Here is a 72,089-nt window from a genome sequence, read left to right on the forward strand (position 1 = left end):
ACATTCCCTGCACACTGGCGCTCCGCAGGCGTCACGCTAGACTGACGCATCCCGCATCGTCGGCGGCACATAGTTGGTTAATTACGTTGCCAAGGTTATCAATGAGGGCGGGATATATTCATAACAGCCACTCCCATCGTCTCGGGGGCGGGGACACTACGATACTCCGCCCATTTGGTGACAGCAGCGACCGTCCTGAAGATTCCGAGGATAACTCGTAGCGGCTGTGTCAAGAAGAAGTGGGCGGGGATTGTAGGATGACGCGTCATGGCTAGGCGTGGTTTTAGAGAGATGATAGAGGAATGAGTGTGGTCTTCTGGTACCGGGGTGGGGACCTGGGCGGGGTTTCCTAGGATAACGGGGAGGAGCGCTGTAGTGTGGGGAGCTCCGGCCTTGGGGTACGCAGTTTGCAGACCAGCAGAGCTTGTACCTGGAGAAGAGGGGACATGTGGCAGCCGGCGAGCGAGAGACTGCAGGTGAGATGTGGGGGCCGTGACTGGGGCGCTGTGCCTGAGGCGGTGCGGTCAGTGAGGGGCCCGGGCAGAGGGGCAGCTGGCAGTGCTGGGAGCGTGAGTGATGCGGGACTGAGAGTGCAGGAATGTGACTGCTAATGACTGCAGGGCAGAGACTGGGCATAAGAAGGGCACTAGATGTGCTGGGCACAGGGGTGCAGGAGCGGCACAATGGAGATGGGGGAAGGGTGCGATGGAAAAGGGTACTAGGACTGTTATATGGTGGAGGTGTGGATGGCAGCTGGGCATATAGATGCCAAGAAGAAGGGCACTATAAGTGCTAGGCATATACATGAGTAATAGAAGGGTGCTACAAGTGCTACACATAGTGATGGGTAGAAGAAAGGTGTTACAAGTGATGGGCATAGTGATGGGTAGAAGAAAGGTGTTACAAGTGATGGGCATAGTGATGGGTAGAAGAAGGGTGCTACAAGTGATGGGCATAGAGAAGGGTAGAAGAAGGGTGCTACAAGTGATGGGCATAGAGAAGGGTAGAAGAAGGGTGCTACAAGTGATGGGCATAGAGAAGGGTAGAAGAAGGGTGCTACAAGTGATGGGCATAGAGAAGGGTAGAAGAAGGGTGCTACAAGTGATGGGCATAGAGAAGGGTAGAAGAAGGGTGCTGTTTGGTAGAAGAAGGGTGCTACAAGTGTTGGGAATAGAGATGTGAAGAAGGGTGCTGCACATAAAGATGGGTAGAAGAAAGGCGCTGATGGGTAGAAGAAGGGTGCTACAAGTGCTGGGCATAGAGATGGGTAGAAGAAGGGCTCTACAAGTGCTGCGCTTAGAGATGGGTAGAAGAAAGGGGCTATAAGTGCTGGGCATAAAGATGGGAGAAGAAGGGCTCTATAAGTGCTGCACTTAGAGATGGGTAGAAGAAAGGGGCTACAAGTGCTGGGCATAGAGAAGGGTAGAAGAAGGGCTCTGCAAGTGCTGGGCATAGAGAAGGGTAGAAGAAGGGCTCTGCAAGTGCTGGGCATAGAGAAGGGTAGAAGAAGGGCTCTGCAAGTGCTGGGCATAGAGAAGGGTAGAAGAAGGGCTCTGCAAGTCCTGGGCATAGAGAAGGGTAGAAGAAGGGCTCTGCAAGTCCTGGGCATAGAGAAGGGTAGAAGAAGGGCTCTGCAAGTCCTGGGCATAGAGAAGGGTAGAAGAAGGGCTCTGCTAGTCCTGGGCATAGAGAAGGGTAGAAGAAGGGCTCTGCTAGTCCTGGGCATAGAGAAGGGTAGAAGAAGGGCTCTGCTAGTCCTGGGCATAGAGAAGGGTAGAAGAAGGGCTCTGCTAGTCCTGGGCATAGAGAAGGGTAGAAGAAGGGCTCTGCTAGTCCTGGGCATAGAGAAGGGTAGAAGAAGGGCTCTGCTAGTCCTGGGCATAGAGAAGGGTAGAAGAAGGGCTCTGCTAGTCCTGGGCATAGAGAAGGGTAGAAGAAGGGCTCTGCAAGTCCTGGGCATAGAGAAGGGTAGAAGAAGGGCTCTGCAAGTCCTGGGCATAGAGAAGGGTAGAAGAAGGGCTCTGCAAGTCCTGGGCATAGAGAAGGGTAGAAGAAGGGCTCTACAAGTGCTGGGCATATATAAGGGTAAAAGAAGAGCTCTACAAGTGCTGGGCATATATAAGGGTAAAAGAAGAGCTCTACAAGTGCTGGGCATAAATAAGGGTAAAAGAAGAGCTCTACAAGTGCTGGGCATATAAAAGTGTAAAAGAAGAGCTCTACAAGTGCTGGGCATAGAAAGGGGTAGAAGAAGGACGCTACAAGTGCTGGGCATAGAGTTGAGTAGAAGAAATGCTCTGCAAGTGCTTGGAATACAGATGGGTAGAAGAAGGGCGCTACAAGTGCCGGGCATAGAGTTGGGTAGAAGAAGGGCACTGGGTATGACTACAGGGGTGTGACATGTGAGTGCTTAGGTTGATATAGGTGTGTAATGCCCACTTTGTGCTGGGGGCAGTATACAGCTGCAGTGTCGTGTACGTCGTGGTATAAATCAGATGTCTGCTTGCAGTAGGGTTGGGGTTTGGTGCAGTGCATCTTACAGTAGAAGTGTTTCTCCGTGCACCGTTATCATCTCTTTGAGAGGGTCGGGTGTCTGATCTCTCATCTCCCCCTATGTATAGACCCCCAGGATTCAAGTGATTGGGGTCTCCTGCGATAACATAGAGGGGTGGGCTTCAAGCACTGAGTCACAGCAGTGAGGACTTTTGCAGTAGAATAACATTTGGATGGGTCTGTAATACGGTTGTGATTGTGCAAGAAGTTTACAGCCTGCTGTGTTATTGCCAGCACGTAACTGCTTGCTGGCTGTCTGGCAGTACTGGGCTTAACTGCTTGGTAGCTGTGATCATCTCCCTGTTGCATTAGTCTACACCCCCAATAATCAGTGTATTGGATATTGGTAATGTGCTGCAGTACACTGGAAGGTGAGACCTGATGGGGAGGCCGGGAGGGGACACACTTTGAAGAATATACTACAACTAAGAACAAGTTATCTCAATGGATCTGTAGATACATTGTGTTCAGAAGTCCTGTCTAGAGCTACAGGCTTGCCATCCTGGCAGTGCCCAGCTCCACTTCAGGGCAGCTTCATATGTATTTTTGGGTTATGCATTCACAGTGTTGTAAGTAATGTAACACTAAAATCTGGAAATGTGAACAAGTACAGAAACTGGTTACATGGTTGGTATTTCACTGCCGCCTCCACAAGATTGTGCGTACCATAACATATTTAAAGGGAATCTGTCACTGGGTGCAGGCTGCCCGAACCATGGGCAGCATGAACCCGGTACAGGTATGCCTATTTCCACCATGTATGTGTTAGTATAAAACACTGCAGCGTTTCGGAATAAAGACACTTTGAAGTTTTGCCTTGGAACAGAGCTCGGAGTCATAGAGGTGGGTCATGCCCGCTTCTCCTCGCCCGCAACATGTTGACTGACAGCTCTCTCCCTATGCACAAAAGGGAAGAAAGGTGACGGTCGACATGATGCAAGCGGGCATAGTCCAGCACGGTCTGCCTCTATGACTCTGAGCTCCTTTCCAAGACAAAACTTCAAAGTGTCTATCCAGTGGCAAACTATAGCTGTGTGTGTGAGACTATATAAACTTTCTCAGGCTGGGGAGAAGTCGTCCACCATCATGACTGTCTCATGTAACACAAATCGCGCTGCATACGAGTACTGGCGTAACTATAGGGGATGCGTTTGCACCCGGGCCCAGGAGCCTTAGGGGGCCCATAAGGCCTCTCTTCTCCATATAGGGAGCCCAGTACTATGAATAAAGTATTACAGTTGGGGGCCCTGTTACAGGTTTTGCATTGGGGCCCAGGAGCTTCAAGTTACCCCTCTGCATATGAGCGCTCGTTTACAATGTGATAGGTTCGATTTAACTGGGGACCGTACATCCTGTAGCATCATACCAGGCTGTAAAGGTTCCATTAGGTGACCACTGTTTGGCCGTAGGGGGCAGGAATAAATTCTTCAAGGGATATGCTGAGTAGGATAAAAAGTGTACTAATGGATAATGCACTCTTTGTTAAAAAAAATCCAGCCCCTAGGAGTTGTCGTTTGGCTGCAAGACTCGGCATACAGTTCCATCTCAGGTAGATATACACATGATTAGAGTTGTGGGATGATTAGATGAATGGTCTTGTCACCTGAGGCCCTAAAAGTGGTTCCACCTTTGGTCTATGAAAAGGCTCTCAGAGGCTCCTTGTGTGTAGTGACCTCTTGTTCCACTTGTGTAGAGCTTGTTGGCCACTAGACACAAATCTATGACACAACCAAAGATATTTCATTATTGGAATGCTGGAAGCTGGATGGTGATATTGATGAATTACCCCCCACCTGGGCCGTTCTGACCAGGCTGTTAGGAGGTGTTGGGACCAGTGGGTGTGTGAGGGCACACACACCTAGCAACCAGGCTCAGGACGCCCTTGACAGACCAGCAGTAGGTCTGATTATCCGACAAGCATGAACAGCTGGAACTGTTTTGTTGTCCGCCATCCAGAGACAGGTCAGGTATCGCCATTGTTAAAGGCTCTGTGTCTCTTAGAACCATTTCCGGGGACTTGGCTGAAGGGCATTTGGTCTCACGGTGCCCATTACATGTACTGCCTTTACAACCACCCACTGTAACCTCTGTTTGTAGTAGTGTGGTGAACAACTAAACTGGACTGCTACAGAGTGAAACCCGGTTGTCTTCAGCGATGAAGGTGTTATTGGCTCCTCCATTTGGTAGTCAGCTACCTGCATGGTGAGAGGAGGATGCATCTATTTGCACTCCACACCCAGTAAGTAACAGCCATTGTCTGTGATTGTTATGAATCCAGGTTTAGTTTGGGCACTGATGACGACTATGTTCGTGTCTAGAGACCTGGGGGTGAGTGCTTCAATCCTGCCTCAGGACATCCTGCAGCCACATGTGTTCCTCTCATGACGGCTTCCAAAAGGCATTTTCCAGCAGGACAATGCTCGGCCGCACACACAAGGGGGTCACAGGAATACCTCCTTAACATTGTCACACTTCCATGGCTGCCCGGTCACCAGATTTATCACCAATAGAACATGTATGGCACCATCTGGAGCCTGAAGCAATGATGAGACAGGAGGTGTGTCCTAGACCACTTCCATTTAGGGCACTGTAGCTAAACCATAGTCATCGGTCACAGCTCTGTCCTATAGTACTCAGCTAGAAAGCAGCCAAGAAAAAAGATCTGAGGAAAAATAATTAGCAGGTAATCATCCCCTGTAGGTACTGACTAACATATCAATTTTAAGCTCCTGACTGGAGGGTCACTTTAACATGAAGGATTACTTTAACATATGTAATAACCCAGTATGGCTTGTAAGGAATCAGCCTGATTCTCCAAACGATTTGTCCAGTTTGGGCAATTGCATCGAGATGTGTGGCTCCTCTTCATACCCTCTGATCACAAGGTGGTCTTGCAGTGGTGAGAGTCTCTGAGATCAGCTATTTTGTTTAAAATATTTTAGCAAAGGCCACTGCATTAAAGCAGTCTTGACTGATTGAGAATTGTTCTACTTACAGTAACTGAGAAAATTAAGGTGACCCAATTGTCACCCGTTAGGAAGGCTACAAGAATGATCGTGAGGGTCAGTCCTGTTGAGTTAAGGCAGGCTATTCTCATACCCATCTATTCGCTTAGTGTGATGTCCAAGTCTACAATGGACTAGACTCGAACAACACATAGGCCTACAATAGTCAATGAAGCTAGTCAGACATGATTTTCTTTTCACAAGGACCGCTCTATTTTGGTCCACTTTCACAGTCAAGAATTGGGCATGCAATGTTAAAGGGGTTGTCTGGTTATCGAACAGCAATCCCCCTATACCACAGACTGTGCTAAAATCACAAAATAACCAGTACCTACCCCTCAATTGCGGCCATGATCCAACACAGCCGTCCCGGCCATTTGTTATGACACATGGCATCAACGGAAGTTACCTGACCGCTGCAGCTTATCAGTGGCTGCAGCGTCACTGTTCTGAACTTATGATATCATGGCGCCCAGAATGTGAGTGCTGATGTCAGGAGAACGGGTGATGATGCTGAAGCTTTTGATTAGCTGCAGCAGTCAGGTGACTTCTGCTGATGTCATCTCCCACAATGTGTGATTGTTCTCAGTGCGAGAAACCAAGTAATGTTGTAGATATGATAGCTTTTAATGGCTAACAAAAATGCATGATGTTACAGCAAGCTTTCGGGGATATCTCGCCCCCTTCATCAGGCTAGTGAATGAAACTAGTTTGGATGGCACACAATTCTAGCATACATATGTAGAGGGGAGGAGAACACATTCCTCTTGATCTAAAAAAATGTTCACATAGAAATTTGGAACTGTTTTGCACTTAAAACAACAAACAAACAGAGCGGAGACGTACATCGTAAATCTGCCATAACCAACAGCGGAACTGCAGCGCTAGATTTCCGCAGCAGAGGTGGGGTAAGTACTAATCCTTTTGTTATTTTAGCACAGTTGGTAGTATAGGGGGATTGTTGTCCAGTAGGGCATTTGACCCTACAAAACACTTCTATTCTTTATCTTGTCCTTTTCCCAAGGAGAGCATAAATTTAAAGGGGTAGTCCAGGACTTTTCATATTGATGACGTATCCTCAGGATAGCACATCCATAGTTGATCAGCAGGGGTTTACCGCTCAGGATTGCTGCTGATCCCTGGGCCAGCTGTCAGTGTGGGCAGTGCTGGAAGCGGATAGCGCTGTCTGTATTGCAGCGACCCAGTTTGGAACTGCAGACACAGCTTTCATTGAATTCAATAGCAGCTGTGCCTGTAGTACTAAATGGATGGTTATAATGATGCCAGCGCTATCTGCTTCCAGCACTGCCCACACTGACAGCGGGCCTGAGAATCAGCTGATCAACGGGGATCTTGAGCGATATACCCCTGCTGATCAGCTCCTATCCTGTGGCTAAGTCATGGATAGGAAGAGTACCAAAAGTCCCAGGCTATCTTTGGGAAAAGGGCAAGAGAGAGAATAGAAGTTTTCATTGGAGGTACACCTTAAAAAACGTAATTGGGATGTAGAGGGCACCATACAGAAGTGCGTTGGCTGTAGCATTCTTACCCTTAGTATTAGTAGCCTCCTGTCCCGTATATGAGAGCCTTGGTGACCCTGCTTCTTCACTTTTTGAGCAGCACACAAAATATTATGTAAAGACCTCATTCGGCGAGCACTTTTATTAAAGTATTTATCTAATTGGAGGTGTACTCTGATAGAGGACATGGTCCTGTGGGCATTGGTGCCAACATGGCAGAACTCATGAAAGATCTCAGTTCTCTTCCCTGTTTCCAGTAATATGTTTTGATAAAGTGTTCATTTTCCTCCTAAATCTAGAGGTAATTCTAAACTAATTTCCCTGGGAGGCAGTGCAGTTCACAGGCTCGGTGGGGCGAGCTAACCTGTCATCCTTGTTTCTATGGAAATCCAGACATTGAACTGTTTGGTGTATTATTTTGGAACATATAAGCTTAGGAGAGATCACTCCGCATGCTAAATGTATCCACAGTGCAATATTGTACTGACATGCCGATATTTGTGGCCCAATGGCAGTTGCCTGCGTCTTCTGAGCCTTTAATAAAACTTGAAGTGATATTTTAGCGGCATAGTGGGGGTCCCGGTGGTCGGACCCACATTGTACCTGTCTGCTGACAAGTGATAAATGTTTATGGCTAGAATGCCCTTCTAATTGTTGCATTCTGAAAAGTTATGCACTTTTGTAATGTATCTTTTGTTTTAAAGGTCCCTTCCAACTCTTCCATTCTGTGACTGGTAACATTCATGTATTGGTGGAAAACTGGTTAAAATCCTAATTTTTTTCAAAACCATGAGTTTGCTACAATTGCATCCAGTCTAGACATTCCTTTCTAAGCTAAATACATCAGCAGCAGGAATTTCTCTTCTGTCATGATACGTTTGCTACAGTGTATCAGTCTGGAGGACATGCTGCTTAGCTCAAAGAGCATTGTTTACACTGGATACAGTGATATCCAACTATTCAGCTGTGAGCAGAATTAGGTCTGGATCTCTGTATGCAAGCAAGAACATTTCCCATTTCAGGGTGGCTTCACATCTGTGTTGGAACTTCTGGTCGGAGGTTCAATCTCAGATCCGGCACAAAATGCCAGAAGCAAAAACGTTGCATGCAGCTTTTTTTCTCTTAGCTAAAAGCTGAGCAGAAAGCGAATGGACCCCATTATAGTCAATGGGGTCCGATCATCGCTGTTCGGTTCTGTCCTGAGAGGGAGCCATTTGGCCGCAGGGATTCCCCTTGAAAGCTGAACCCTTGACGCACATGTGAAACCACCCTCGCTGATAGTAAGCTAATGTCTTGAATATGGTGAAGAATTAAAACATAAAGGGGGAAATTTAAATCCCCATAACCAGTTTTCTGGCGTTTAAACCACACAAAAAAAGTGTTGAACCCGAGCTGATCAGCTATTGATGACCTAGCCTGAGGATAGGCTATCAATAGTAAAGTGCCAGAAAACCCCTTTTAAAGATATTTGTCCCCTATATCCATAGGATATGGGATAAGTGTCTGATCACTGGGGATATGACTGCTGGAACCCCCAGTGATCTCGAGAGCGGTACACCTGAATGTCCCGAGTGAGTGGAGAGGTGGTGCGAACATTCAATTTACTTCTGTGGAACAGATCAGTACGCTCAGTTATCTCCCTCCATCCTAAAGGAGTGAATAGAGCTGTGGTCACACATGTACATTAGTGCTCCATTTACATGGGGAATTCGAGTGCATCGGTCTCAGCATCACTGGGAGCCCCAGCAATCAGACATTTATCTTCTATTCTGTGGGTAGGGGATACATGTCTTTAAAGGGACTGTCCTACGTTTAACTGTTTTGCTGCAGGAAGCAGACTGTGCAGTGGCCCACGTTGGTACTGCAGACCGTGTCTAATTCATTTTAATAGGAAAGCCTGTAGTACCAGCTGGGGCCACTGCACAATGTACGGAGCTGTCTGCTTCCTGCAGCAAAACAGCTAGAAGTGGAACCCCTTTAAATCTCATATAATACAACACCCTTTTAAGCGCAGACTGATTGCAGGTTGACTTCCTAGCAAACTACTTATTGCACATAACAAGCCTAGTAGAAACATGACTCTGCCTGGAACACAGTTGTGCCTCCAGATGTTCCTCTGTCTTTGGGAGAGAAGGATGACGTGACTGAGCAGTGCTGTAGTTCTGATGAGAGCTGCAGGCTCTTAGTGCCAGGATAATGGCTACTAGCAAAGAACATTCAATTATAATCCACTTATTTTGTAACTACACTTTAATTCTAAAATTGTATTTCTGCTTCAAGGGGGGTTACAATTGTAGGATCTTCGGACAAGCCAAGAGGTTACATCAAAGGGGTTCCAGAGTCTGGGCCCACCTACCAGGCCCTGTATGAAGGTTTCCCAGTACTTGGTAAACAACAAGAAACTTCCTGTTGTGATTGGCTTGGATGTGTAGATTTCTGGAATTTGGAAGCTGCATCACTACTGCATAGGAAAAACTGCAGAGTCCTGTAATAAACACATTTTGTTCTACAGTGGGTTATTTAGCATTTTTCCTTTTTTAGTGATACTCCGGCAGATATATGAAGCCAGTCGCACGACCCCCCTATCCTTACCAAAATTATAGCAATGCTTCTCTATTTTTCCCCTTGACACCCCTGTACCCTCGTTCAGCTTCAATCTGCCATCTTGATTGTATGGATAACTGCAGATAGCTCTAAAAACTAAATGTCCAAGGATTCTGTACCCAAGTGTTACATTGAAAGGTCAGATCACATCAAGAACAAAAGCTCTTCTAGATATGTAGATCATTCCAAATTGTAGGAAGCTGCTGGAGAGCCATAAATGCATTGTTAAGCACAGGAGAGGCTGCAAGCTGTGCCCTGCGCAGCAGCATGCATGTCACAGGCTTCATATAGATTGCAACCAACTGCAGGGAAGAGGAGAGAAGACTGGTTGGCAAGAAACCGGAAGGAGATTCAGTGACAAGAACAAACTATACAGGCTAAGAAGAGTTGTCATTGTTGGGCTGCCTTCACATCTGCGTTGGAACCTCTGCTCGGAGGTTGCGTCACAGTACACAATACCAGAAGAAATAGTGCTGCATGCAGTGCTTTTTCTTCTGGTAATATGCCGGCCAGCTAAGCAGAAACTGAACTGACCCCATTATAGTCAGTGGGGTCTGTTTAGTGCTGTTCAGTTGCATCATAAGACATATCTGTTTGGCCAGGGGATTCACCTTTCCTGTTTCCCGAACAGAGCAGAAAAACGGAATCCCCACAGCAGACATGAAAGCGGCCTTATGGCCCTTTTTGGACCAAACGAGACTCTCACGATTCTCGTTTGTCTGAGCGAACAAGTTGGTGGCGTCATCGCCAGATCGTTCATGCTCAGGCAACAGGTTTAGACCGCATGATTCTCCTTGAGAGTTGTTCTGTTCTCATTCCCTTATCGTTCAGTGTTTCACATTCCAACTTTAAACTGCCCGACAAGTTAACAAGCCTGCGCTGATTTTGATGCCACTGAATGACGAGTGAGAACCTCCCGATTTCCGCTTGTGGTTCAGTTGATGGTTCATGTTTAAACTTAACGATTACCATTCACTTTCATTGATTTGGACAATTTTGTGAACGAAGTGTTCCATCTAAATGCACTATTTCTCTGCATATTTCTAGATTGTTGCTATGCTGTACATATTTTGCTGACATGTTATTGTTCATTTGCTTAAAAAGTATAAAATTTAAGCCACTTTCTATATAGACTTTATTTTTTTTTAAATCCTTCCATTTTGCTGCACTGGAGACTGTGTAACTCCTTCTGAATCGGACATCAATCCAACACCCCACTGCTCCTGACTGTTGGCTCTTCCTGCTCTGCCCTTCGCATCTTTCTTTGTGAGGGCTCCTTTACATGGGCGCTGCAACTTTCAGCCACCTGCGTCGTGGCCGAAAATAGCATGAACAAGATGCAGCCTCGACCAAGTCACAGCTGCATCTCCCGTTTTAACGTATACGCTACTGGCCGGAATACCGTTGGCCAGTAAGGGGAGGGGACGGAACCGTCAGGAGCTTAGCAGAGCTAGTGTGCTAATCTCTCTTAAAGACCCCTTAGGAAGTAATAGAGAATCGCCCCAAAGATAGGACATGTAGCGATCTTTCAATCACTGCGAGAGAAAAATTGCCATTGTGAATAAACACATTGAAACTGTGAAAGGGAAAGAGGCGGTACACAGCTGATCAAAGAGTACAGGTGGAGGAAAGCAATAAGGTTTACAGGTGGGTCAATTGCACAGGCTTAGATGGGGAGAATGGGTGAAGCACATAGTCTTTATCAGTGTAGAAAGAGAAGAGAGCACCCTCTACAACTCTGCAGGCGAAGGGAGGGGTAAACGCACTCTGCAATATCATTGTCTGCCAGCATTAGGTATCGGGCTGTAGAAGAGAAAATCATTATAGCAATGAAGCTTTGCTTATTCTGTACATGAGAGCCAACATCATCCAGGACACACATTCTTCACATCCAGCATGTATTACTGGGAGGGACAAAAATGAGAAAAGAACAGGTGGCAAACCATATATCAGGGATTCTAATAATGAGGGAATGAAGAGTGTATGTTTGAAAAAAAGAAAAAGTGGAAGCTGTACGGGTGGCCATATTGGTTGTTGACCGGTTTTCCCAGCATCAGATAGAACTGGGAACATAAAAAATACATTGGAAACTTAACTGCTAATTAAAAAAAAAAAGTGGATATAGACGGTCTCTCCTGGTGCCGCTGACATGAGTTATTTTGTGGCCTGCACTCTTTGGCATGGCTGAAGGTAATCTCACCCATCAAGGGTGTCTCATTCCTGTCTCCCAGGATGAATACATTAGTTCATTGCACTCAGGTGGCTGCTTGTGCAATTTGGAAACTTGGATGGTCTGGTCGTTTTGCAGAAGGCTGTCCTGAGTGACACGTATTAGGAGGGTCCCGGGGGGACCAAGGGCTGCTTGTCCTGTTCATCTGGAGCCCCTGCTTCGTTCTCCCTCACTGGAAAATCTTCTCCAGATGGCGGGCCGAACGCGCTGCCAGATGAATTTACACAATCCCACAGACAGAATTTATTTGGCAGATCCCAGGCAGCTTTAAATCTCTTACTAAACTCCGGAGAACTGAAATAAAACATCTTACGAGGCCCAGCTCAAGTTATGGCGCTGCACGTTTTTACAGCATCACAGAGACTCGTATGCCGGACAGACGCCGCTACTGTGCTGCCGACCATTTTCTGGGCATTTCGTACAAAATCAGGGACCTGAGAGGCATATGGATTGACCCGAATGTCATGAGCGGAAGAGCTGGCGTCGCGAGGTTTCCTTTAAGGGTCTGTTTACACCAAACGGTTATGGTTTGAGTGAGCGAATGGCCGGAGTTCGCTGGTGTGGTCTGTTTATACAGGCGGATACATCAATGGCGCATTCAGTTGTTCTAATTCACTGTATGCTTCACTCGGGCATATTGTGTGCACAACATTTATGGGCGCAATGCGCAGAGAATAGAAGCCATTGATCTCAATGATTCGTTCTCATTTTTGTGTGTGTATTTCCCCAAAAAGGGACCCGCTCTCTTTTTCTCCGCACCAACAGTCCTCATAGATGTCTATGGGAGATGCACAGTTCCGTGAAAAAAAATCACATCTGGACCTCGTTAAGCTAAATGGCCCTTTAAATCTGGATGTGGGTGTGTACCGTGCGCATATGAACATGCCCTGATGCGCAAAAGCGTACAGTAAACTGCACAGATGCGCAAATCAACCTAGTTCATAGCACAAATACGTTGCGCTGAAGCGTGGACATTTGCGCATACGCCCGTCTCAAGGAGTCCTTAGTGAATTAGAACAATTGAACGAGCGCGATTTAAACTGAACGAGCCAACAATGAGTTTTAAGGTGCATTAAAGGGGTTGTCCCGCGAAACAAAGTTGGGGTATACACTTCTGTATGGCCCTATTAATGCACTTTGTAATATACATCGTGCATTAATTATGAGCCATACAGAAGTTATTCACTTACCTGTTCCGTTGCTAGCGTCCTCGTCTCCATGGTGCCGTCTAATTTCGCCGGATTAGACGCGCTTGCGCAGTCCGGTCTTCTTCCTTTCTGAATGGGGCCGCTCGTGCCGGAGAGCGGCTCCTCGTAGCTCCGCCCCGTCACGTGCCGATTCCAGCCAATCAGAAGGCTGGAATCGGCAATGGACCGCAAAGAAGACCTGCGGTCCACCGAGGGTGAAGATCCCGGCGGCCATCTTCACCAGCTAAGTAAGAAGTCACCGGAGCGCGGGGATTCAGGTAAGCACTATCCAGTTTTCTTTTTTAACCCCTGCATCGGGTTTGTCTCGCGCCGAATGGGGGGGCTATTGAAAAAAAAAACAACCCGTTTCGGCGCGGGACAACCCCTTTAAGGCGACCGTATATCGGCTGGGTTTTCACGCCCAGCCGATATACGGCGTCTCTCTCTGCAGGGGGAGGAGACTGGAAGAGTCGGGAGCAGTGCTCTGAGCTCCCGCCCCCTCTGCACTATTTGCAATGAGAGGAGGCGGAACAGGGGCGGGGCTAAGTTTTGAGAATTCGCTCCACCCCTGTCCCTCCTCTCCTCATTGAAAATAGTAGAGGGGGTGGGAGCTCAGAACACTGCTTCCAGCTCTTCCAGCCTCCTCCCCCTGCAGAGAGAGACGCCCTATATCGGCTGGGCGAGAAAACCCAGCCGATATACGGTTGTCTGAATGCACCCTTAATGCTGCATAAAATGAACAACAAACAATAAGTGAACAATTTATTGTTCGCTTGTTGGCAGCGTTTAGACCAGATGCTTCCAATAATTTGAATCACAATCGTTTTAGGCAAAAAGGCCTTAAGAAATCTGACCAGTTTGGACGCCGCGGTACATATGTGCTATCAATGGTGGCTGCTACAGATGAGCGAGTATACTCGCTAAGGTACATTACTCGATCGACTAGTGCCTTAGCCGAGTATCTCCCCGCTCGTCTCTAAAGATTCGGGGGCCGGCGGGGAGCCGGAGGGGAGAGTGGGGAGGAACGGAGGGGAGATCTCCCGCTGCTCCCCGCCGCAACTCACCTGTCACCCGCGTTGGCCCCCGAATCTTTAGACACGAGCGGGAGGATACTCGGCTAAGGCACTACTCACTAGAGCAATGTGCCTTAACGAGTATACTCACTCATCTCTAGTAGCTGCCATTCTTGGTCATGAATTGCTATTTTCTCTTATGACCTACCTTGACAGGATAGTTGACATTGAATATCGGATATAAAAGATGCAGCTCTGTCCAAATTTGGGGTCAATCCTGTGGTAAAAAAATGAAACAGAAGATTTGCGTATTCCAAATGTAATCCTACTTGGGCTCCTTTCACATCTGCATTTGGGCTCCGTTTCTCTGATCCGTGTTTTTTTTTTTTTCCTATTGAAATCGTTTATAGAAATAAAAAAAACGGAAATGTTTCCATTTGAATCGGTTCTGTTTGACTTTATTTTACTTGTTCTATTTCCCCTTCCAAAAAAAATATTGAAATCTAACAGAATGGAAGCAAAGTAAAGCCTTTGCGTTTGCTTGCTGTTTTTTTTTTTTTTTGTTTGTTTGTTTGAAACCCCATTGAAATCAGTGGGGAGATTTTTTATTTATTTTTTCCCCGTTTTTATATCCGTTTCTCTCCTCCAAAAATGGAGACGGTAACCCTGAATGGAGCCCTAAAGCGAGTGCGAAAGGGGCCTTACTCATGGCCATGACATGTATGTAGAAAAAAATTAATTCTAATTAACGTTCAATCTTTTTGTTTTTCCTATCAGAATTAGAGGCACCATAGCAGTTTGCCATGTAGACCGAAGCTGCTCATGCCAAGGTTAACGGCCCGAATTCTAGAGCTACCTTCACATGCCAACCAAGCATAGGGGGGAGCGGGGGCACAAATCTAAAAAGCCCCATAAACACTAGACAACAGTCGTCCGACCCCGACAGGACTAGATGAGCACCGCATGTGTATGGGGGGTCTCCCCACCTTCTACTGACAGATGAGGTTGAGGGAATGAAATATCGGTAGGTTGAAATGCAATGCCTTATCCTTTTGTTCCCCCTGGAGATACGCCGCCACTAAGGTAAAGCTATATCCAAACAATTATCATTTGAACGAGTTTATACAGGCAGATACATCGTTGACTCGTTCAAAGGAGAAATCGTTACATTCGCAGTGTAAGTGACCAACCGCTATTTAAGCGAACGACAAGCGAACGAGCCAACGATGGTTTTTATGCCTGCGTAAAACGAACTGCAAGCGAAATGCGAAAGAGTCTCAGTCGTTGGCTCGCGTTTAGAGCAAAACATTACCCTTCTCTTTCACTGAAATGAGTGATTACAGGCTACTGTCGGCCATATAAACATGGCAGCTGACAGAGTACTGAGTGAGAGGTCGCTAGCTAGTACTGACTCACTGAAACGGAATGACTAGAAAGCGACTTCTCGCACCGTATAAACAGTTCATCTATGAATGACTGCCTGTTTGCAGCGAATGGAGGCGGGTGAAAGGGAAAGATCTCCGCCTCTAGTCACTAAACGACTTTCGCTTCTGTGTGAAAGTGGAGGAGCGATAGTCGTAGCTTCTGAAACCACCCTTTTCTGAATGCTACTTTCTTCATTGTTCCCATGTAAAACAAATGAACAGTTGGTCAAACAGAATATTCATGTGTATGAGAGGTCGGGAGAAACGGCTATCGGCCCCACGACATTCATTCCACTGCTAGCGAGGGTGTGCGGGACCTCCAGGCCTTATACACATGGCTGTAAAAGAGCTGCTATATAAGTCTACGAGGTGATTACTGTAGCCCTATAGAGCCGGTCTTATATGCAGGCTTCTTCTGTTGAATTCTGTATCAATCTGGCCTCCACCCTATTTAAAATGTAGTACTGCCATATTGTGGTGGTGGTTTCTGTGGTGTACACACTGCAGCAAAAATGACCTGATAACTTTATTATATGTGGCGTTATGTAATGCCCCAATGTACTTACTGTACGTATAGCCCGAGGCCTAGTCCTTGTCACGTGACGCCAGCACTCTATCTGGACCCTCAGGGTGGTAAGCCGCAGAAATAACAGAGTCAAGTCCAGTAATAGTTTAGCAATCTGAGAGTGCGCAGATTTACTAACTTTGAAATTTTCAGTAACAACTTGAATACAGAGTTCTCAGTAAAAAGTGTTTGTAGTAGGTACACCAAGATGCAGCACTAAGCAGGAAATTTGAGTAACAACAAGAAGATGCAGTGGTAATGAATTGAAGATATAATCTCACTTCTATGCCCTCTCACTTCCTGTCCTGTACATTTCTTAGTAAGACAATTTCCTCACTAGTAGATTTGGATAAAAAATTGATTTGAATTTTAGTGAAGGATTATGAAGCAGAGGGACAAGTGACTGTGATGTTAATCCTGGTTTTGAGTTCACCGGGTAACTATGGCTCGCTGTTTGTAGAAGATGGACCTTAAAAAGGTTCTCCTTTTCCTCTGCTGCGGTGCCAAGGGAGTGGGTTTTCACCTCACTCAACCTTGTGTGACAAACATGCTGTAACTGACTCCTCCTCTCCGACAACTGAACTGCAACCTCTCCTCTCACACTTGGCTGAGTCTCCCTAACTGCTTACAGTCACTCCCATTTATCACCTCTCTTTCCTACCCGCACTTACTGGACTCCTCCCACTCTTGCATAGGGACTTGTATGTTTGCCTCCCGCCCTTGGGGCTATGCAGCAGTGAATTTAAACCTGAGTGTCAGCCAGTGGGAGATCAGCTGACATCAGTGTGCTGTTCGTGTTCTGTAAAACCCGCTGGGCCACTACAGTTACAATTAGTACAATGCTAAATCTCTATAGTTGGTTTGTTTGGGTTTTATTGCTGTACTTCTTTTGTTACGGTTATTGTTTTTGCAAGATGTCCTGTAGTATCTATTGGTACCATTTTGGATTACATATGAGTTTTTGATTGCTTTTTATTACATTTTTCTTGGAGACAGGGAGACCTTAAAAAATTTAGTTTTTCATGCTGTGGGTTTTTTTTCTGATAGCTTCAGTATGTCAGGTAAATAATCTGTTACTTTGATAGATCTGACTTTTACGGATGCAGCGATACCAAATTTTTTGTGGTTTTTTTTTTTTATTTTTAATGAAAAAATAGGTGGAAAAGGTTTTCTTTTTTTTTTTTTCCTTAAACTTTTTAGTTTTTTATTTTCGCAATAATTAATAAAACTTGTTTTACTTGTTTCCACATTTTTCTTTTTAATTCCCCATAGAGCACTTCAACTTGGTCTTGCTCCTGCAGTCTATTAAGCCATGCCACAGGCATGGCTTTATAGGCCCCCGGCTGCCAAAGCGCAGGGGAAGAGAACATATTGAACTCCTCACACTAATTGGCCTTTTCAATGACTGCGCGCATTGGTGTTTGCGACCAATTGCGCACGACTTGTGTGAGCAAAAAGTACATCAAAATGTACAGTTGCGCAAGCAAAAACGTAACACCCATTCCACAAAAATCCGTGCAGATACACTTGCGCTCCTGTGACTTCGACCATAAGGGGTTAAGTATTGGCAATGCCAGAAATTAATCCTTCATATCCTGCATCGTGCAATCACACATCTTTGGCCTGTGGTGTCAAAACATTTCCGGGTGTCTCCAATTTGAGAATACAGCATTTTTTCGCTACTCTTCCTTCACCAGACATATTCCGGAATGCTCTTTGACATGATTTACAAGAACCCGTTCTCCAGTATTCACGAACAATAAACACACGCTGTTCAACTGAGTACATGTTTGTGGCACAGAGAGTCAAACGCCTGTTTGGCGGTCGTGTCTTGACGTCATGGGTACATTCCACTTCACTGAGAGGTGTGATGGTTCGAAAGACATTGGGAAGATTTATGATGCTGTCTAAAACAAAAACAGTCATTGTTGCCCACAGCAACCAATCATAGTGCAGCTTTCATTCCTCATAGTGCTCTGGGAAAATAAAAGCTGCGCTGTGATTGGTTGTGGACAACAAAGACTGATTTTCTCTTACACCACTTTCACAAGAGTGTAATGCTGGGCTACTTTTCCATGGCTAACCCTGTAGATGCTCAAGCTATAGTAATAGTGCAGGTGATAGCGGTTTTAAAAACGACACACTGCGGTATATGTGGTATTTTTTGTATTCACTTTTGTGTTGCACTGCATTTTTAATGTAATTGTCTTGGCTTCTTCTATCATTATTTGGATGCCAAAATTGTTTCTTCGGTACTTACATCCCAGTATTTATAAGGACTGGGTTTTGTATTAGCAAACCGCTATCACCTGCACTATTACTATAAATTGAGTGCTATAAACCATAATGATTTCAATTTTGTGTGTTGTAGTAACTAATTAATGTGGCTCCTCCCCTTGTTCCTCATAAAATGTAGGGGACATTAGGACAGGTTTGAGATCGAGGTCGCCCTTATCAGGGCGGGCGCTCTGATTAGGCAGAAAAACGAGGGCGAATTTAAGGCCCTCACAATATTTTCCTTCTTTTTAACCCTATTCATTAAAGGTTAAGTTGTAAGATGATATGTGACATGGGTTCTTCATGCCGATTTTGGGCTCTATTTAATATGATCCTTGAGCTCATCTATGAATTGGGTATAAAATACTTCGGGATCTTATATTTCATACTTTAAAAAAAAAAAAAATTGAGTAAACTCTCTTAAAAGGTACAAAACATCTTTCTTGCTTGTTCTTACGAGAGAAGCTTTCCGTACTCGCGGTTTATGACGCGTTTTGTATATGTAACTAGATCTGATCACGAGTCTTATGAATAATTCATGGCTGCATTTTAAGCCGCCTCCATCCAGATCTCTTCCCCACTTCTGTTCTATGGAAGGAATGCAAGTCAACGTGGGAAGTCACTTTGATGTCTTCCAGCATCCCTGTGGGAGACAGGTTTCGCACAAGCCACTTGGCATTGCCACAAACGCTAGAGCCATGTGCAGCACTAATCATAGGGAGCATCCATGACCCATCTTTATTCTGGAGAATGGCTGGCGATGGTAAGGAGCTTCTGCTGCAGTTATCTGTAATTTGATCTCTAGAAGTCGTTTTTAGATCTAAAATTATGAGGATATTTAAGATTTGTTTCCCTTTCACATGCGGGTTTCTCCGATTTGTTTCCTTACCATGGCAAGGTTGTCTGTGCATTGGCAGGATTATTAAAGATAAGCACTCGCACTACGATTTTCTGCCTGCTGTTTGCTAACTTCCAACTTGCCTATATACCATTTGTATCCAGGGGGCTGCGTATGCAGCTCCACGCCAATTAAGTCTAGAACTTGATGAGATGGTTCTGGATTATTGCAGATCGCAATACGACTGTGATCATTTCTGCCCAAACTGTTCTTCTCCGGCGCTTTGGATGGATATATTTAAGCGGCTGCTAACTCTGTACTTGAATACAATTTCCTGTTTAGAATAGAGAGCTACGTAGGACAATAGAGGGGTTAAGGCTGCATTCATATGTCACTGATAGGCAACAGATTTCACACTTTTAGTTTGAATTCCATTGCAGGGGTGAGATCTGCAGCAAAGTCCCCCAAATTAAAATGGAGTGCGCACCATCACCCCGCACCTCTACTGAGCTCTCCTGCTGGTCTGGTGATGCCACTTCTGCATCACCTGACCAGCAGCGGCACTCAGTTGCGGTGTGGGGGAATGGTGTGCACTGAGTTTTTTTTGGACTGACCGCACACAGTATTCCTTGCTGAGAAGAAGCTTTAGCGTAGGCTGAAATCGACTGCATCCCCGCAGCTGATGCCGAGTCACAATCTGCACCAATAGATTTTGCTATGGTTTGTGATGCGGAAATGCTGCAGATTTTGCAGCTGAATTTTTCTGCATTTTCAGCACATGTGAACGCACCCTTAGATAGCAATGGCACTCAGACTAGTCCTCTCCTCTTCCTTAGGTAGCTAAAGGACTCAAACTAGTCATCTTGTGGCGCAGAGTGTTAAAGCAGCAGAATGCAGTCCTAAGCTCTCGTTCATGACCTGAAGGTTGCAGGTTCAGTCCCAGCATGGTTCAGGTAGCCGGCTCAAAGCTTCCATTCTTTTGAGGTCAGCAAAATGAGTACCTAGCTTGCTGTGGGGTAAAGATGACTGGGGAAGGCAATGGTAAACCACTCCGCAAAAACGGTCTGCCAAGAAAACATCACTATGTGACGTCACCCTAGGAATCGGTCACGACTCGGAGCTTGCACCATGGGACTTTACCTTTTTACCTTCCTTAGGTAGCATTGGCACTCATCTCCTCTTATAGGCCATCCGTGCTAAGGAACGATAAGTTGTGCATTCGCATACATTAGCTGGAGCACCAGATACAATCTGCTTAATTGTGCACTGTCTGTTTTATATGTGATTGGAGTATTTTTATGTAACTTGCCATGTGACTGGCACATTATTATGGAGCACAATGGTTTAGATCTTGCACTACTTTTTGGCTTACACTTCCTCGTAGGCACGGTAGTGGGGAACTGATGCAAAGTAGTTCCATTGTTTAGCTAATATATTGGCCTCAGGATGGGAACTGTATACTGTGAGCGCTACTATATGAACTATTTGCTGAAAGGTAATTAGTTGACAACTTTTCGTCTATAGAAGCCATGATAAAATCACCTTGGATGTGGAATTCACTGATACAAAAGTCTGTTTCTTCTATGTGAGCATGTCAGCGGTTTACGTATGCAGACACTTGGCTTGAGCACAGTAAGGGGAGGAATAGGCGCTGCTTTCTGGGTGTGCTTTGCGGCTGTAGAAATGGGTTTCATTCCACCATCATGATGGCTTTGGTTTGTTCCTAAACAAGATCCATCTGCTAGACATGTGCCTATGAAAGTAATAAGAAACTGTCCGTCTTGCCTTAAAATGTCCATGCTTCTGGCGACGTTTAATACCGTATTATTAGTACAGTGGTGGCATTGGTTGCCAGCTTGCTGTATTGGTACAACGTTCCACTATCATGGCACAGAGGTCACATGAGGCTCACGTGGTAATCATCCTGCCCAGGGCTTACGCATTTCGGACTTCTTTCTTTATACAGCTTGAGTAACTCCTGCGAGCTGCAGTCCTGTAAATAGTTTGGAAATGCCTTTGAACAGATATGTGACCGTGTCGTTCCTGTGTTCTCCAGATGTGACCCTTCTCCCGGCTCAATATCTTCTCCCTTCTCTCTGCAGCCAGCCAGCTTGTTCCTGTCATCCCAGCGCAGATGTTCTGCTTCAGATGCATGTTTGAAATACCTAATAGAGAAGACACTTACTTGGTGAAATATTATATGAGAAGGAGCCGGACGTACTGTCTGGAGTTGTAGTAAAAACTACAATTTATGTGGCTTGATCTCCTTTATGGAGGACCCATGTTTGGCCACCCGCTATCTACTAACGAATGATATCACATAGTTTCCCATGCAACTTGGCAATGGGAAAAAAAATTCTCATGGTTTTTTGAAGCCCAGTGCAATTTCCTATTCACAGTTGGATTTGTAAGTCAAGAGGCCCCCATAAATTGTGAACATGGGGGCAGCATTGCTTCCAGATGATAATTCCATGTTTCAGTGGTTCTCTGGTTTCAGCAAATGATCTATGATCCTTATACAAGGAAATATTATGTGGTATCCGCTCCGTTCCAGTCCTTTGGTTATACCACATGACCTGTTTGTAGTCTTCAGCCAGCACTTCCTGGTCAGGATTTTCTAAAACCCCCGCCTCCAAGAAGCACTGGCTCTGATTGGCTGAGTCGCGACGCTTAAGAAACAATCACAACCATTCAGAGCGAAGGCTATGATTGGTTGATTGAGCTCTGAAGTGATTGGCTGATTCTCAAGCACCGCAGCTCAATCAGAGCCAGCGCTTTCTGGAGGCAGGGTTTTTGAAAACACGGACCAGGAAGCGCTGGCTGAAAACTACAAACAAGTGCCAGATCTGTGGAGGACAAGTGTGGCAGAGCGCACAGCGCCTGTTAGGTAATGTATTGGTGTTTTTTGTTTCTTTAATGCACATAGGGCTTATGTTCGGGGTACGGCTTAGATTTCAAGGCCCTCCCAAATCCCGGTAAAAGAGCTGCATTGATAGTCATGCGACTTTGTAGCGCCATGCGCAACTCTGTAGCACCGCATAGTAGCGATATCAACACGAGAAAACACAGCAGTATTGCACAGAAGACAGCTGGGATATGGCTGTGATTTTCTCGTGGCTATATCGCTGTCGCCCATGTGAAAGAGGACTAAAACTCAGGACCAAAGTGTATATATACAGCGCTTGGTCTTTAATGGGTTAAAGGGAACCTGCCACATTGTACATACATCTGATCTGCAGGCTTCATGTTATAGAGCCAGAAAAGGTAAGCAGATTGATATATCTCCTGTTTTCCCCCAAAAAAGACCCTGTCTTATATTAATTTTTGCACCAAAAGAGGCACTAGGTCTTGTTTTCGTGATGTCTTGTTACACTTGCTTAGCAGGCTTGGTCCTGGACCTCCCGCTGCTCCCCAGAGCTCTGGCCGCGGTTTCTGCAGTCCTCGGCTGCCCACGGGCAATCACTTCCTGGTTACAGGATTCCTAAATCCTGCCCCAACAAAGCGATGGCTCTGATTGGTTCTTAGAGCGCTGCCCAGCCTAGCAATGCTGCGCTCGATAAACCAATGCGATAGCTGTGATTGGTTCATCAAGCGCTGCATTGATTGGTTTTTCAAGCGCTGTTCAGCCAATCACAGCCATCGCTACCTCCAGGCTGGATTTCTGAATCTTGTAACTAGAAAGTGACTTTGTACGAGCGGCTGAGGACTGTGGGAACCGCACTAGAGCTTTAGAGAGCAGTGGGGGGGACCTGAACAGTGCTTGCTGGGTAATGTATTCCTTTTTTTATCTTATTTTTCTTCAGTGTAATCAAGCTGGGGGTTATATTTCAAGCCTCCCTGAAAATCCTAAAAAATATGGGTAGATCTTATTTTCAGAGGAAACGCTAGTTTTATGGGGGAAAATTCAATATAACTTGTATTTTATTCCCTTACATCTCTGCTCATTCTGAGTTTAGAGGTCCAGTGGGCGGAGCTATTAGTGATTTACAGCTATCAGTGAATGACTAGGCAGACAAAATTAGCTGTCAATCACTGATATGACCGCCCATTGGACCTCTAAACTAAGAAAGAGCGGAGTTGTAAATTAATAAAATGCAAGTTCTACTGAATTTTCCCCCATACAACTATATAGCAATTTTGATCAGCTCCTCCTGCTCTATTACCTGCTGCCTGCAGATCAGACTGCACTTTCATGGTGACAGGTTCCCTTTAACCCCTTAAGGACATGGCCTATTTTGACCGCAAGGACACAGCAATTTTTTTAAAATTTTTTTTTTTCCATTCAGATTCCTATAACTTTTTTTCTCTCCACGGACGGAGCTCTGTGGGGGCTTGTTTTTTGCGTGACGACCTGTAGTTTTTATTGGTACCATTTTGGGTTACATACAGCTTTTTTGATCACTTTTATTGCGTTTTTTTGGGGAGCGCAGTGGTTTTTATGTCTGCATAAAATGAACGAAAAGGGAACGATTCTTGTTCCTCGTTCAGTTGATTAGACCAAACGATTATTGTTCATTTTCGCTTGTTTTGAACGATTTGATTTCTTTTTTTTTTCTTGTAGGATAATCGTTCCGTCTAAAAGCGCCATAAGTTCTGCGTAATAATAGTATTTCACTTTTGTTTTCCGTATCAGTGATATTGAACCCCTGCGTTGATTTAATCAGCTTTTTCTTTCTGCACGGTCACTGCTCATAGCCAGGTTAAACTTAAAGGGGCCAGTATCTACCGGGGAGCGTGCACTGGACCTAAAGTGGAAACTGTACACCCTTTAATAACTGGGTAGTCGTTCTGTCTCTGGGAAAAGATCAGGTTTAAAAGCATATTGTATAACATGAGATTTCTAGCTGGAACATCACACCCTAATAAAGAGTAGATATATTGTTCTTCCAAGCACTATATGTGTGGGCTTTTGTTCCCAGTTTTCCCTATGGGTGCAGACTCTCCATATGCTCAGCATACTTTGCCATAGCTAGATTTTGCGTTCTTGATGCTCTTTGAAGGTCTTTTTTTTTCTCTCAAAGTAACACATGTAGAGTGGAATATGCTGCAGGAGGATCTGATCTGTAGAGCTTTGAAGTGCCGGATTTTCGCATATCTTTATGCTGATGAGATGGAAGATTTAGATATGACCTCATCTCAGCGCCCTATCACTATAAAGTATATTCGCTAAACATTGGGGCTACTTTGCATGGATTCCCCATGTAGGCCAAATAATAGTACAACCATTGTGTTTCATGATAATGGACCGGTCAGTGCGCATAAAATAGTTGCAATCACCTATACAGTGAATGGCCACTTTATTAAGGCCCATTTAGAGACAACGATTATCGCTCAAAATTCGCTTAAAAGCCGTCTTTTGAGCGATAATCGTTGTATTTGTAACTACACTGACATCGTGCAGTTTTCATTATCCCATCGCTCATCATTATCTTTCAGCATGCTAAAGGACGATGATGAGCCTTATCAGGGATTCACAGCGGGATACAGCTGATACCATTGTTTCAGCTGTATCCCCCTCCCTGATAACAGGCTGGGTATAAAGAACAGAGCGGTCCAGCTCTGTTCTCCATACCTGGCACAGAGCGCTCGGCTGTATAACAGCCAAGCGCTCCGTGCAGAAAACATCTGGATGTAGAAGACAAGCGGGGAACAGCTGGATGCAGAAGACAAGCGGGGACACCCCGTTTGTCTTCTGCATCCTCCACTTTAAGCGCTCGGCTGTATAACAGCCGGGTGCTCGGAGCAGGGAACAGCTGGATGCAGAAGACAAGGGGGGACACCCTGTAAATGATACAACAATGATCGCTCAAAATTCGCATGAGCAACAGCTTTTGAGTGATTATCGTTGTGTCTAAATGGGCCTTTAGAGACCACTGCCCTTTCACAACTGGAGCTTCGCCCTATGGAAATCAGACAAGAGGCCCTGTGTGCAGGATGGAATCAAGTAGATCACTTTCAGTGTTAATTCACATTAGAATGGTAAAATCGAGCGATCTGAGCGACTTTGAATGAAGCTGGGTCATTGGTAATAACTAGCCGGGGCAAGTATTTCCTATACTGCCAACTTTGTACAATGTTATGGAAAGTATACAGAGAATGATGTGATCAAGAAAAAACATTCAGCGAAAGAGCATCTTGTGGACGTGCACAACTGATTAACGAAAAGGATCACAAATTCTTGACAAATCTACACAGAAGTGTGTCAAAATTAGTTTTTTTTATTTGCATAAAGCTTTAAATAAATCTCTCCTCTTCTTCAGTGCATCTAATATGCTGTACTGGTATGGCTGCAGAGCCTCCCCCTCCCAACTGTACCGTCCCCCACCTTCGAGACAGATTTCGGAGCCAAACCTCAGTGTTTCTTTAGCTGCAAGAAAACAAAATAAAAAAAAACAATCCCATTCATGGTTAAGAAGCCCGCTTCTGGAGCTTTGGCTAAAAATGTGTTGAAGACCCTCTTTTACCGAAATCTAGGCTGTAAAGCATTTTCATAAGAGCTTATACAAGCTGCCTGCATTAATGCTGGCCGTCGCTGGCTGCATTCCCATGATGAACAGGGAGATTTCTTGTCTACCGAATGTGTTATAAGGACGCTCCGATTTTCACGCCTCTCTTCTTGCGTAAGAGCAGTTTTCAATGTAAACTGGTGGTTTGGACGCAACTGATCGTACGATACAAGCGAGGGGGTGCAGAAATAGAGTTGACACTGAATACAGTAGTTGTGCATGTATTATGGGCAGGATCCATACAGCTGGGGTACTATTACATTTCATATCCTGGAAGGAGCAACCAAATAGACATGAGATTTTGCCAATTTCAACAGGATCCATCACCCGTCTGAGGAGTGTGGGCACAGCCGGCGTGTTGTCCTGGTGGCGGAAATGGGGATCAGAAGTGTTTGACGTTCCCTCCATGGAGATAATATGCCAACACTGGAGAATGAACATTTGGAAGATGTTTAAATGCTGTTTCTAAAAAATGGCACTTTGCCTCGGCCACATAGTAGTCACGCTATAGAGCAGATACAGGATATATGGAGCTGTCCCCGTTCTCTAATTATCTCTATCCTGCTATGATTTCCTGTGTGTGCAGTTGCAAAGCAATGTAATTTATGCCCTAGAGAACTCCGCAGGAATGCACATGGAGGAGAATTGAAGCCAGATATTCATAACTAGAGAACGGGGACATTTTGGTGCCACCTGGGCTTGTGTGTAAAGAGCAGTATAGTTGTGTACGGGGAACACCGTCTTGTTGCGGTGGACCTTGCCATAAGTGCTCTGTTCTCTTCTATTACCTGGTTGACTGGGAATTATAGAAAAAAACCTTCCCCCCCCACTTTCCATTGCAGGCTTCTCCCTCTGAGGCCAGCTTCACATGGGTGTATTTGCGTTCGCAAACTTTGCTTTAAATGGGTTTGTTCACATGCACGTATTTTTTGTGCATTGCGGTCATGTAAAAGAATCTGCAGCATGCTCTATTTTTCTGCACCAAAAGTCCCCCAAAATGTCAATGGGGATGCACTGCGAATTGCGCTGCAAAAGAACTCCTCTTGAATTCGTCAGACTAATTAGCCATTTTAATGGCTGGAAGCATCGGTGCATATTTTTTTGCACACAAAGGCGCATGCCTTGCACGTACAATAGCCAGCAAAATATATGCCAATGCATGCAAAAATGCAACGTTCGTTCCGCAAATACATGGCACTTGCAAATACGCTTGTGTGAAGCTGGCCTTACCTACACATTTTTCAGCCAGTATACATTGGTTTACCAAAATAATGGAAACCCCTAAAATTGATAATGTTCTTGGTAATGCATACAGTAATAATACGCATGTGGACCCATTTGTTAATGTGTAGTGTTTATGCAAATTAACAGTAAAACTGCAGTAGTTCATCTGCATACGGTGTTGTGAGTTGTGTGAGGTGTCCGACCTTACAGACTTTCAGAGAGGGCACATTGTTAATGCCAGTCTAGTTGGAGTATCTATCAGCCAAACCATCAGTTTACTCAGTGCATCCAGAGGTGCGCTGTCCAACGTCATGACGGCATACACCATTGAAGGCAAAACATCACTTACTAAAGCCAATAGTGACAGAAAGAGTAAACTCAGTGACAGAAGCAGAAGGGTGTTGAAGCGGATTGGGACCTCTAATAGGAAGACCACTGCAGCCAGAGTGACCGCCGAGATTAATCATCGTTTCCATCATCCTGTCTTGACCATTACAGTAACACGAGAACTCTATAAATGAAAGCAATTTTGTAAACTACTGGGTACACAGACTAATGCACGTGAAGACGACTACAATGGTGCCATGAGCACAAGTCCTCGTCTGCTGATGACTGCAAAAATTTGGTTTGGTTTGCCAAACCCTCCTTTATGCTATTTCCCATCACAGAACTGAGTCTGTGCTGGTGAATGCCAAAAGAAGCTATATCCATTCTTTACACAAGAATAGACTAAAAGCAATGGGATGAAACTGAAAGGGAGGAGACACAAATTAGATATTAGAAAACACTTTCTGACAGTGAGGGTGACCAATGAGTGGAACAGGTTGTCACGGAAGGTGGTGAGTTCTCCTTCAATGGAAGTGTTTAAACAACGGCTGCACAGATATCTGTCTGGGATGATTTAGTGGTTTTAGGAACATGAAGATGCTGTCCGGCATCTTTCTTGGCCAGCACAGTCATCAGAACATGAACAGCACAGAAAATCATTGAGAAACGAGTGAGAAGACCCTAACCCCACCAACATCTTTTCTGCAGCTTGAACAGTTATAGCATGACAATTGATCTAATATTCCACCACTCAGTGCTTGCATGAGTCCATTCCAAACCAAATTCAGGCTGTATTAACTGTCAAAGGCTGTCCTACGTGTTATTAATACAAAATCTTCTGAAGTATCTAGAATAAACCCCTATATTTCCTTCTAAAAAGTGCATTTTATAATGTGGAGACTACACTAGGTAAAGTCCCATAGTACGAGCACCGAGTAGTGACCGACTCCTAGGGTGACGCCACATTGTGATGTTTTCTTGGCAGACTGGTTTGCCATTGCCTTCCCCAGTCATCTTTACCCCCCACAAAGCTGGGTACTCATTTTACACCCTCGGAAGGATGGAAGGCTGAGTCAACCTTGAGCCAGCTACCTGAACCACACAGGGATTGAACCCACAACCTTCAGGTTGTGAGCGAGAGCTTAGGACTGCCTTTTGCTGCCTTAACACTCTGTGTCATTCAAGGCTGTAAAAGAGATGTGTCAGAAGTGGGAGACTACACTATATAGATACAAAATAGACATTTTCCATAATGGAACCTGACAACCCCTCTAGGCATTACAGCATTGTCTCCTGTGTGGTTGTCACTATAGTTAACCCCCATCTCTCTGGGTGGCTACATTGTGCTACTTTGCACCTACCTGTAGTACATGTTCTGTTAATTTCCATCACTTGTTTGCAGTGGAGCTCGCACGCTCCTATGTCTTCATTATAGCCTAGTATGTGTTATATTGCGCAGAGAGCCTGTTAACGGTTAGAAAGTAAGTGCTAATCTGTCTGGATTTCCCCTTGATTCTTCTTTTTTCCTTTTTTCTTTTATCTTGGTGGTGCAGAAGTCATACACATAATAGCAATGCAGCCTTATGGTTTTTCTTTTTCCCCTTTTTTTGCACTGGCCGGTGATCATTGTGGAATCTTGTCCAGATTCCAGGGAACTCCTGACATTTTACTTTCAGGCGCCTGTAATTCTTTTTACTGTCCAGACGTAAAAATACCCATAATGAGGTTTCCATACATGCTAAACCCTGAGTCACCTTTGTTGAGGCACAGCTCTAATGTGATAATAACAGTCGTCTGCAATCAGATGTCACATATGAGGCCGGCAATAAATGTACATATTACAGTCATCTTCTTAACGATGGTATAAAATTGTCTGTAGTTTTGCTGTTTTTCTCTTCTTTCTTCTTCTCTGTCGCTGAAAACAATCTTGTGGGCCGGAGTTCAATCTGGAGAGGGTTTAGTAATAAAACTTGATTTTGGATCTCCGTTAGCAGATAGCTGGAAATGGACTAGAAGAGCTGTTTCCGGTTGGTAAGAGCGTTCGTATAAAGGCCACGGATAACTGCGCATAAAAGTTTCTTTTGTTACTTTGCTTCCTAAACGCACAATTAGGCAAATATTTCTAAATAGTCTTCATTAAAGATTTTGCTTTTAGGCCCAATGCACACGGGCGGATTTTTGCTGCGGAATCCGTGGCAGAATGTCCGTCCATAGCATGCAATGTAAAATGATTCTTCCATGCGAATGAGTGGAAATCGCTTGCGATTTCCGGGCACAGAGGCAGAATCGCAGCATGCTCTGTTTTTGTGCGGGGCTCACACGGACGTCTTCCATTGCAGTCAATGGAAGCTGTCCGACCTGCATCAATTCCAAAATGTCAATTTTGAAATTGCTGCGCATGTGCATCGGCTGGCACGTCTGCAGCACAAAGGAGAAAATATCTGGAGAGGTATGCAGGGGTCACTGGCTGGCACCAGGTTGGATTCCGCTACAGGATCTAACCTTTCCATGTCCGTTCGGCCGTACCCTCCATTCAATGTTTGCCTTTTACACGGGGCTATTTTCACCCACATAATCGCTGGAAACACCAAATTTGGGCAATAGTCATCCAGTGTACACGCGGCTGACAATAAGGCACTGAGCTGGGCTAAAAACCAACTGACAGTCTGCCCATGTAAACAGGCAGTCCTCTGCGAACGACTGACTATTTGCAGTGAATGGAGTTGGGTGGTCAGAAGAGATCTCCAGCTGTTCCGCCTCCAAACGACTATTGCTTCTATGTGAAAGCACAAGAACGCTAGTCTTTGGGTTGGCTGTTGGGTGCCTATGCGCCCAACAGTCATCTCGTGTAAAGGGACTTTTTGTGATAGCGGTAGGAAGAGGAAGGAAGTTATACATGGCAGAGTGTGGAGAGAGAGGAAAGCATCCACAGCAGAGTCTTTATAGATGAGGAGGAAAGCTTGCACTGCAGAAGGAGGGGTAAATCATATAAACTGTGCATCAGTGTAGAGGAGAGCATCCATAGCAGACTCTGCAGGGAGAGGGAGGGGAAATTCACACACTGCTCAACTACAGTGAGAAGAAAGGAGAAAAGAGCCACCATGGGCTATGGAAGGAGAAATGACTACAAGAATGTAGCTCTGCTGATACATGAGAGCTAGTAAAGACCGCAACATCCTGGACACACAGACCTCATATCCAGCATGCATTACTGGGAGGGGCACATCCACATAATAAAAGTAAACTAAAGCTAGGAGTAGGTTGCAAACTAAAACTCAGGGGGTTTAAAGTAAATTTCTAGTTTAGCTGATCGTTGGGGTTTCAAACATGCTGGGCCCCTGCAAATCAGCTATTGATAACTTCTCTTCGGATATAGGCCATCCTCCTTTTTTTTTTTTTTTAACTGGAAAACCTTTTTAACATGGTTCCAAAGGGAAGAATAACTTTAAATGGCCTGTCTACTTGTACAATCCCCTTTTTGTTTGTTCTGCTGCTGGAACGCCAAAAATCTTCTGTAATTTATGAGGGAATCCTGCAGCAAGTGTTCACTTCTTTAACAGCACCTCCACAGGAGAAATAGAGTATTGCGCTGTTGAAATGTAAATTATAAAGAGGTTGTCCCTCATTCTCGAAATCATTGAGGGTCTCGGTGGTGAAACCTTCACCGATCAGCAAGTTATTCCCTATCCTGTTGATGGGGGATAACTTGTGATCCTATTACAACCTCTATAATGGACAGTCCATGTAATGCAGAGATTTGCGGGGGATTCCTGAAAAAGTGACACTTGTAATTTTTCGGCTCTTGCTACTTGATGCAGGTGCTCAATAATAGACTCCCATCTGTTAACTCATAGTAGGGTATTTGAAAATTGGTTCTCCAAAGCGGACCACCTCTTTTAAGCTTAATGTAATGCCTCCTTTAAAGCACTGCTTAATATTTCATCATTTTGTCTTCAAACCAGAAGCTTCTCGTAGATGATGGCAAACAGAAAGGCATTGTAACAGTAATGAGTTGCACCTTGGATATACAATTGCACGCTGCTTTCTTTATTGGGAACAGATGATGAGTCTGCTATACCGTGCTTACATTAACGGGGTATGGTACATGCTGTTCTAGGCCATTAGTATGGAATTACTCATCTGTTGTGCAAAGCACTAGGAACCAGAGCTTAGAAAATTGGGGTCTCAGGAATTTCGGATGTGGATTGCTTAATCCCAAAGTTGAGTCACGTTCGTAAATGATTATTGTAAAGCCTAGAGTTTTTTTCAGCACTGTTTGCTCAGAAGCAAATAGTTAAATCTAACCGTTACTGGTAAATCTGTACTTTGGGGAAAAGGGTCATTGAGCTCTTTTTGTATTACCGGAAATGTTTTTGAGCTGCATACCTAATGTTATTCCTACATGGCCCCCTATGAATAGATCCCTTTGCTTGTATAAGAAAAGCCACATGTTGCTGTTTTTCTGTGCATTGATTATCACATCGTGGTAAGTATGTAATAAAACCGTTTGAAGGGGGCCATTGTTTCCTTAAGAAGCTTTTTCAGGACTTCCTTTTCTCAGTTGTTTGCCCCTAATCCAAGCCTTGTGTTAAATACTTCTTGTTCTCTTCATAGCACTTCCAGACCATGATAAAGTCAAAGCTGAACGTGTTAACCCTTCGTAAAGAGCCTCTCCCAGCGGTAATCTTCCACGAGCCAGAAGCTATTGAACTCTGTACCACGACTCCACTCATGAAGCCCCGGCCGCAAGCGGGATGCAAGGTATTGTGCTATAAACGCCCAATAGTTTTTGACCTCTATTGACAGGTTGCAGGTATATGTCTATTTAGGTCCTGACTGGTTTCTCCATCTGCAAGAATGGAAACCAGGCTCATCTGATTTAGTTTCTTTTCTACATACCTTTTTATAGAAGAAACTGCTCAATGTCAAGTAGGTGATATAAAGCAAGTTCACATGCAGATCAAGGAAACTAAGTGCAGTTTATCTAAATTTGGTATAGAAAATTTTAATTAGCCGATACCCAATGGTTTACAACTGCTACTGGTCTAGGTTATGGCTGACACTGGACCTACTGTACAGTACTATCCTCAGTATATAGAGAACAATAACGTAGTACATGCATTGTTAACACACAGGGCATAGTATTACTAGGAAATAATCCTTTAAAGGGGTTTAAGTGATTAGAAAGACAGGGCTCCTTTCATCTAGAAACCGCTTCACACCTACACTTCGGTTGTGTCTGGTATTGCATCTCGGCCCCATTGAAAAGCATGGGTTTTGAGCTACAATTCACCATACAGCCTACATACAGATATAGCACTATTCTTGGAGGAGAGTTGCCACATACAACTCATTTAACTACTGATCTGCTCCAAAATTGGCTTCTCATTTAGTTGTCCCCTTATAAACTACATGGGCTTTGCTTTATTGCTTCAGTGCCTGTGAGCTAATGTATATGGGGCAGCCTAAATGCTCTAAAAGTCTGCCACTTTGAGAAATATAGATCGTATATACTGCTCTCCTTATAGCTAATACAAACATTAGTTTATTATATGATGCTAGTAATTATTAGGAAATTATAGTACCAGTGTTACTGGTAGCACAATGTGTCACACACACAGCACTGCTACATGAACGTCACACACACACAGCACTGCTACATAGATTATTCATCCCATACCACAGGAAGCAGAAGCAGCTCAGAACTGGAGATGAAGGACCTGCGATGACGTCACCATCATGCTCAGCCCCTGATCACATGACAGTGACGCTCATCCCAAGTGAATGACTTGCATACTCCGCCGCTGATCACATGACAGTGACATCACAGGTCCTGCATCCTTATGCAGATTACAAACCCCCTGTGGCCTCAGTTGCTATGGAATACTAACAAACGCCTAGCCGGACAGCAGCCGTGTGCGTACAGGACCTGTGATGACGTCACCATCATGTGATCAGGGGCGGAGCATGTAAGTCACTCACAAACCCACTCACGGACTGACAGGTCGTCGTTAGTAGTTTGATTATCACTGAATGTGTGCCTTTTAACTTACTCGTGACATTTTCATAACTTTATTTTGATTTGTATGGTGTAGTAAGTAGCATGTGATACTTTGCAGTGAAAATAAAGTGACCATATGGAGATTTTAAAGAGGTCGTGGCAAGTTCTAAAGTTATTTCCTATTCCCAACTGCTAGGACCCCCACCGATCCCAAGAACAGTTGTCTGGTTGGTTCCAGAGTAAATGGAGTGGAGGACACACAGCCGCATCACTGTTCCACTCACCTGAATGATAGCGGCGGAGATGGCTAAATTCTAGCGCTTTGGCATTCTCTGGTGCTGTCATTGAAGTTACTGTTGCGGCTGTGCGACTTCCACTCTATTCACTTGTGGACCAACTGGACCACCATTTTTGGGATGAGTAGGAGTTTAAGACTAGTTGTTGGCGATCTTACCTTTTTAACTTATGGCACTGTTCTCCAGAACGACAAGCTTCACAGATTAACCATGAATAACAAGTCTTTCAGAAAGTGGTTGTCTGAAATCTCTAGTGTAGGGCTGCTTCTCTGCTAGAATTAGGAACTGGGCATCTAATCTTCAGCCACAGCTTTGGTTTGTCTGCTTTGGGTATAATCTATGGTCTACTTAGTTTCTAACCTCTTTTCTGTGTAAAGCCGATTAGTAAACTCCTTCCTTCAATGTGGACGGCATATTTACCATGCTTGAGAGGGTGTATTTCAGGGTTACAGTCATCAATGACCTAATTGACTCCACCACCACCTCTGGATACATCTAGAAGACTTTGGACGTATGGGTCTAATCCAGTCTAGTCCTGCATATTTTAGCCACGAGGGAATGTCTCAGAGAGGCACATAATGACTAAGCCTAGGTCAGGAGCAGATTTTCTTCTTCAAATAACAGTTTCTTTTGTGATACTGCTAGGAAGTTACACTGAGGGACTTGGAGGCGTGCACCTGAACAGACAAACTCAGGCCATGGTGGATCTTTCACTAGTATCACTGTCCTCCATAACCACTCTCTCCTACATTGTGTTATTTAGCAGAACATCCAGCAACAAAATATTCATTTCTTTTTTCCTAACATGAGAACACTGAAGATGAATTTTATGCTCTAATTAGTCATCCGTTTTGGAAAATTTTGTAACACGGTGATAATATTGTGATTCTGTATCTTTGATGTGGAACATAAAGGAACAAATTAGTGAATTCAGCCTAAGCAGAAGAATGAGAATACAGAGCGATTCAAATAGAATGGTGCAAAAGTAAAGCTGTTTTATTAAAGGGGTTTTCCACTGAAATACTATTGATGACCTATTATCAGGATGGGTCATCAATAGTTGATCGCCGGGGTCCGTTGCTCGGGACCCTGACCGATCAGCTGAGCGGGCGCATGTTGTCAGTGCCGCAATAACACAGAGGTCGGAGCAGAAGCCTCCATGTAGTGGCTGGTGCTTGTAACTGCAGGCACGGCTCCCATTGATTTCAGGGCAAGTCCTTCAGAGCTGGAGCCATTATCTGCTCTGGCTAATGGAGTTGTGTTTTCAAGTGGGGGTATTTATTGCCTATAAAGGCATATGGACAGGGAGGGCTTTATTTGCGAGTAGGCACTGGAGAGCCTCTGAAGTTTGCAGAAGAAGCATGTGACATAGGGCAGTCTGACTGGAGCGGAGCTTCCTCACCGCCTAGACTTGGGATCTGTGACTAACCCAGCTGCCAATCAAGTTCCACTGCTTTCACATTTTGCACCCCTTCGCCTGCTGTCACATAAGGTTAGGTATCATGATCTGGTAATTGTCCTTAGAAGGAGGGGTGTGCCAGGTGGGGTACTGCAAAATAGTTGTAAACTGCCAGGCAGGACTCGGCTAGGGTGTCACTTGACCATTGCCCTTAATGGCATGTGGGGGTGCATTGGTTGCCCATACTACTGTGCTCCGATTTTATCATTATATTCAGACAGTGCATTTGCAGTGGTTTCCATTACAGTTAAATCTTTTGATTCAGTTCTGTTACAGTATCTATGCAGTAAGCTTGATTCTGTTATCATATCTATGTAGTAAGCTTAGAACTCTTACCTTATTAATTTAGTAAGCTTGCTTCTGTTAAAATATAGTCTCCTTAGTCCATGGCTAAAATATATCCAAGGGGATAATGTTTCTTCTTGGAGAGAGCACCACAAGGGTGTGGGGAGTCATATATAGAGGTGATCTAATGCTACTTGGGGAAAAAAAAACATTAGTTATGGAATAATCCTCCACAGCCTAAACTATTGGAAGGTGGCTGCCCTATGGGTCAATAGCCAACCTTTTAACAAGCCTTGCAACGTGACTAGGGAAGTGAGCAGCTAGCCAGACTCCTACTGTTCACTCATGACGGGCAAGAACACCAAAGCCGTTGTATGTGCATGGAGATTTTGGTTTGGCTTACGTCCCTAGTTATGTTGCAAGGCCTGTTAAAAGGTCAGATATTGATTCCATAGTGTAGCTACTTTCCAATAGGTGCCGCTGTGGTGGATAATTCCATCACGCATTTGCATCATATAGTTTATGGTAGTGTATCAGAGCCCCTCTCTCTCACACAGAAATCGGGGACTAAATTTTAACATTGGATATTACTGGTGAAACCCGCATATTTTCATGTACTTTCACATAATGGCTGCTTGTGTTATTTCACATGCTATGTGTGATCGAGTGTTAGACTCTGTATATTCTACCAGCGGATTCTGTCTGTTAGTGGATCTGAAGCTGCTCTTTTGCTCTGCTGCTTGTGGACCTCTCGGGTCACAGATCTATTGATTCGCCTCTGAGCATATTTGCATCCAGCTAATGAATTGAGGGATAGAAAGAATAGTGCTGTACTTAACTCCTTTTCTCCCTATGCTTGATACTAGATTCTGGATAACCTGAGAATATAGCCTTATGTGGAGTATTTTATATCTGCAGATTGAGAATAGGAGAAACTGTCTGGAATGTTGTCAAAACAATAATGCTATCTTGTAGTTTTGAAAGATGTGTGTCACTCTTCCTATACTACAGTTTACGATGAGCTTTGTTCGTTCTGCAAGAAGAGGACATTACAGTTTAGGATGAACAAAGCTTGTTCAACTTCAGACAGCTGTCTTTGAAGCTTGTCCGTAGCAACAATAGCATCGAGGCTACAGCCGGTTGAAGTGGGGTCGGGAATATTGACTTTATATCATCTGTCGCTTTGCCAAGTGTGTACAGAGTAGAGAGGGAGCAAGAGGTGGGACAAGCAGGCAACAGATAAGATTTGCGATTCTCTTGACCCATGGGAGATGTGACCAACCCCTATCAATTGGAGATTCTATTTTGCTTCTCATTGTCACATATGGGGGTCTTTTTCCCAGAAAAAGTAGTGAAGGTGAAAAGATGAGGACTCGCTCCAACTCCTCACTCCTCTACACCACTTAACCCTACAGATGCTTAAGTCATTGCTGACTGAGGCATCTAAGGCCTCATGTTCACAGGCGGGTCGGATTCCGTGGGCGGGAGCCCCGCCACAGGATCCCACCCTGCCCACGGCATGAGGACATTACTTGCCAGTCCAGATGCATGCGGGTCGTCCGTCGTCTTCTCCGTGCATGTGGATGGGCGCGCCGGACAGCACACGCCCCACACATGCGCAGTGAAGATTTTTTTTTTTTTTTTTTTTTAATCTCCTGCTTTCCCATGGGACCCACAGCACACCCGGAGTAACAGTTTCTGGTGTGCTGCAAATCGGACAACATCCATTGACTTCAATGGAAGCCGTCCCTGCGGGATCCGCAGCAAAATGGAGCATGCTTTAATTAAGCTGCCATTTGCCGCCAGCAAAGACATTAATAAAAGTTAATCAATACATTTTTGGAACCAAAAAAAAAAATGGTTCCTATAAAATCTAGAACTTGTTCCACAAAATACAAGGTGTCGTACAGCTGCAGTGACGAAAAAATAATATAAGTTGAAATGGAACAGGGTAGATTATTTACTAGTTCTTAAGGCTTAAATTAGTTATGCCAATAAAGGGTCAATAATGCACTTAAAGGGGTTGTCCCGCGCCGAAACGGGTTTTTTTTTTTTTCAATAGCCCCCCAGTTCAGCGCGAGACAAACCCGATGCAGACGTTTAAAAAAAGAAACGGATAGTACTTATCCGAATCCCCGCGCTCCGGTGACGTCTTACTTACCTTGTGAAGATGGCCGCCGGGATCTTCACCCTCGGTGGACCGCAGGTCTTCTGTGCGGTCCATTGCCGATTCCAGCCTCCTGATTGGCTGGAATCGGCACACGTGACGGGGCGGAGCTACGAGGAGCCGCTCTCCGGCACGAGCGGCCCCATTCAGAAGGGAGAAGACCGGACTGCGCAAGCGCGTCTAATCGGGCGATTAGACGCTGAAGATTAGACGGCACCATGGAGACGAGGACGCTAGCAACGGAACAGGTAAGTGAATAATTTCTGTATGCCTCATAATTAATGCACAATGTACATTACAAAGTGCATTAATATGGCCATACAGAAGTGTATACCCCAACTTTGTTTCGCGGGACAACCCCTTTAAGGCAACTAAGTTCTGCGCCAAATATATTTACATGATACATATATTTAAAATCTACAATAAAAAGTGGCATTTTTATTGTAGATTTTTATTAAAGTTTTTTAAAAAAAACTGCTAAAATCATATTAGGTACACTTTCTTGGAAAAGAAATGACCAAGGAAGAGATCATGCTAACTCCTTTCAACAGAAAAAAGTCTTTTATCTCTTTCCCAGTCAACTATTTTGCCACGTGTGTCCCTCCATGTAAAACAGGAGGCTTTCCTTTAAAGCCTTGAGGACACATTTGCACAGATTTTTTATTTTTTAATTGTTCCTCTACTTCATAAATGAATATTAAGCAACTTTGTAAATACAGTAGTCTTCTTCATTAAAAATTTCCTACTACTTTGCTGTTGCAGAATTTGTTTAACACCTGTACATAGCAGGCTGTGCTGCTGAATCAGGCTGTATTGATACATGAGATCTAGTGAAGGCAGCAGCATTCTAGACACACAGAACTCCTATCCAGCATATGTTACCGAAAGTGACACAGCACATATTAGACACTGCGTATCAGGAGGTTTGACCCAGTGACCCCTGCGTACCTGTCTGGTGTCTTCTGTTCAGCAATGCGGATGTGCCAGCTGACACTCCCATCGTGCAAACGCAGTAGCCACTGGCGCTCTGCGATGACGTGGATCCCGCAATACTTCCTCAATGCTCACTGCGGAAGTGTCGCGGGATGGACGGCTTCCATTGACTTTAATGGAAGCAGGCCGTGCGTAGCCCGCACAAAATCACAGCATGCTGCAATTTTCTCATCCGTGAGTGGAAAATCACAATCGATCGTGGGCGGGAAATCATGGATTGCCATAGTATGCTATGGGCCGGACTTGCTGCAGAATCCGGGGGCACTGCAAATCCGACCATGTGCAGGAGGCTTTACTCAAGGTAATCCCTGGCATATTTTGTACATGACAAAGTTGTCCATAGACTTACTTATAACCTCTCCATAGTAGTTCTTCAGTGAAGATAAAAGCAGCCGGGGGGAGGAGATGGAGCTCTGCTCTCTGCCAGATTTTTACAAGACTATTCAAGAGTATGAGGAAAATCCTGTATGTAAGTCACATGGGAGTGCCTAGACTTGCACTGGATACAACTGTAGCAAAAACGTATCTGTGAGGAGTCTTGGGGTGGTTTCCTATCGGCGTTGGAACATCCAGTAGAGGTTCCATCACAGGTTCGGCACAAAATACCAGAATAAAGAGCATTGCATGGCAAAGAGCCAGGCAACTGAGTGGAAAGCGAACGGGCACTGTTCTAGTCAATGGGATACGTTCAGCGCTGTTCGGTTCCATCAGAAGATGGATCATCTGTTTGGCCAGCAGATTCCCTTAATGGAGATCTGTACTTTATTTTTTTATGCACTGGCAGGAAACACGTCTTTTAAATGATGAGGAGTTGAAACACAAAGTATCTTGGCAAGTTACAGAACTTTTAATTCTACAATACTTTTATCTACATAAATCCAGAAACTTTAACTTAGAATATACTATAAAACATGGTCAAAAGTCTTACCCTCAGTGAGAGTTGACAGTATGTTGAGTTTTATATACATAACTTTGGAAACAAGCTTTTTATCTTACTATTTGAGCACAAGTCCCTTAAAGGGTGCTAAATGTGCCAGCAGTGTGTCCATATTCTGCTCTGCTTCTTGCTGGGCTCCATTACAGTTCTCATTCTAGGTCAGGTTTACTTTTCTTCTTTTATATACCAGTTTTAGTACTTTTTTACAGATGCATCCTACAGTTGCTCAAAGTTAAGAGTCTATGCTACTAACAAATGCTCTTTAAGCTGTTGTACATACTACTTGGCTGCATTGTGCAGTCTGAATACGTAATAAACTTGGCCATAACCTGATATGGAGATCACACATGAATATCTTCCAACACTTTGTCAACAATCCATAGCTTTTCTGTGATAAAAGCTGCATAGATTTTTCACCACTTTTTTATTAGAACCGTGTGATCTCACTGGAGACCATATGAGGTCCATATGTAATTCTGTAAGAGTCGAGGACGTGCTATACCTCAAGCCTTGATGGCGTCACTAGATTCTAGTCTTATGATGACTCTTTAAATTACCATAGAACTATTTGTTTCTCTGTAACTAACATTTCCATGAGCTGTCCGTCTCACTATAAAGCTATGGTGTCTCTTGGTTTACCATGTAAACAGCTGGATGTGGTTCTGGTAGAGCGTTGAGACCTCCTTCTGCAGACACGCCATTGTGGTCATGCTGGAAATGCTGACATGCGATCTGGAGGTAAACAAGCCAGTTGAACTCGAAGACGCTCAGCAATTAGGATTTCCTAGAAAACCTTTGTTTTTGGATTTTTTTTTTCTATTTTTGTGGTCTGCAAAAATGTTGTTTTCGACAGACCTCAGTACGACGGCTTATTACACAACACTTGAGTGGAATCAGCACATTTGTGCTTATTGTGCAAAGTTCTAGTTCTATTGACATAACCAGAGACCCAGAAAGGAAGCGAGAGATATGTGTCATACCGGATAACCCTTACTGCTTGTAATAACATGTGGTCTCCAAGGACTTTAATCCCTGTTAAAGGGTAGTCTGGGTTCTAGTAAATAAATTAGTCTTAAGGACTGTTCACATCTTGTTTTTTGCATATATGTTGGGAAAATCTCCCAACATATACATTGAATGTAGGCTGTGATGGTTGCCTAACTGGGGCATCTGTCACCCATAAACTAACGTGGGATCTTTTTAAGGTATACATTGAGAGCTTTTCATGATGGATCCGTTACACAGTTGTTGTCATGGTCTATGACAGACGGATGCCACTGTTAGGCATACGTTTAACGGATCCATCATCAGTAGGTATAATGGTACCCTGTTTCACCGAAAATAGGACCTACCCTGATTTTTTTTTTCAGGATTTTCGGGGAGGCTTGAAATATAAGCCCAACCCAACAATAAGCCCTAGCTGCATTACATAAAAAAGGAATACTTTACCTAGCAGGCACAATTGGGATCCCTCCCGCTGCTCTCTGTAGCTCCAATGCGCTTCCGGCAGTCCTCAGACACCCACAGAAGATCACTTCCTGGTTACGGATTCATAAATCCCACCTCCAGGAAGCGATGCTCTGATTGGTTCTCGAGCGTTACTCAGCGAATCAGAGCCATCACTTCCTGAAAGCGGGATTTATGAGTCCCATAGCCAGGAAGTCATCTTCTGTGGGCGGTGAAGGACTGCAAGAAGTGCGTGGAGCTCCAGAGAGCAGCAAGAGGGATCGGGACTAAGCCTGCTAGGTAAGTATAATAAGACCTCTCCTGAAAATAAGACCTAGTGCCTCTTTTGTGGCAAAAATTAATATAAGTCAGGGTCTTAATTTTGGGTAAACACTGTATCTATTTAACGCATCCATCAGGAAAAGCTTTAAAAACCTTATGATATACCATAATAACATAGTAAGTAAGGCTGAAAAAAGACACGTGTGCATCCAGTACTGATCTCTGTAGTATCCCACTGGTAATGGTGACCCAATAGGAGTATGTAAAGTGGCATTTTTCAACCATAGGCTAATATGGTGTCTAACTGATAGATTTTTTTTCATAGGACTCAATAGAATATCATACTCTACTATGTTCTATCTTTTTCTTTTTTAGTATGCTGACCTGTATCAGCCAAATGGAGGCCAAAAGGACATCTCTTTTGGCATCTATCTGACTAATTGACCACTATGGGCACATTTAGCATGTACGTTGGGAATTCTCCTAGCGTAAACATTCAAGGTAAGCAAAGAACATGTTCTGATAAGCCCCTTACGTAAACCGAGAACAACAGCACTCAAAGTTTAATAACGATTAGTCACCAAGATAAACTACTGATGTACACTGTGTACCAAATGAGAACAGTTTCTGCAGTCTTCCGAAGATGGAAACAAACATTGTTTATATCTGGTATCCAAGGAAGATTTTCCCATCTGATCACAAGTGGAGAAGGGATAGGCTTCATCGTATTGAATTCATAACACTGTATTACTTGAAAGCGCTGCGGAATAAGTTGTTGCTATACAAATAACACAATTTATATTTTTATGTACAGTTGCAATTAAGTTTGCATTACGTTTATTTGCCCAATTTACAAACCTTTCTCTGTTTGCAAAAAACAATTAAACAAGAGCAATTTAAATAGCTCAACACAACTAATATAATAAGTGGTTATTCCATATTCATCACAAAATGCCACCTTATGCCGTTTCAGTAACACCCTGAATAGAATCCCTCATAACCCCATACATTTGCAAATCAGTTGTTGTCTCAAGCACACCTGATGCAACTAACCATGGGCTTCATTAGTTGCATCAGGTGTGCTTTAGATAGAAGACCTCAAATACCTGAACTGGTTAGTTTTAGTCCATTCTCCTCAACATCAACAGTTTAATGGATTCTTGTCCAGCGTTCTCCCAGCACAGGACTATACAGTAGCATGTTAAAGGGGTATTCCCATGTCATTCAGTCACAGCTCAGATAAAAATACCCATTTATATTCTGCAGCCCCCGGTGTGTAGCATTACAGAAACCGCTGAACTAACTATTCTGCACTGTTTCCAAAACTCCCATAGAGGTGAATAGGAGTTACAGAAACAGTGTAGCACATCAAGCTGTGCTATTACTGTAATGACTGAGATGTGGAAACCTTGTAGCAGACATCTGATTGCAACCAGGAAGCCTGTTTACAGATGTGTCAAAGGGATTATGGGCTGAAACTCTCAATTATCTGACATGTTACGCTTCTTTTAGTTGATTTTCGTACACTGCTATTGTCTGACTTTCTGAATTGTTAAGGAACATTTCACGTGTGACCATCAAGATGTTTATATGTTTGGCTATCGCTAATCATTCTCACAATGCAGTTCTAAACATTGAAGATTTATTGTTTAGGGCTTGCTTGCAAGAGAGTAGATTTTTGTTCTTTGTCTCTGTATAATTTTCACGGGATTGGGTTTCAATAGAAGGAATAATCAAAATATTAACTAAAAGTTGAACATTAGAATAAGGGCTTACTGCTTCTCATGAGGGCGTCACCGACAGGCTCCTATGCACATGGCTTTGCCGAGGTTATACATGGTATAGTGGTTGTCCAGTTATAAACTATCCATAGTGGTAGTCTGCTTCCCGAGATCTCCATTGTTCAGCTATTCACTGGGCCGATGTGCTTGTGCACTGAATTGATTTCTGTATGAAGCAGACAGCTTTGTTCCCATTGGCTAGGCTTGGTGTTACAGGCAAAGTTCTCATCAAAAGAAATGGGAACTTTGCCTGCAGTACCAAGCCTGGCCACTGTAGCTGGAATGGAACTGTCTGCTTCCTACAGAAATCGGGTCAGTGCATGAGCATATCTGCCAGGTGAAGAGTTGTATAGCAGAGGTCCCGGGCAGCAGACTACCGCTGATAGGCCTCGTGTGGCACAGAGTGTTAAGGAAGCAGAATGCAGCCACGAGCTGAAGGCGGGGGGTTCAATCCCTGCATGGTTCAGGTAGCCGGCTCAAGGTTGACTCAGCCTTCCATCCTTCTGAGGTCGGTAAAATGATATTGCTGGGGGGTAATAAACAGAATGCTGCGGAATAAGTTGGTACTATACAAATAACAAGTCCCTACTATTGATAGCTTATCCTTAGGATAGACTTGCAACTGGACAACCCCTTTAAGTGGATTCCATAGAAGTACGTGGATGATGAATGTTGCTGTTGCTGAACACAGGAAAACAATGAAGTGGGAATTTGCCATCTTTTCGTACTCTGCATTGTCATTCCTCTGTTATTCCTCTTGGAAACATATGACTGCATTGATTTCCCCTTGTTAATAGGATTTGGCCCTACACAGTCTATCATTATCAGCACTGATCAGCAGTGTATAGGCACACATGCGTTGGACAAGGAGTATGGTAACAGCCAGTTGTAAGCTTATTCATAAGTGTTCACAAGAAAGAATGGCAGAATATAGACTTCTAGTATAAGCTGCTCTAGAACGCTTGTTCTATTAGAAATGTGATTATTGAATAAAAGGGACGTCCGTAGAGTTGAGCTCATTTGTCTTTGTAGAAAAAAAATGTATTTCCCAATTTGGGTGCAACATTTCCCATATTTTTCTAGCTAGAAACAGAAGTGAAACCTAATGGGAGAAGACTAACGAGAGCTTTGTATTCCTCTTTTTCGCAGTCCTTTTGCAGTTTCTGCAGAAGAACAGAAACTAGAAACTGTATTAAAGGGCATCATATTGTATTTTAAGAGTAACTATATCTTTTTTGCAAATTTAATTGTGATATGTGATTTTAATTAATTTTGTAATGTATTTTCTTAGCATGTTTTGTTTCTAGGCAGATTTTGCCAGTTTTATTACTGGACTGTATATCGCTGTTCGAAGACTCTGGGTCGGCTTATATTCTTGGTCATGTTATCAAGGACTACGGAAAGGTTAAATATTGACTTATAGGGGAGTCACCTTCCAATAAGTGGAGGTAATTTTTCATCCTCTAGTTTGCCCAGGGAGCTTTGTATGGCCTATATAAGAGTCCCTTATCCAACTTGGCGCTCTCCTCAAGCAGACCCCCCCCCCCCTCCATTTTCCCCCCGATCCACTGTTCGTATAAGAAGTCCATACATCGCTTCTGAGCACATGGTTTAAGGACTGCACTGGGTATGTCCAGAGGAGCTGACTGCTCAGCCTGCCACACTACAGTTGATCGTTGAATGCAGAAGATTGAGAGCGGTCTGGAGCATGGAAGGCTGACCAACCTGCTCCTGTATTCCAGCCCAAGGCAGCCACTATGCAGTTTGTACAGATTTCTTATAGAAACAGTGATAACCAGTCCAGTAATGGAGTTGGCAGAAGCTGTTTAGAAGTGAAATGTGCTAATAAATGATAAAGTAAATTAAAATCACATATCCCACTGAAAATTGCAAAAAGTATAGTTAATAGAGATGAGCAAGTATACTCGCTAAGGCACATTACTCGAGCGAGTAGTGCCTTAGCCGAGTATCTCCCTGCTCGTCTCTAAAGATTCGGGGGCCGGCGCGGGTGACAGGTGAGTTGTGGCGGGGAGCGGAGGGGAGAGAGGGAGAGAGAGATCTCCCCGCTCTCCCCCCGCTGCTCCCCGCCGGCACCCGAATCTTTAGAGACGAGCGGAGAGATACTCGGCTAAGGCACTACTCGCTCATCTCTAATAGTTAATCTTTAACCCCTAACAGTCACATTAAATTGGAATAATCCTCCTTAAAATGTAACTTCTTTATTGTGAATTTATGTCTCATGTAAACACATTTGGCGCACAACTTGGTCATCCTTTAGGAGAGAAGAGCGTATAGAAGAAGAGGGTGGGGACAAAAGGAAGGGGGGACTGGAAACCAGTCCAAACAGTGGCCCCACATCCAATTAAAGTATATCCCTACTTACTTTTATGTGGTTTTCCTTGTTCGTTTTTAATAGATTATTTAATAAAGGAGTTTTCATTTATGTAGTGAGTATGCTCCTTTTTGGTATGGTATGCTTATGTGAACATTCGCTATGTAGTGGGCAATAGTTATTTGGATTTATGTTGGGGACATAAAAAATTTTTTGTTGGTTTCCTGGAAGTGGGAACTAATAGAAGATTTGTGGGTAAGTGTAAAAATACTATTGTGTTGTTTCATAATTAGTGATAAACCAAGGTCTGGTACCCAAGAAGAGGTTGGTCTAAGGGAACAAGAGGTATTTGTAGGCAAGAGATAGGGAGTGTTGGAATTGTCCTGATCCTAAACAGTGGAACTCAAAAGGGGACTTCTCTACAGAAAAGGAAGACCAGGGCGTAAGAGAGTATAAAAAATTAGGGAGCTGGCAAGGTCTTCAATTACCTATAGGATGTACATCAGCAAATGAGGCTAACCGGTCCAAAGAGTACCAGTCAGAGCCCTCACCAATATGGAAGACACAAGTACGGGCTGACTCTGCCCCGGTTACAAAGGGAAGGGTGTGGGAAGGACAAAGGTGTGGGTAGCACTTATTGAACTGGAGGTACAACCATTTGAATTAGAACAAGCTCAGTTTGTCTGTAGAACGCGCTCTATCCGTGGTTAAACAGTGTCTGTAGAGAATACTGTCTACATATGCTAGTTGAACATATATTACTACCCTTGGAGACATTTGCATCCTTATGATGAGAACTGTAGAGCTCTTCAGGTTTGTCCTTAGGTCTAGTATTTTATACTGACAAAGTATACATGTACATTATTTCATAGCTTGGCGTTACAACTATCATCTGATCACCATATAATGATATGATGACATCTGCTATGAATGGAATAATTCCTGCTCTCAGTGGTTAATAAGTTTTGGCTTTTAGATGTTTTAGAGATCTTACATATTTACTTAAAAATGAGGGGTGAACGTCTTCACCGGGCCATATCCCTTGTTGTTGTGCATTCTCCTTGGGTGGTCTCAATGGCCATCTGTGATTAACTGCAGATTACTTTTACATGACCACTACAACTGTCTCATTTCCTTACTTCATGTTCCCCTGCTGCGTAATCACACTTCTGTGGTTTGCTGACAATGACTCAAGCATGTTGTGCTGAGCAGTCATCTAATAATGTAGGACTGAATAAATATGTACAAGGAGTAATAAGAAAAGAAATGAGACTCAGAGGTGTAATATTATTCCATAGAGGAGAAGTTGAAGAATTCGACATAAGCATAAAGTCATCTGTTTGTTACTTTATTATGAAGTTGGGGTTCTAGAAGTGGTTTCGAGCCAAACTTATATGGCAGTGTTCCAAGCTTATGCCTAGTAAGAGGCAAATCTGAATGATCACTAGGCTTTCGGCAATACTCGGAGCTCGTAGAAATGGCTTGTAAATCACATGTATCAAATTAGAGCTGTTTATGTATAAAATTATTGATTCATAAGGTAGATGGCCATCAGTGTTTTCTGGTTCGTGGGCCGATGCCAACATTAGAGAAGGGGGGCTGTGGGTCCTTTTAGTTGTTTTCACTGCCTTGTATATGAGTGGCTGACAGTAGACACTCCTGCTTCCTGTGTCCGCCTTCCAACAAGGAATTCAACTGCGTTCCTGACATCGTTCCTGTCCAAATCATTCCAAAAAATAATGAGAAGATGTTGATAATAGAAAACGCATGAACTCTCTCTCCACAGATGGAGATCATCTTGTTGGTCATTTACAGAGTGACACATTGACGCCTCCAACCACAAACTTCTTCACTACACAACATGTGAAAATGACATATGCAGATCATTACAGACACTTGAATTACAGCTACGGAGACCTGGCCGTAACCTGCAGTTCTGTTTTACAAATTTCAAGTACTTTGTAAAAGCAAAATACATTCTTCTGCTTTTCTCATTTGGAAAACCATCTGCAGCCGAATCAACAAATCTGACTGCTTCAGACAGATGTGAAAAAAAGTATCGACTGCTCCTAGAAAACTGGTATATCGTCAAACAGGCAACATTTTGAAGTATGAATTCAGCAAGTAGGGGTCAGTTGGAAAGTTGAAAGGGCTTGTATAAGAGCTGGCGGTATGCCTAGTTGTCTGCGGAGCACTGATTCGGACGTCGGCTATCTCCCTCAACAATACCCCCATTTACGTGCCGAGCATTTGTGTTCTGAATGCTAAGAAAGCTGCTGCTAGTCTCTTCTGGAAGAAGCTTATATCCACCCTAACATTGGACTTCCAGGGAGAAGTTCCAGGGGGAGGGGGGGTTGTCTCACTGCTGAGACCTCCACCGAGAATGGGGGCCTCTCATCCCCCTCTTTTTCACTGTAGTGTAGTGAGGAGAAGATTAAATGGTGCAGCGGTCTAGCATGTGCAATGATGCTACATTAATTTTCAATGGGACTGGCAAAGATAGCCGACTGCTTGTAATTAGCTATTTGCGTCAGCCCCGTTGAAATGAATGCAGTGGTACCGCACGTGCTTGGCTGCTGCTCCATTCAATTTCCATTTCACTGTGGAGGTGTAGTGAGGAGGATAGGAGGTAAAGCACCCCTATTTTCAGGATTGGTGGGGGTCTTGGCTTTGAGACCTTCAATGACCAGACATGTATCACCTATCCTAATTACAGGTGATAAACGTCTATCTTGGGAATACCCCTTTAAGATTATGGTGTATAAAATGTCTGTTTTCTTTCCAGAAATAGCGCCACTTTGGTATGCTATGGTATTGCAGCTGAGCATTATTTACTTGATTGGGTATTAGCTACAGTAACAGGCACCGCATAGGATAAGAATGGTGCTATTTCTTGAAACAAATGGTCTTCGTTTTCTAATCCTAGACAAGTCCTCCGAGAAAAGGTCGTATTTTGTCCATAGTGTTTGGTCATCTTTTGACCACCTGAAAAATTTGGCAGTGGCTATACCTTGTCTATGATGACAGTCTAGCTAAATATCCCAGCGATCTTGGAAAACGCACCAAGAAGAGCCCATTTGGTAATCAATCAGTCAGTGCTACCCACCCAACACAGTACTTCCTGCGATCAGTAGGGAGCTATAAACACCTCACGTATACCTGTATCCATCTGCTGAGTGGAATAAGAATCTGTTTGATAACTCAATTTACTTCACTTCTTCAGGGCAATAACCATTTGTTGCCTGCTAGAATAACTGTGTTGTGTGTCAGCGGTAAATGCTGCGATCATGTGGTCAGGCGTGAGTTAATGGGGGCAATTGAGTACGTCTGGTTTTGGAATGTGGAGCTGGATCCAATGTTTGGGCTCCACAGGAGCTCCAACCAGATGTTTGGTTTTTTTACGTGTGTAGGACGCTGCGGTTGTATCTTCTAACAGCGAAATCTCAGCTAAGCAGGTTTTAACTATTTCTCTGCCAGCATTAAAATACTCTTTTTGGAGATCTCCAATCGGGTGCCCTGCAGGGTTAATTAAGGCCGTTTGTCCCCAGAGTTATATTTATTAAAGAGATGAGTAGGCCTAGCGGAAACTGACCTAATGTCTGAGTTTTACTGGTACAAAAATACTTCACATCAGCGACGGCTGCAGAACTCGGCCCAGAAGCTTTACCTTCTGAATGTATGCATAAATCAATAAGTTGGGCTACACAGCTACCGCAACACTTTAAGGGGTTGTCCACGTTATAATTTATTTGTAAAACCCCTTCTGCATGCACTAAAATAACAAATAGACATATACCCCCCCTCCCCATTCCCGTTGTGTCCCACGCCGGTGCTCGGTCCTCTGCGCCTGTGTTTACAGGCTGAAGTCCTACCCGGTTTATGGGATGTTGCAGGCACTGCAGCCAATAACAGCTCAGCAATTGAGTACTGAGCTCTGTCATTGGCTGCACCGCCTGTGACATCAGAGGGGAGACCAGGAGCAGCACTGTGGGACACAGCAGGGAGAGGTGAGTATATGTCTATTTGCTGTTTTAGTGCATGCAAAAGGGGTTTTGCAGATAAGCTATAACTTGGACAACCCCTTAATAAGTTGTACAATACAGCTTATTTGCTATGTCTGTTTTGCAACAAGCTCTGAGGAGGCTGAAAGGGCCGGGAGCAGTGCACTGAGCTTCCGCCCCTCGCCACTATTTGCAAGCTGTCCCGCCCCCTTCCATTGCAAATAGTGCAGAGGGGGCGGGAGCTCAGAGCACTGCTCATGGCTCTTTCAGCCTCCTCCCCCTGCAGAGAGAGACACCGTATATCGGCCGGGCGTGAATAAGTCCTTAAAGGGGTTGTCCCGCGCCGAAATGGTTTTTTTTTTTTCAATAACCCCCCCGTTCGGCGCGAGACAAACCCGATGCAGGGGTTTAAAAATAAAACCGGATAGTACTTGCCTGAATCCCCGCGCTCCGGTGACTTCTTACTTACCTTGCGAAGATGGCCGCCGGGATCTTCACCCATGGTGGACCGCAGGTCTTCTCCCATGGTGCACCGTGGGCTCTGTGCGTTCCATTGCCGATTCCAGCCTCCTGATTGGCTGGAATCGGCACACGTGACGGGGCGGGGCTACGAGGAGCAGCTCTCCGGCACGAGCGGCCCCATTCAGAAGGGAGAAGACCGGACTGCGCAAGCGCGTCTATTCGGGCGATTAGACGCTGAAATTAGACGGCACCATGGAGACGAGGACGCTAGCAACGGAACAGGTAAGTGAATAACTTCTGTATGGCTCATAATTAATGCACAATGTACATTACAAAGTGCATTAATATGGCCATACAGAAGTGCTGAACCCCACTTGCTTTCGCGGGACAACCCCTTTAATCTGTTCAGTAGGTGGTCCTACTCTATGATTGACAACCTTCACTGAGCCCACTAGACTCATTGGCACATAGTAATGATTTAGATTAATAAAATGCATGTTCTACAGAATCTTTTCTCCTAAAGCTACAGTATAGATCCGCTCAGCACCTCTGACTCCTAATGCATAGAAAATTTAGCTGTTGGACTGAGATCCATTTTCCCTTGCAGGTTCCTTGCTGTGAGAGCAGGCAGTAGAGTTTCAGACTACCAAAGCACACTATGCATTGGGTAGTCTGAGGATCTGTTGGCCATTTCTATACATAAAGAGGGGTCTGGAGTATCGGATATGTTAACTATACATTCTACATGCACAGTGCCATTTTTACTGTCAACCGGAGGATCACTTTAAAAGAGTTGTACAGGGATCACAAGTAATCCCTTATTCACAGTATAGGATAACTTGCCAATTGGTGGGGTCTGACCACTGAGACCTCCACCGATCCAGAGAACCTCAGCGCTCGCACCGTAGAATAGGTGGAAATAGAATATACTGAAGGGACTAAAGTTATATCACTTACTTCAAGGAGGCGCCTTTAGGGTAGGCGCCTCCTAATCCAAATAGGTGTATCAAATATGGTACCGATCAGCAATGATGAACAGGTTCCACGATTTTAATAAAACAAGATAAAATATAATACACAACGCGTTTCGGCCGCACGGCCTTTTTCAACACTTGAAAAAGGCCGTGCGGCCGAAACGCGTTGTGTATTATATTTTATCTTGTTTTATTAAAATCGTGGAACCTGTTCATCATTGCTGATCGGTACCATATTTGATACACCTATTTGGATTAGGAGGCGCCTACCCTAAAGGCACCTCCTTGAAGTAAGTGATATAACTTTAGTCCCTTCAGTATATTCTATTTCCACCTATTCTACGGTGCGAGCGCTGAGGTTTTTTTCTTTTTATCTCATTTATATTTTCCTCCTTCATGTCATGACTGGAGTTTCCCTCTAGCCGCTCTCTCTTATGAGATTGTTTACAGCACCTAGGAATACTCGTCTTCACCTGGCAATCAAGACCACTCACCTACTACACTTTTCAGTATCCTTCTAGTGAGCGCCACATCCTTACTCATCACCGATCCAGAGAACGGGAGGGCAGTATCCGCCATCTTCCTCACCGCAGTGGGGCTCCATACAAAAAAATACCTAGGAGCCATTGGGTCCTAAACTGAAAGCTTTAGGAGCCAAATTAAAATTTAGTCGCCAAGTTTAAGTACATCTATAATTAATCTAAAAAAAAGTGTAACCCATCCTTGCAATGCAGCTTACCGTCTATAAACTGAGAATGTAGTATATAGCTCAGCAGGGCGCTTTCGATTAGAATTTTTCTCCTCTATTCTATATATTACATCTACGCATCCAGCAGTGCCTCCACAGAGTATCCCTCCAACAATGTTCACACGGGGCAGATTTCATGAATGGGTGTGAGTGAGAGCTGCCTCTGATTGGTCAGGCTGTGACCAGTCAGAGGCAGCTCATTCAGCAGGCGGGGATTTTAAATCCCCGGCTGCTGAATACTACTCTGAGCAGTTCAGGAGAACTGCCACCGGCCGCGGCTTAACTCCGTCTGCCGGGACAAGGTGAGTATATATATTTTTTTTGTTTTTACACATTTCTGGATGAATTTCAGGGAAGGGCTTATATATTTAAGCCCTTCCCAAAAATTCATCCCGCGATCGCCGGCAGCCCATTGCTTTCAATGGAGCCGGCTGTATTGCCGGCTCCATTGAATTCAATGGGCAAACATCATTCTTCTCTGCCACAGCTGTTACAGCTGTGGCAGAGGAGAATGATTTGTCTACTATATGTTCTCAATGGGGTCGGCGCTGCTGCCGCCGGCCCCATTGAGCGCATATAGAGAAGAGAACAGGAATCGCAGATAGGTGCGATCTGCGATTTCTGTTCTATAATTTATCGGATGAGCGCATAAAAAGCGCTCATGTGTCCGATACGATTTGCAAAGCAATGGTTTTATAAAATCGCCGGACGCATGTGCAAATCGCGCGAAAAAACGCCCGTCTGACTGAGCCCTTAGGGTGCATTCACGTGGGTTGGCTTAGATGTGGTATAAATCACATCACCAGTTGAATAAGAAAAATCATTTGCAGTTTGGCCCCCTTTGCGGCAAAAAATGGAACGCACTTGGTTTTTAATGTGGTTTTTATGGCATTGAAATCTTACCCCTTGTAAATGCACCTACACAGGAGCTAGGTCCACTTACAACCCAGTTACTACCCACCTACCTCTACAGTGATAGCAATCTGGAACCCCCCCTCCCCCCATCCCTACTGTAGTAACAGTCATGCTTCCCTTCACTATTCCCACATTAATAGCAGCCTGGTGCCCCACCCACCAGTGATGGCTGCCCCCTCTCCACCCACCAGTGATGGCTGCCCCCTCTCCACCCACCAGTGATGGCTGCCCCCTCTCCACTCACCAGTGATGGCTGCCCCCTCTCCACTCACCAGTGATGGCTGCCCCCTCTCCACTCACCAGTGATGGCTGCCCCCTCTCTACTCACCAGTGATGGCTGCCGGCTGCCCCCTCTCCACTCACCAGTGATGGCTGCCGGCTGCCCCCTCTCCACTCACCAGTGATGGCTGCCGGCTGCCCCCTCTCCACTCACCAGTGATGGCTGCCGGCTGCCCCCTCTCCACTCAGCAGTGATGGCTGCCGGCTGCCCCCTCTCCACTCACCAGTGATGGCTGCCGGCTGCCCCCTCTCCACTCACCAGTGATGGCTGCCGGCTGCCCCCTCTCCACTCACCAGTGATGGCTGCCGGCTGCCCCCTCTCCACTCACCAGTGATGGCTGCCCCCTCTCCACTCACCAGTGATGGCTGCCCCCTCTCCACTCACCAGTGATGGCTGCCCCCTCTCCACTCACCAGTGATGGCTGCCGGCTGCCCCCTCTCGCCACTCACCAGTGATGGCTGCCGGCTGCCCCCTCTCGCCACTCACCAGTGATGGCTGCCGGCTGCCCCCTCTCGCCACTCACCAGTGATGGCTGCCGGCTGCCCCCTCTCGCCACTCACCAGTGATGGCTGCCGGCTGCCCCCTCTCGCCACTCACCAGTGATGGCTGCCCCCTCTCGCCACTCACCAGTGATGGCTGCCCCCTCTCCACTCACCAGTGATGGCTGCCGGCTGCCCCCTCTGCACTTACCAGTCATGGCTGCCGGCTGCCCCCTCTCCACTTACCAGTGATGGCTGCCGGCTGCCCCCTCTCCACTTACCAGTGATGGCTGCCGGCTGCCCCCTCTCCACCCACCAGTGATGGCTGCCGGCTGCCCCCTCTCCACCCACCAGTGATGGCTGCCAGCTGCCCCCTACCCCATCCCCACAGTGACAGGTAGAGGGGAACATAGGACCCTCGTTCTTGATCAGCGAAGTCTCCACCGATCAGCAGGTTATCTTGGTACAACTCCTTTAGGCCTATTAAACGTGAATGTGCATTATCAGTGTGCTGCTAGTGGGTTCTCACTGCAGTCCTCCATGTTGTCTGCAAGGGAGGTATACAAAGCATCACGGCTAGCTTTCTGCCAACAGGAGGAAATCTGAGGAATGTAAATTGTCATGCCAAATCTGTCCACTGAGCACTAAATGGGGGCTAGTTTGTCCATTTCCCTCACAGATGAATATGTCGTCCGGGCTGGCAGAAGTAAACCTATCCCTGTCTTGTCACTGTGGCCACCGGTCCTGAACAGACGAGGCTCTGTCACACAGGTCTCCACGTCCGGGACCTTTTAGACCCATCCCTTGAAACTTGTGCTCTTGGCTCATAAAGTGTTATTTCCCTGACAAACTGCAGTGTGATTTAAGGAAGGCGTAAATAGTATATTGATCATGAAAGGGGAAATCTAAATGGGGAAATTGCTTGAAATCCGCCCCCTTTTAAGAAAACTTTAGGGAATTATAATAATTGCATTTAAAGGGATTATACTGGGATTAAGATTGTCGTTGCCTATCCCCCAGGATAGGCCATCAATATCAGATCAGTGGGGGTTTACTGATCAGGATCCCCACCGATCAGCTGATTGAAGAGGCATGTGATGTCATGTTAATCCGTCACATGGCCTGAAAGCATCTCTGTCCCATTCATAGGGGCATGGCCCCTATGAAATATATAGTGCTGTGCCTGGTATCCAGTGAAGTGACGGCAACACTCATCCGAGCAGCGCAGCTACTTTAGGCAGCTGATCAGCAGAGGTCTCGAGTGGCAGATTCTAAAGATACGTCTTCAATATATTAGTCCCAGAAAACCCTTTTAACCTTTTAATGCTAAAGGGCATACATGTACACCCTCCAGAAGTGGGATTCGTATAGAGCAGTTGCTGTCTGTCTCCGACAGCTGATACCTGCCCACGACACCTGCGATTGCACATAATTAAAATTGCAGCTATTATCCATATAGATAACGCTGTCAGATCTGATAGCGGCATTTAAGTGGCCCAGCCGGGGAAGCAAGCTCTCTCTTTGCTCAAATGCAATTGCTGGGTGACATGGCAGCCCAGAGCCTTGTGAAGACCCCCAGGAATGCAATGTATTTCCGCCTAGTAATATGTGCCTGTGGTACATCGTAATAGAATGCCTGCAGAAGTACAGTATACTGCAATAATGAAGTATTGCAGCATATTGTATAAGCAATCAGATGATATTCAGTTCAAATAAAAAGTAGAAATAAATTGATCAAAGTTTCTTAATTGTTACAAACACATAAAAAATATTACATGTATAAGAGACCCTTCTTTTTTAATTTTTAGCGTAATATCCCCACCCCCATAAAAAAGAAAATATATATTTTGAAAATTGGAGGAAAAAAAATAAAAAATGGTGACGTCCTTAAGGAAATAAGTACTACAAGTTGAGATTGTTCAAGGGCTATGGGTTTTCCCAAAGCGCTGCATAGGTTTAGTATTTGCTATATGAAATTGTGATAATGATATTTATTAAACCTATCATTAATGTTACAGTACATGGATCAGTACGGTGTGCTGACATTGGAATATGTTTGAGCTTCCTTTTGTCCCTTATTACAGGCCAATCAATTCTATAATTTTACAAAGTATTAAATATATCTCCTTCTGTCTGTTTCAGGTGACGTATTTGGGAAAAATATCTGCAACGGGAGTTCAGTTTTCATCAGGATGTACAGAGCAGCCCGTGATTGAATTGTGGAAAAAACACAGTTTGGCCCGTGCGGATGTGTTTCCTTCCAATGCAATCCTTGAAATCCGTCCCTTCCAGGTACGACTCCATCACCAAGACCTCAAGGGTGAAGCTACTGTGCATATGGACACCTTCCAGGTGGCAAGGATTGCCTATTGCACAGCAGATCATAATGTAAGCCCCAACATCTTTGCCTGGGTCTACAGGGAAATCAATGACGACCTGACCTTCCAGATGGATTGCCATGCAGTAGAGTGTGAGAGCAAGATAGAAGCCAAAAAGCTGGCGCATGCTATGATGGTGGCTTTCAAAAAAACCTTCCAAAGTATGAAGAGCGATGGGCGAATCCACAAAGACAGCTCCTCCGAAGAGACGTCTCAAGGGTTTGAATCTGACGACGGCTGAACGCACTTGGTCCTGTTCCCGGATTAGGCATCTACAGGCTGGAGCAGCAGCAGCTGGAGAGACGTCTGTATTGGGAATGGGACCACAGAACATTAGCTGGGCCGCTTCCTGCAGATATCTGCAGCATCTTCAGAGCTGCATTCATGAAGTGTGTGTTACAATGCTGCTTTCCCAAAAAATGTGACAACACTTGTTCCTTAGCCCTCTTCTACTGGAGCCTAATGGATTTAAAGATTTGAACTATCCTACGACTGTGCCAGTTGCCTTGGAAATTCAATGATCTCTTGCCATTCTGGATCATATGGATCACTATTTTGGGTGAACTTAACATGTCAAATAACGTCAATCAGCCAAGTCCCATTTTTAGGTGTTGGAAATTAAAAATGTTGCTTATAAGCATTTCAAAAGTATATTTTTATTTACACAGCATATAAATTGTATACAATATTTTTTTTGTATTTTACCATGTTATCCTATTTTTAAAACCATATGTGCAACCACTTATCTACCTTATCAAAATAGTGTTACCCCTGGGCAGCCCGTTAGAGTGCATCCTAGGAGTCGGGGTGGGGGGTTTCGTACCGAGGCCAAATAATATGTTTTAGTTTACATTCCAGTCTCTTCGCTTCTATCCAGACATCTCATTGACATAACCCAGTAGAAGACTCTCCGTTGTGATCAAGCACTTTACAGATGCCATGCTGCACCTCTGTGGTTGCCTGCAGAGTTTTACATAGATAAGCAGGTGGTTACAGACGTACCCTAAACCCTAACATGCTTCATATCTTGCTGGAACACCTCCACCTCTTTAATTTTCCACAACTTCTACAACTTTTGTTTCCAATTGACTGAACTTTTTATACGATGTTATACAGTGCCAACTTTTTATTTCCAGAAGTCCAACTTCTTTACTCACTCCATCATTTGGAGAACCCCAACTTCTGGTCTAGGAGAGCTCGACTTCGCCATCTTCAGACCTGTCCCATACTTCAGGAGGTTATACAGCGTTATGCCTATATTCGTATTCAGAAAGATAAGCTTCCACTATTATGACCGTAACATGCAGTGACTGTAGAGAGCAATGAATGTGTGGCACATGATGACTGGACTTTAGGCAGGTTGCTTATATCCACTAGGTAGAAAGTCTGACCGCTCAGAAGAACGTCGTGCTTTGCAAAGTTGATTGCACATGCTGGATCATAGAGTTTTGGTTTTTTTGTATCAGGCGCCCACATGAAGGTCTGATGATATCGAATTATGTAAGATTCTGTACATAGGCATTTTATGAAATTATATCCCTTTAATAAGATGTATGTTAATAGTTCAAATGGTACTTTTTGGATGCACTGTGAATGTGGCATATCCAGTTTGTTGAAACTTCAGATAAATTTTGCATATTTGTCAGAGAATTTTACCCACAAAACAAGCTATTTTATTTGTCAATGTGTCGCTTTTCATATAAAAAATGTATTATTTACAAAATTAAAATACAGACCTATTTACGAAAACAGTGTGATTTGGGTCTTCTTTCTTAGCTACTTTGATATTATGTAAAATATTGATCTCTGCAGGGGACGGTAGTTTCTGCTTTTTGCATTTTTTCACAGAACATTCTGCTTCCAATGCAATGCTTATAGGGGACCACCTTGATATCACATACAAGAAAGTTACAGTATTGGCCTCTAGCAAGCTACTGAGGCTGTATTACATATCTACACTGCAATGATCTGCAACATGGCCTTAGGCATTCTGCACTGCAAGGATCTGCAACATGGCCTTAGGCATTCTGCACTGCAAGGATCTGCAACATGGCCTTAGGCATTCTGCACAGCAAGGATCTGCTACATGGCCTTAGGCATTCTACACACGATGCATTTATTTATTACTGAATTTGTTATGTGGCATCTGCCACAAAGTATTGTACAGTGTATGTTAATGGGGTTTTACAAACCAGCATTCACAGGCAACATAAAAGTGTACAGCATGCCCTTTCTTTATTGCAATACAAAGGGTGATATCTGCTGCAAAATGTGGTAGCCATCAGTAGCAGGTGGATTTCCAGGCTAGTTGTGCAGCAGATTTTTTTTATGTTGCTTGCATATTAAGGGAACCTGTCATCACCTCTGAGCCCCAAAAACTATATTATGCATCTCAAAGGCAAGGGAATATGGCTCATATATGGGGATGAATAGGAGAGTGCACATGCACAGAGCCGACTGAGAAGAGTCAAGCTGTTCGCCAACATCGTGGGCACACTGTATCGGTCTGATATCTCACTCGCATATGTGTAGGTAATCTCAACTGGGCAAAATCTCTTCAATTGCGTCCTAGAGGCGTCTAATGGTCACCAAGCGGAAAAAGAGATCCATTACACACAAGTAGCCTCTGAGAGCCTCTTTATAGGCCAAGGGTAGAATCACTTTTAGGGCCTCAGGTGACAGAAGAGTTTTGCAGCAAAATGGCAACTCCTAGGTGCTTGATTTTTTCGACAAAGTGTAATTTATGGTGCTTAAAGCCTCTTTCACACGGGCGACAGCTATTTTGCTGCAAGAAAATCACTGCAAAATCGCATCTTTGTTCCTGAGATTTTTCAGCAATATTGCTGATTTTTTGTGAGAATGTCGCATTGCATCATGGCCTCTTCTGAATAAATCTCGCATTTATTTTTTTATTGCGAAAGTCAATAGGACTTTCTAATGTTAAAAACGCATCGCCCGAAAATCGCAAGTTCGTGAGCTGCGATAAACAAGGAGGCTCCATAGGAAAACATAGGCTTTAAAAAAATTGCAAATCAAGCAAGTTGGAGCATGTGCTATTTTATTTTTTTTATTTCCTCACAAGATGGCCTCAGTGAAAACATCACTAATGTGAAGTAACCCACTGGAAAGCATGGGTTTCACATACATGCATTTTCTCACGCTATCGCATTGTGTGAAAGCAGCCTAAGGGCTTATTCACATCGGCCACCGGTTTCATGGACAGCTGATATATGCTACCGTCTGATACATTAGATTCCAATGCATCAGATCACACAGGTGTATTCTTGCGGTGTAGAAGCACCCGGCAAATATAGCACTTTTTAACCTACCCCATCATTCTGACGGGTGATGGGGTGCGTTAAGTGCAAAAAGGCACCAAAATAAAGCAGGTAGAGCTCAAACATCGTGGGATTAGAAAACGCCACGTTTGAACATAGATCTGCGAGGCCCCATTAAAATCAATATGAGCACTGTACTGTGATTACCACAGCGTTCAAAACCCTGTGGTAATCGTGCTAAAAAGTGGATTTGTGAGAGTGGCCTTGGACTTCTTCATCTCTTTTCTATCTAAATTCCAGATTGAGGGTATATTTACAGGTGGTGTTTTGTCACAAATTTTTTTGTTTGCTTTTTGGAACTCGCAAAACGGCAACTTTCTTGCTGCAATTGCAAAAACATGGAAAAATTTTCAGGTAGATATCTTCTCCATGCGGACTTTGTTGCATAGTGGGCCAGGTGGATTAAAATCGTATACGCATCTCTTTTCTTTTGTAAAAAGTATCCAAAACTCTTCAGCAATGCATTGTGTATATATAAAAATATTTGTGTCACAGTACAGAAATTGTATTCTAACGCAACAAATGTCAACTTTCTTAATTTTTATTAAAGGGGTTGTCCCGCGCCGAAACGGGTTTTTTTTTTTTTTTCAACCCCCCTCCCGTTCGGCGCGAGACAACCCCGATGCAGGGGTTAAAAAAGAACACCGGACAGCGCTTACCTGAATCCCCGCGCTCCGGTGACTTCTTACTTACCTGCTGAAGATGGCCGCCGGGATCTTCTCCCTCGGTGGACCGCAGGGCTTCTGTGCCTCCTGATTGGCTGGAATCGGCACGTGACGGGGCGGAGCTACACGGAGCCCCATTGAGAAAAGGAGAAGACCCGGACTGCGCAAGCGCGTCTAATTTGGCCATTAGACGGCGAAAATTAGACGGCACCATGGAGACGAGGACGCTAGCAACGGAACAGGTAAGTGAATAACTTCTGATAACTTCTGTATGGCTCATAATTAATGCACAATGTACATTACAAAGTGCATTAATATGGCCATACAGAAGTGTATAACCCCACTTGCTGCCGCGGGACAACCCCTTTAAGTTTTATAATAAAGAATATTTTTTTTTAAATGTACGTGATATTACAGACAGTTACAATTCATGTTTGTGCACTTCTCTTGCTTTCCTGAGCAGCTCACACAAAGTTCCAATTCTCTCATTTCAGAACCTAAGGGTGCTGCTACACATTGTGGCCAGGCCATGGCAACCGTATGCGGCTTATCACCAATTGCCACGCTTCACCCGCTCTTCCTGTGAAACCATGGCAAATACAGGTGAAGCGTGACAAATAGTAAACCCTGTGCAGTAACCGCAGCTTCGCTGCAGCACGTGGTAGGAAATAATACTAATCACTTGAGATTCTTTACAAATATGGTTAAATGTTTATTCTTCACATGAGCCAAAACACAAAAACCCAATACTGACAATTTAATGAGCAACACAAAGAATTAGGATAACACAAAGGGGGAGATTTCTGGCTCAAGTGGCACTAAAAGAACTGGAGTTCGTGCCTATGTACCAGATGTCTTATGTGTTTTAGATACTGTTTGCCCTGATAGTTGTGAAAAGTGTATGGATAAGGGGAGACTGCTCAGAGGAGTCCTAAAATGTGCCAGATTTGTTAATTTTGGCACAAAATATCATCCTAAAGTAAGTCAACCAAGAGGTGGGGTTAGTCAGCGAAAAGTGGCTTAGTCAGAAAATAGAGCGACCAAGGGTGCATCTTGTGGTTTATGTTGATAAATGAAGCCCATCTCCACAGTTGCAAACAATATTTAAGAAAACGGATAAAACTTCCATTTCTTCAAAACTTAATTTTTACATCTATAAAGCATTTTGACTAAATTACATTTTGATTGCTCGCAACAGAAAAAAAAATGGCTAACTTCTCTAGCAAGATGTGCCAAATCTATCACACAGCATACGCCACTGCGATAAATTCAACACAACCTTTGGCTGTCTTGTTTAGGCTAATGCGGTCTTCATCTTAGAAAGTATTAAAATATCAGCTCTAATATGTACTACCAGACTCCCCAGTTTATAAAGAACACATCCACACCGTATATATTTCGGTTTACTATGGCATAGTGCAATATTAGAGGGGGTTTTCAAGGTAATTGGTGGCAGTCGGAGGATGCAGAGTACCGGAAAAATAAACACAATACGCACCTGCCACCATACTCTCCTTCAGTCTTCTGTTGATAAACGCTGCAGCGGTTACACGAGATGTTTACTAACGTGGTGGTTGCAGCCAATAGAAGGCCCAACAGGTATGTCACTGATGACGTCCCATAAACCTTAGGGTGCATTCACATGAACATATATCGGCTCGGTTTTCACGCCGAGCCGATATACGTCGTCCTCATCTGCAGGGGGGGGAGGCTGGAAGAGCCAGGAGCAGGAACTGAGCTCCCGCCCCCTCTCTGCCTCCTCTCCGCCTCTCTGCACTATTTGCAAAGAGGGGAGGCGAGATGGGGGCGGGGCTGATTTGCGGAACTTAGCCCCACCCCCGTCCCACCTCCTTTCATTGCAAATAGTGCAGAGGGGCGGAGAGGAGGCAGAGAGGGGGCGGTAGCTCAGTTCTTGCTCCTGGCTCTTCCAGCCTCCCCCCCCTGCAGATGAGGACGACGTATATCGGCTCGGCGTGAAAACCGAGCCGATATACGTTCATGTGAATCCACCCTTAGGCATTAAAAGTCCAAATTACAGGAAGCCACCAGGCCCTTTAGTTCTGTGACGTCACTTCTGTGCAGTTTTTCCTTCAGTTTCTCCCATCTGCATATCCTGTTGATATCCTGCAAAATTGACCATATTGTCTATAAATATTAGGAATGTTAAAGATCTATGTGAGAGCCTATATATTTAGTACAAAAATGGGATTATATCTAGAGATGAGCGAGTATACTCGCTAAGGCACATTACTCGAGCGAGTAGTGCCTTAGCCGAGTATCTCCCCGCTCGTCTCTAAAGATTCGGGGGACGGCGCAGGTGACAGGTGAGTTGCGGCGGGGGTTGGAGGCAGGAGAGGGAGAGAGAGAGATCTCCCCGCGGCTCCTCACCCCCCGCCGGACCCCGAATCTTTAGAGACGAGCGGGGAGATACTCGGCTAAGGCACTACTCGCTCGAGTAATGTGCCTTAGCGAGTTTACTCGCTCATCTCTAATTATATCCAATCATGGGAAAGCAAACACAAGTCAGTGTAGAAATACCAAAACCAAACCATGAGGAAATGGCATGCTGCTGCGTAATAAAACAAGGTAAGGAATTATACTGAATTATAGTTGTTGAATCCCCTTCACAACAATGTGATATTTGGCTGCTGATCTAAATGCCCAATTTATCACAAAACATACATCCAAACTGTACTGGGTACACAACCCACCAGTCACAATAGATGTAGTCACCAGTAGTTCTCTCAGGCAGCACCATGGACGGCCCATAGGCTGTAACAGGATGGTGTCTTGTCATTCCGTAAGTTGGGAGGGCGGGTGTTAAAGATGGGGAAACGGCAATGGGAAAAAAATAATTCAGTTTCATGGCATAGGGCTATGAGCGCTTCTTACAGCAACCAAAAATTCAATGTCGACATGGGCCTGTTTTGCATGTAGCTGCACCACATATTATTAGTGGAAACACAGAAAAGCGTCTCAGGGGATAGGCTATTACGATTCACTTGGTGTGGACACCTGGGCCCTATGGGGTATCCAAGTGCCTCACCTGTGATCTTGATGGAATTTCGGTGGATCATATCCTAGGCCAATGGCATCCGCTTATCCAGAGGAAAGCTGCACAGTTGAAAGAGGGACCTCTCCAGTATAAAAATAAAAAGAATAAAAACACTTGTAAAAAATACTGCGCTTCTAGGATTATCTCACAGTGCGCTGTGTCTATGGATGGGAGATAATCCTAGGAGCACAGGATTTTTTACAAGTGTTTTTACACATTATTAGTGACGTGGCAGTGAACCAAAAAGCTCTACAGAGCTTCCTAGAAGCGGGGATTTTCCAATCCCTGGTCAGAAGAGATGCTGAAGAACAGTGCCGGAGACCGGGGAGAAGATGCAGTGGAGCCGCACAGCGCCGAAGAGGTGATGTATGTGGTTTTTTTTTGTTCTGCAGCTAGGGCTTAGGTTAGGGCTTTGATAGTAGGATTTCCTACTGTCAAAGTTGCATCGCACCGCAAGAAAACCGAGTTTTCATGTGATGCAACAGAGAGGAAGGCTCTGTAGGGAAACATGGTCTGCAAAACCTCGCAAGTCACGTGCATATTGCGAAACCCGCAAGGTTTTTGACTCTTAATGTTGCTGGCGATAAAACATCACAAATGTGAAGGAACCCATAGGAAAACATGGACTTCACATACATGCGATTTGTCGCAATGTGAGAAAATCACGTGACTTTGTCGCATGTGTGCACGAGGCCTAAAATGTATATGCAAAACTTAGTACAAACACAGATGGCTTGACCATGCAGTTTAGGCTTGGTGTTTTTGCCCCCAACCAACCGCGCTGTCAGTCCCAGATGGTAAGCCACTGTGAGCCCACCAGTTCAGTTGCCTCGAAATCTCACCTGTTGTGTATGATACACCTGAAGAGTTGAACTTTGTAATATATGTACTCTTTCTTTTCTTCCCCCAGGTTTCTGGCCACTGGGAATTCATTTGCTTCACTGCATTTAGATCTGGCTTGGCGTCTCTACCATCTCCTGGATCATCAGAGAGACCTATGATGTCCTTTGGCAGCATCTGGTGCCTACGGTGATGGCTCCACCCTCTCGTCAAGATTGGATGGACGTCGCTGAGGGCTTTCTAGATGCTGCACAGTTTCCAAACTGCATCGGGGCGCTGGACAGGAAGCATATTCATGTCAGAAAGCCATCGCACTCGGGGTCTTAGTATTTTAACTATAGGCAGTTTTTTGCAGTGGTGCTGTTGGCGGTGGCTGATAGTAACTATCCCTTTCTGCTGGTTGATATCGGGGACTTTTGGAGCGCTGCGGATGCTTGCATTTTCAGGGCTTCCAGAATGGGTGGGCGGCTTTTTGCTGAGCAGCTCTCCATGCCGCAGGCCCAGAACCTTCCTGACTCAACAGGTCCACCTGTCCCATTTGTCTTTGTGGCGGATGCGGGATTTGGCCTGGCGACTCATGTTATGCGTCCCTTTGCTCGCAGGGACATGGAGCTGCAGCCCCGGGAGAAGGTGCCCTGGCAGACATTTGCTGGACCCTATGTACCCATACTGCCTTGTATTTCAAGACTCAGTGGAGGAACAGGTGGCTTTTTTTTTTTAGAGGTGCTTTACAAACACCTCTCCCGAAAGTATCTTAGCAAAATACTTTGGCGTAATTAAGCAGCCGTTTTGCCTACTAGGTGATAAAAGATCCCTTTAACTCATTCCCGCTATATGACGTACATTTACGTCATGCAGCATCGGGTATGTATGAAGAGAGATCGCGGGGCGACCTCTCTTCATACAGCGCAGGCGTCAGCTCTTTCTTATGGCTTATATAAGCTAACCTCACTTTCCTAGAATATGCCAGGCCTGCTTCTTCTCCTTTACCATGTTGTCTGCCGTGTTTAGCATGAACATTCTGGTAATATGAAATTCCAGTTCCCCACCAGGAGTATGATAATGTTTGTACCACAAAAAAGGGGAAGTGATTGTAGCTGTTAAGGATATGGTAGCATTCTCTCTTGGGAGGGCGACTGTTGATGACGGTGGACGATATGTAATACTAGTAGGGGGCTTTAATAAAACTCTCTAGCCCTCTATGGATTCATCTACTTCACATCCCACCAATTGTTCTTCTCAATAATAATAACTTATTTGATATATGGCATATCCATCACCCAGTGGAATGCGACTATACCATGGAGTTGAACCAGATGACTCTGGAGGTCCCTTCCAACTCTACCATTCAATGATTCTTCCATGATTCTATACTTTTTTCTTGCATCCTTAATTGACTTAATGTTGGTGGAGAAAAACTGATGCCCGACCTTTTTTTCCTGCAAAGAGGAAGATGAGGGTTAGTTAGTCATGCAAACATAGCCAGGAGTGTTACATATCCTTGACAACACAGTGGGTCAATGTTGTGCAGGTGGGACATAAAGCCAAAAGGGGTGGTCCATATTTAATGGTCCCCCCAAGAGTTGTGGGACATTAATCCTTACCCGTCCCTTCTTCCTCCTACTCTTTTTCCTTCTCCCAAAATAAACATTTTCTAAAGCACAAAAAACAGCGGTTGCTTTACAGCTCTCTCTTGAAGAAGGTCCGTGCTTGGCTCTTCTGTTCACCTGGTAGAATTTGTCCATTGCAGACTTTATGACTTAGCTTTTAATACAAAACAAGCAGCACATCTGTTGTCTCCCTTGGCATAATTTATGGTAACTCTACTGCTTTTCCTCGGAGGAGGAGGCCCAAGCTTAATTGTTGTGTTCATCTTGCAGAATTTCTCCTTGAAAAATTTATTACACCACTTTTAAAACAAGCAGAACACCTGTTGTCTTCCTTGGTGCAATTTTTGATCCAGGAGACCATATGAGGGCCTTCTTTTGTTTTCAGTGACACCCATATGCTACGATTGATCCCTTCACCACTGTACACTATTTTGTCCAAATTTTGGAAGGAGCATAGTGTTCCCCAGATGTATAGATGTATTCCCATGCAATTTGGGGGGATTTGGGTGAATTAAGGACCTTCGAAAGGGCAAATTAGTGTACCAAATTTTTACTTCTATTGACTTTAATAGGACTTGGAAGTGACCATTCCAATTTACGATGATTTTGGTGAAATCGGCCCGATACCGACGCAAATCAATTATTCCACTAATCACTCATCATTATTTCCCAGGTCCTGACGCCAGCCCTGCCTGACCAGACCGGCCAATGACCTGATTGGCCTACTGGGATTTCTCCATGTAGAGCTTTTGGCCAATCCACCTCTGTAATAAACATTCACATTTATATTACTTTCCTAAATAAACATTGGCATTCTCCTTCACTTTTCAAACTGAGCATTAGTGTTCCACAACTTCTCTAACTCAACTCTGGAAAGTGTAGCATTTACTTGACTTCACTAGGTTAACCTTTCATCCCATAGATGTCGTGTAGAGTACATCAGGCCTCTATCTCCATATGCCTCTGATTTCTACACAAATCATTAAAAAAAATTCTTGCATGCTCCACACAACTTTCAACCCCCCCTTTTTTCATACAACTTTGCATAATGCTTCTAGGCAAGCATATCTCGCTAATCCAATAGAACGTCAGAGTACATATGTCTGTACAATGTCTTAGAGGCTTTATGTACAGGCTGCATCTGTGAGCTGTTTTATTTAGTTGGTTGTTTTTTTAATACTTGAGGTGTAATTGCTCTTTTTCAAGCTGCGCTACAGATATGTATTCACGCCTGCTTTATCAAATGTGTGCATATTCTCTACATCTTTTAGTACGCACTCCCTCATCTTGAAATAAAAACAATTTACCAACCAGGATTGTGATGCCTGGAAATTACCTATGAATTAGTAAAACAGTGATTGCCACTTTAATTATTGTATGGGAAGATGGGAATAAGGACAGATGTTTGCAAATGAGTTTCAGACTTAATTATGTTCTTGTAGAGAATACTGGAAGCAGAACAGATACAACAACAACAGAACATACATAAAACAAATAATTCAACAAATAGCCGAATGAAAACCACATTATTAATGGCACTAATTTCCTTAAAACACTGGAGACGGGTACAAATCAAGTTTCCTGCTTTAAAGTGCTTTCATTTTCTCTCTATCCTCCGCGATTCTTAACTTTTATCATTCATCACTATGGCTGCCATCGAGCATGATGGATCCAGAACATAATTAACTCTTTACTGTGGTGTTTCTGAAGGTTTCATACTGTCATTTCCAAGTTTTTCACCAAAAATATGTGTGCTGTTGGCCGATTCCATTATTTTATGACTACAGCGGCTGGATTTTCATTATAACAATTTGACACATTTGGAAAGAACAAAGAAAAAGCTTGACTGTTCCAGACGCAATAAGAAAGGAATTAAAGTTATTTGGCAATAACCATCAGTATTAGTCACTGCTTAAATAAAGTTTCCATATACAGCTAGATGATTGAAGACCCTTCATTACACCAATAATAAAACTCCGTACTGATATAAAAGGCGTAAAACATACCAATAACAGAACAAGCAAATATACTGTATACATGCATGAAAATAACATGTACCTAATCGAAAATGGATTTAGGCTTTTGTGAATGGTTTTCATGCAGTTTTTTGAGGCAAAGCCAGAAGTGTCCGTCTTCCCCCAACGGTTACTCTTGTTTCTGGTCTATTTAGGCTGACTCTACTTTACTTTATTAAGGGGTTAAGCTATTACAGGAACGGAACCGTGAATATTACTTTTATTTTACTTTGTAAGAATTAATATCTGAAATGTAAATTTCGGGCATTTCACTCAACTCTGTAATCCCCTGCCTGTATACATGAATGTAATGTTGAAAGTCATTAATAAAAATTTTGTTAAACAATGCCAGAAGTGTATTCATAGCAATGGGAGGTATAAAGGAAGGGCTTAGACTGGATTCACACTAACATATTTGCACACAAAAAATTGGCTTCATAGGCAATCTGCAATGGCAGCCCTAGGAGCCTTCAGAAAAATCCTAGCTGCCATGGCATCCGAACGGCACCCCGCAATCTAATCGCAGGGGGCCATTCAGGACCCCCGAACTTTGATCAGGGTATTTGAAGGGTTAGCATCCGTGAGCACTGAACACGGCTGTTGTGAATGGGTGTCAGCTATCAAAGACAGCTGACACTTGTGTTGTGTGGAGCGGACTAAACCCCAGTTCCATACAATCCCTGAACCTCCATGACATAACTGTACATCATGGAGCGTTAAGCCGGTGTCACATGATCATATTTGTGCACAAAAAATTTCCTGCACAAATTTTCCCATTGATTTCAATGCTTTCATGTGTGCATATTTGGCGTGCTCTATTTTCCTGCACATTTGCGCAGGGAAAGAACATATCTTGACCTCATTAAACTAATTGGCCATGTATACCTCCAGTTCTAACATGTTTTGTGCTTCGTAGAAAATTTGCTGCGGCAAGCTATGCATGCTGTATAGAATTTCTGCTTCCTACCATCTTCGTGGCTGTGGCTGGTGGTTTGTTGAACCCTGCCTACTTCAGTTCGCCCCAGCTGCTTCTGATTTGGGTACACCTACAATATGGGGCCACTTTGTAATGTTTTTCCAGGACCACGTCAGGTTCCAATCCACCTCTTATGCTCAGAAGCTCAGACTTCTGCTCCTATGTCAGTGTGTTGTTTGTTTGCATAGGGACAGTGTTTCTCATATTTTTGTTCCATTCTTGTTTTGTCGTTTATTTGCATTTTTGGTAGATCTGTGAGTGAGAGATCCAGCGCGTCCTGGTTGGACGTAACAGTAAGTCTACATAAAGATACAACACATAATGCAGCAGTAAGGGCTGGATGCACCAAAATTTGGATCTGAGATCAACAAGATTTGAGCTAAGATCAAGTAGAAAACTGTTGCACCAACAACGCCCATGATCTTGGTTCAATTTGATCTCCCAATTTTGTCCAATAAAACTAGCTTAACTTCGCTCACCTGCTGAAATCTAAGATTACGAACTCGGCTGATAGCCTGATAGGTTTTACTTTGGTGGTAAAATTATACCCAAGTTTGCTGCTGATACCGGCCATGTTTTTACTATTGTTGTCAAAACTGGGAAGCTCACTATCAATGTTAGGAAGAACACCGAACTACAGTCACAAATGATACATTTCTTCTAGGCTCAACCTTTGATCGCAGATCAAGTGAATTTGGTTTTGCAAGTCTTAGATCAAAAATTGTTTATGCAACACTTTTTCCTTAAAGGGGTTGTCCCGTGAAAGCAAGTGGGGTTATACACTTCTGTATGGCCATATTAATGCACTTTGTAATGTACATCGTGCATTAAATATTGGCCATACAGAAGTTATACACTTACCCCCTCCAGCGCTGGCGTCCCCGTCTCCATGGCGACGATGAAGCCTCTTCTCTGGTCGCCGCAACAGTCGGCGCTTGCGCAGATAAGAATCCTCTGCTGGCTGTGTCCGGGCTCACGAGCGGCGTCCTGGCTCCTCCCTCTTCTCCGCATCATCGTAGCTCCGCCTCCGTCACGTGGTGCCGATCAGCCAATGAAGTGGCTGTAATCAGCAGTGGAACGCAAGACTGGAGAAGAAAATCCACGGTGCACCATGGGAGAAGACCCGCGGTGCACCGTGGGAGAAGACCAGCGGCGCCATCTTTAAAAGAAGAAAAGAATCTTCAAAGCTGCAGAATGGGGATGCAGGTAAGCGAATTTAAAAAAAACAAAAAAAAACAAATAACGAATGCATTATTTTTAACTGTGCATAATGTAGGGGTCTATGGAAAAAAAATGTTTTTGATTTCGCCGGGGGACAACCCCTTTAAACCAAGTTCAACAGCTGATCGCAGTTTAACTAAACCTGGATCAACAGCATGGTTGGTGCAACCTGTTCTAAGCACAACATATAGAACATACTCTTACACCTTACTATATTAAAGGGGTTATCCAGGAAGTCCGGAATACGCCAGCATAAGCACTGCACTGACCCCTGTGTAGTGGCCAGCACCTGCAATTACAAGCACAACTCCCATTGGGGTGAGAGCAGTGCTTCCTCTCCGACCCCTTTAGCAGTCACATATCAACTCATCAGTGAAACTAATGTATCTAGGTCTTCCCTCACTCTAATGCTCCATTTAAATGGGCCAGTTCTCATGTAATTGGTACGCTGAGCGAATGTGAACAATAATTGTGTGGTATGAACAAATCCGGCAAACAAGGACAAGCAAGAAGTTGCTGATTGTTCATTGATCACATCTTTTATACTGACATAAAATTTATCATTGCTCTGTGGTATAGACAGAAAATCAGAAAATGTTTTGATGATGAGATTTGGTAGTACTGTCCTAAAGTTATGCAATATAACACTAAACAAGACGGCAGAAACTGCACCAAAATTATAACAGCTGCACACAGCATTAAATACTGCTGCATTTTATGACTACTTACTTGGCCTTGCAAACTTTTCTAAAGACTTTTCAAAACTGTTTAGTAAGGTGTAAAAGACAAATTTGTAACACTTTGGCAGAATCCATCTGCTACTACACTATGAGGCTGGGTCCACACAGGGCTGATTCCCAGCGGAATGCCCGCAGCTGAATGCCTGCCTCCGAATCTGCACTATTTTTGTGTGCTAGTTTTATCACAAATTCTTATGCGGAATTCACCCCCTGATTGAGAAGGGGTGAATTTCGCAGCGGAGACGGCAATAAAATTGACATGTCGCGAATTTGAATCCCATGCCACAAGTCAATTTCGACAAGACATCTTCAAAATCTCATCCACTGTAAATGTAGCAAAATTTCCGTGCAGAGGGTCTGCACAGAAATTCTACGGCAATTCCGCTCCGTGTGAACCCCCGCTAAGAATTTGTAATTCATAAATCAATACAAGTGCATTGTACTTAAAGCCCTATTATACGGGCTGAGAAATCGTTCAGAATCCCACGATTAGCGAGAATCTAAACGATTTTCACTCAGTGTGAATTAATCATAAATGCATAAAAACTGGACCACCACCTATTAACCCTTTCCAGTCCACTGTCTGACCTCTGAAGACATTATGATTTAAGGCTGTACAGCTCCGATGTTGGAAGACATCGTTCGGGGTTCTCTTGCTGTATATTGCCAGCCTCTCTGCTGTCGGAGTCTATCCAACGTGTCACCTCATGCAGTACTGGCTTTAGCCAGCAGACAGTGTCATTGTATAACGGCAGAAAAAGAGTAAACCCACTAGGAAAACCAGGATACCAATTGGATTGGAAAGGGTTAAGTACGAACAGAGCCTGGAACGATCCCCGATCCGCTCCACCTCTATGGACGACTGCCTGTTAAGTGTGAACAGAGGCTAGAACGATCCTTGGTCCGCTCCACCTCCAATCACTAGCGATGCCTGTTCCTGTATAAAAGCACAGCAACAATCATCAATGGGATGGCTTGTTGGGCATCTGTGCCTCACAGGTTATCCAGTGTAAAAGCCTTACTAAAGGCTCCTTCAGTATTTACACGTGTTTTGGGGCACATAAAATTTACGCATGCAGTACAATAGAACCTATTGATTTCAATGGCTTTGTTCTCATTGCCTTTTTCGCACGTGCATTTCTCGCACACACAAAAAATAGGATCTGCTTTATTTTGGTGCACATTTGCGCACCGTGGGTCCTCATGGAAGTCTATGGGAAGTGCGCAAATGCACATGCCATGTGCACACAGATACGCAATAAGCTGGACAATTTTGTGATAAAAGAACATATCTGGAACTCGTTAGGCTAATTACCCAGTTAAATTGGGGCATGTTCGTCTGGCGCACTTAAATGAAAATGCCCTGCATGCGCAAAAAGTGCAGTAAAATACACCGACAAAGGGATTCCCTCATCCACGCTGGGAGTCCCCTCATCACTGAACATCCTGCCGCTGCTTTTTACAGTGTTCAGTGATGAAGGACTCCCTGTGGGGCTGAAGGAATACCCAGCCACTGCTGACACAGCAGAGGCAGAAGATCGCAATGTTCTGTCATTGCTTTCAATGAGGCCAGCACTGCTGCTAACGCCAGCCCCATAGAGATGAGCGAGTGTACTCGTCCGAGCTTGATACTCGTTCGAGTATTAGGGTGTTCGAGATGCTCGTTACTCGAGACGAGTACCACGCAATGTTCGAGTTACTTTCACTTTCATCTCTGAGACGTTAGCGTGCTTTTCTGGCCAATAGAAAGACAGGGAAGGCATTACAACTTCCCCCTGCGACGTTCAAGCCCTATACCACCCCCCTGCAGTGAGTGGCTGGCGAGATCAGGTGTCACCCGAGTATTAAAATCTGCCCGCCCGCGGCTCGCCACAGATGCATTCTGACATAGTTCAGGGAAAGTGCTGTTGATGCCGGAGCTGCTGTAGGGAGAGTGTTAGGAGTGATTTTAGGCTTCAAGAACCCCAACGGTCCTTCTTAGGCCATAGAAATCGCTGTTCTCTTCTCTACCGTGTTTCCCCGAAAATAAGACAGTGTCTTATATTAATTTTTGTTCAAAAAGGTTTAACTTTTTTACATGTATAGCTGCCTGGACACTATTTAAATTGACTTTTTTAAATTAACTGTTAGCAGGGCTTAATTT

General features: G+C 44.3%; 1 protein-coding gene across 1 annotated transcript; it reads left to right on the forward strand.

Annotated features, from left to right (window-relative positions):
• The first annotated feature begins 344 nt into the window (after nt 1-344).
• Nucleotides 345-57,238, forward strand: PID1 (phosphotyrosine interaction domain containing 1). Its single transcript, XM_066598181.1, has 3 exons — nt 345-476; nt 31,885-32,031; nt 55,251-57,238. The coding sequence occupies exons 1-3, from the start codon at nt 447-449 to the stop codon at nt 55,725-55,727; spliced, it is 654 nt and encodes a 217-aa protein (XP_066454278.1). The 5' UTR covers nt 345-446; the 3' UTR covers nt 55,728-57,238.
• The last annotated feature ends 14,851 nt before the right edge of the window (nt 57,239-72,089 follow it).

Source organism: Eleutherodactylus coqui, chromosome 1, assembly GCF_035609145.1.
Source record: "Eleutherodactylus coqui strain aEleCoq1 chromosome 1, aEleCoq1.hap1, whole genome shotgun sequence".
Taxonomy (NCBI): domain Eukaryota; kingdom Metazoa; phylum Chordata; class Amphibia; order Anura; family Eleutherodactylidae; genus Eleutherodactylus; species Eleutherodactylus coqui.

Coding starts and splice junctions, on each gene's coding strand:
- PID1 (XM_066598181.1), top strand. CDS start 447: ATGTGGCAGCCGGCGAGCGAGAGACTGCAG. Junction 477..31,884: donor CGGCGAGCGAGAGACTGCAG/GTGAGATGTGGG, acceptor TTCTCTTCATAG/CACTTCCAGACCATGATAAA. Junction 32,032..55,250: donor GGCCGCAAGCGGGATGCAAG/GTATTGTGCTAT, acceptor TGTCTGTTTCAG/GTGACGTATTTGGGAAAAAT.